Raw genomic sequence first — 72,089 nt, 5'->3', positions numbered from 1 at the left:
CCCCTATTGTTGCTAACCTGTTTATAGAGGATTTTGAATCCAGATCTTTGGCCTCAGCTATTTTTAAACCTAAGCTTTGGAAAAGATTTGTAGACGATACCTGCTCTATTTGGCAGCATGGTCCGAATAAGTTAGATCTCTTCTTTCAGCATCTTAATAATCAATCTAGCTCCATTAAGTTTACCATGGAGAAAGAAATCAATGGTGTTATCCCTTTCCTTGATGTCCTCATTTATAAGAAAGAGGATGGCTCGTTTTCCCATCAAGTATTTTAGAAGAAAACTCATACGGAGAAATATCTTCATGCGAGTTCCCATCATTTCCCTGCTCAGAAATTGGGTGTTCTGTGCACTCTAGCTACCCATGCTATAAGGGTTTCTGATATCGACCATTTTTCCATAGAGAAATCCCATCTCTTGAAGGTTTTTGCTAATAATTGTTACAGTAAGAAACAAGGCCTTAAAGCCTTCCTCAAAGCCAGCAAAAGTCCTAAGGTTAAAACAGACCCTAAGGATCATAGTTCTGGGGTTAACCTCCCTTTCATCCAAGGGACGACTGACAGGATTGCGAGAATCCTGAGAAAGCAAAACATTCCCTCTACCTTTCGACCCTTTAACACCATCAGAAGTTCCTTGAGATCAGCAAAAGGCCCTGTGGACCCCAAGGATATGAAGGGTGTTTAAGTCATCCCATGCTCTTGTGGAACTTCATACATTGGTGAAACTGGTCATTCTATTAATCAAAGGATTAAGGAATACGCTGCTGATATTAAGCATGGAAGGACTCGCTCTTCGGCCTTAGCAAAGCATGATGAGAAAACCAACCATTAGATATGCATTGAAGAGGCTAAGGTCATTGCTAAGATTTTTCAATTTCATCACTATAAATTTAGGGAAGCCATTGAAATTGAGAGGAGGCCAAGTAATCTTAATAGAGATGACGGTTGGGAAATCAGCAGTTGTTGGATTCCAGCCCTTTCCTCTTAGTACCTTCCATTTCTTGTCTCTTTTTTCAGTTTCTCTTCCCCAGAGGTTTTTTTTTTCCCAGAACAAAGGAAATGAAAATTAATCAAGAATAAAAATCAGTGATTCATTTATTTATTTATCTTTTTATTTTTATAATTTTAATTAGTTTATAAAAGTACATTTATATCTACTATCTATGAAGCAAAAAATAGACAACTAAAATCTACAAACAAAAAATAATTAGAATACATTCAAGTTTAATTCATAATTATTCAAAAAATTATAAATTAATATATTTTTATTTTTATTTATTCATTTAATACAAATTTCATTTATACCTAGATAACTAGACCAAGATAATTAATTTACAAATACATAGTATATCTATTTGACTTAAATAATTTAATATTATTCATTTAGCTTAATTAGTGTTTCATTTAAACAAAAATAAAAATTGACTTATAAAGATCATATTAAACATATAATTGAAATTAAGCTTAGGACATAAACATGTTTCATTTATACCCAGATAATTAATTTATAACTAAATACTATAACTATTTAATATTATTTCACTCGATTATCTCAATATTATTATTTTTTACATTTAATTCATTAATTCATTTGACTTAATTATTAATTAAAAAACAAAAAATGACTTATAAGCATCAAGTTGGTGTTTATAGGTTTATAATTATACACTATACTTGATTTATTATTTTATTTTTAATTATTAACAAATAATAATATTTTGTCCCATTTTTCCTATCCAATAAAAAATAGCTGTTTTTTTTGCTGTTTCCCCTATAGCCATTAAAAAATAGCCTTTTTTTAGTTGTTTCTCCTATCGCTGCTACATGGTCTTGACTCCTTATTTAACTTGAAGCTATGATCTAATTGTTCATCTTGTCCCGATGATGAACCACACTGGTTGGTTCAAAACGCGTCGGCCTCATTCTACCAATGTGATTTCTTTCGAAAATGTCTTCAAATAATCAAAATATGGATCACAAAAGCTTGAGTTTTATCATCACAGATGTGCTGCTACAATTTAGAAAAGAGGAATCAAAAGTTGTGTAAAAACTCTATCAATTCATAAAAATAATTAAAAGAACACAATCTGCAACTATGGGAGTTGTGAGTAAAGGGGCCCCTCCCTTACTCACAACTCCTTTGACCACTAAAGCAGTTTACACAACAAGATCAATAGAACATGAACTTTGTATTGATTTGAAGAAGTATTACAGTAGTATCAAGGTCTAGTATATTTGCCTCCTTTACGAAATGAGACATGAAAGTATTTATACAAATACAGAGGCATAAACTTGTCCGAATTAGGAAAACTGAAATATTGCAACTATTTGCTAATAATAACTGGAAAAGACAATAAAAATAAGCATGTTGAGTTTGATCCATGATTGAAAGCATCGATCAAACTAATCTCGTTGGGTTGCTGAGGTTGTTTCCCACTTCAGCCGTTCATGAGAAGTATAAATATATGGGTAGTTTTGGTGGCAGTTTTGAGGCAGCCAATAAGGCAACATCCATGTAGATGTATTTCTTGACAAAACCCATGTTTTCCTTCTCTTCAAGGCTGATCAGAACATACTCAACCATTGAGATTGTTGTAGGAAATTGGAGCGGTTACATGAAATCAGAGCGGTTATAGGAGATCATCGTATCTACAGGAAATCACGGTCTGTCTGCAGGAAATCATAGAACTTCTTCATAAAGTAGTTGATATGCATAGGATTCGGTCAGCACTCTTGCAGTTGTAGATAATTCAATTAGGTATCATTTAACTTTAGAAATACTCAAGAATAAATTAAAATGATACTTTTTAGAGTAATTTGTATACCTTAAATCCCACAACACCCTTTTGATCAAAACACATGAGATATGGAAAAAAGAGAGTCATGAAAGGTAAAAAAGAGTTCAAAATGGGGGGGAGCAAGGTCTTAAAACATTATCAAAAATGGACAAAAACGAGACTCAACACATATGTGAATAAATTATGAATTAAAGACAAAATTTTAACAACTTGCAACGTGTCATAGGACGATCACACATTTTCAGATAATTTTTGGTATTAGATCAGGTTCTGACCATATTCCAAGGATGAGTAGAAGCATGAAGCAAACTCGGTTGTAATAATTGGAATAATTCAATTAGCGATATCAACAAGAGAATGTTTCATTGCGATGAATGGTGTGTGCATTGCAAGAAGAAAAACAAATATTGCAAGTGAGGATCAAAGCCATGTAGGGAAAACGAAAGAGGGGAAATCCCTCAGATCGAAGTCCATCCATAATTGGAGACATTGAAGTATATCCACTTCATCAGTTAGATGAAGAAAGCTCATATACTTCTGCTACTGCAAAAACATAGTCAGTGGAAGAAGCAATTGGTACTTTTTCCTCACCTTCTGAGGAACTTTCTTATGTACCAAAATCTTAGGAAATTGATTCAGAAATAGAGAAGGAAGACGCTTCAAGAAATCATGATATTGGAGCTTTTGAGAAATATACCAAAGGAATTGGTATGATGTTGATGAACATAATGGGATATCAACAAGGTAAAGGCCTCGACAAGCATGGCCAAGGCAGACTCCAGCCAATATCAGTTCAGGAAAGACCCCAATACGAAGGATTGGGATTCGACCAGACAACATGTGACTATTGTGGAAAGAAAGGTCACATAGTAGATTGGTTTTCGTCATTACATCATGAGAAAATGTTGAAAGTGCTACAGGATCATAAAGGTAAGCAGACGAGTCATTCTAGTAGAGATTCTGAAGGTCAATCTTTTAATCAAAAGTTTATTATGAAGATTGTTAAAAAGGCTTATCCATGTACTTTCCATGGAAGTAACAACCAGTGTGTAGCTGAATGTTGGAAGAATAAATCTTACAGTAAAAAGGTGCATTCTAAAAGGATTATTTTGCAAAAGGAAGACGCAACGTTGTAAGTAAAGAAAAGTATGAGAAATACTTTGATATGGTTTGGGAAGGAATCAACATCGTCAAAACTTAACTTAGAGAAATAAAGAAAGAAGACAATCGTTGCAGACTCATGAGAGAGAGTTTTTTCACAATGTAATCTAAAAGGACATTAGAAGATCGCATGTCCAATGCTACCACGTGAATTGACAACATAACAATCAGGACAAGGGAAAGCAAAGAAAATTGGAAAGGAAGAATCTAAGTCTCCAGAAAAATTACTTACTTGGAACCAGACAGATTTCATGCCTTATGTATAATTGTTAAATATGTCTGTGATTTATCATCACATCATTAAGTCTAGTTGAGTTTGTAATAAGGTCTAGGTTGTTTATGTACAAATGATTGATGTAATATTTTCCTTATTTCCATAAAAGTTTGGAGGACCATAAGTCTTTTAGTTTGGAGGCATGATCCAGAGGGATCCTTATTGAGTTTAGTCATAATGCCTATGTAAGGTTTTGAAACCAGGATGGCCATGAATAGCAGCAAATCCCAACATGCTTAAAAATCAAAGTTCTCAAGTGTAGTTGAACCCATGTGTATTGCGTAGATATCGTCGTTCTAAATCTAACACAACTTGAACGAATGAAATCCAATTGAGTACGAACAAGTGATGCAAAGTCAAAGTTCAATTCACGCTGGGAAAAAAGTCAAATTCAACTTGTTGAAGTGAGTAGTCTCAGATTCTCACGAGACCAGTGCCACATCAAAGATCTCGTCATTTTGATTCCAATGCTATCTTTGGTTTGTAAAATGTCCTTCACATGAGGGAGGAAATTCACTTTGAAGTTTTTCTCCAACAAGCAAAAAAAGGGCAGTTCCTATATCCAACTCCATAGGAAAGTAATTGCGCCTGATATGCGCTGGAGATAGCCATATAACACCGCGGGTCTTTTTTTTTTCTTATCTAATCATTACCGCGCGCCTGTTATATGGCTATCTCCGGCGCATGTCAAGGCGCAATTACTTTCCTATGGAGTTGGATATAGGAACCGCCCAAAAAAAGAGGCTAGAGAAGGCAAAGTGGTAGTTTCTCAGTAGGACACATGGCGGTCAAACTTGCAGTCAAAGTCAAAATTAACAAAACGGTCAAACTGGCAGGGTCCGGGATCGAATCCATGACCTCTGAAATCACATCACAAAACCTTATCGTTAGCCCATGTCAATGTTTTATTCAACAAAGGCAGAGAATTATATTTATCATTTGGTTGTTTTGAATATGGAGGAAGGGTTGGTGGAGCCCACAATATCTAACGATCCCGCCAAACCCAAATTTTGGTCTATTGATGCTCTCAACTTAACGGAGTCTCCACCAAATGGCGCAGTCAAACCCAAAGTTGGTATATCGCGTCTCCAAACATAGCAATCAGCAAGAAGTAACCATATATATGGCGGAGGTTAATAAATATGCAAAGTCCAATGGTTTGTTAACTATGTGCCACGGGTTGATATCATATGAAACCACCTGATCAATGTTCAACCTTAAGATATAAATACATGTTATATTTTCTATGCCCAGATCCAAAGTTCGGATAACGCGGAGTCATTTCAATACCATTGTTAATATGTGCCATGGGGATCGATACATGTCAGTGTTGTTATAAGGTTAGAACATTATGCCACAGAAGACATCACTGTTGGGTTACAGTTGTTATAAAAAATGGCACGGAGAGCTACATAACTGCCAGAGTAATCAAATCATATGTCAACAATACATGCCATGAGTCAAGGTTTTATACCACCGTCAGACTTTGGTTATGTTGTAAATATCCACCAGCCTATGTTTAAACCTTATGCTATAATGGGCCACCGTTGGGACATATGGTTCAAATATATACTATTGTTAATACATGCTACCACATATGGCGGGAGGATAACATTTGTTGCAACCAAACGCCCACAACCAATCTTATTACAACCATATGTAATCATAGCACTTGGCACAGGGTTTAAGACTTTGGTTAAACATGTTAGTGCCACGAGGAGATAGAGTATCCATCGGTCCAATGGTTTTCGACCATCTTATATGTATTTTTAAAACTATGGTATAGTTGTTATATCAAATTTGACATATGGTTGCGCCGATTGTAACAATTTTCTATGTTAAAAAAAACTTTGGATATGATCCATGACACATAGTTATAACAATTTCTATGTTTAATACCTTTGGTTGTAACAAATGCCAAGAATTCGATGAGGTCTGCGGGTTTGACACCGAGACCTGCCTGTTGGTTATAAAAAAATTAACCAATGCACCCAAGGAGTAATGATGGGAGAAACCCAAATTTTTTTTATTGGTGCCTATAGTGTGCCTTTTGAGGCATAACTCGGCCAATATTGGGCCTTTTTTAGATCTGTAAGTTGTATTGGGAAGCTGATATAAAGGCCTATCTTCTGATAGCATCTTTTGATGCCTATGAGCACATTACATAATGGTGAAGTTGATGTAAGATAATTTTTGAGGAAGTCATTTTATTTATTGTTGATCTCGAGTTTGAGTACAAGGACCTTTACTACATAGTCCTCTTGTTTTAGCGCAATCGCCTCTTTGTAAAATCGAGCCAAATGGTTAGTGAGAGTTCTTTGTAGGAGAAAATTTCTTGAAGGGAAACAGTGCCACTCCATCATCATCTTGACTCTAAAATACAAAGATTATTGATGTAGTCACTTTGCAACGAGATCAATAAAGTGGCTTAGCCTTTGAGCAGGGCCTGGAGAGCTAGCCCAGGAGGGGTGAACTCCATCATCAACTGGTTGTGTCTCTTGCATTATGTCATTTTTATGATTTGAATATTTCTCATCTTTAAGTTCATTAATATTTGATTATTCATATGTGAATAAATTATGAACTAAAGTCCTAATTTTAAAAGCTTTCAAAGTATGAGAGGACGATCACACATTTTCAGATCAATAATCTAGCAAAACAAAAAATATACACGAACAAGGAATGTAATCAAGAAGCTTTTCAATATACAAAAATGAAAACACTCAAATAACATTATAACATATGAAGTTTGAATTTTATCACTACATTATATTTCACTTGCTATTTTAATAAATAATTAGGGGCAAATAAATCATGTTTGCACTTTAAATTGATGACAAAAGTGGGTTCCACTATTCATACACCTAGCTGATTGTGTCTTTAGTAATGCCCCTAGATTGTTTTCCTCAACCACTTATTTCCAATCATTCATCTGTGATGCAACATCTTATATGCAAGAATCTCATACATCAAAAAACCATGGTGCTTAACTACATTATCTATTTTTGTAGGTCTTTGTGCCACCACTTTCTGTTCACTTTGTTGCAAACTAGATAGAAATGTTAGCTCCATGACCAAGCCATCACACTCAACATTTATACAACTTAATATTTGATGAGATTGTCAAATCATTTGAAAGATTCAAGGATTTTATATAGTGGAGTTAATATTTGATGATGATATACATGTTATACAATTGAAATTAAAATAAACAAAAAATGAGTTGAACTACATGAAAATTGATCCAGGGCCGGGTGTGAAGAAGGACCTTTCCAAGACCTTTTACTTTCATGATGTGTTAAATTGCATTTTAAAAGAACATTAATGAATACATCTGCATGCAGAAAAGAAGAGGAACATAACAATTATCAACACATGACAACATAAGCGTTGATAACCCTTACTGGAATTCACCAGCCTTTCGTTTTGTCCAGCGCTTACAAGGCTTGCATTGATTTTATTTTGATGAGCCCTTACTATATATTCTACCCCATATTTTATGCTTTGGTATTTGTTTTCATGACGAAAGAAGACTGCCTTTCTATCATATAGATATGGGCTCCCTAACACCATGCCACATATATCCGATGGTATTACATCCAATTCTACTTCATCCACTAGCTTAGAAGTGATTACAAATTTGAATTTACACTGCTTTGATACATTCAGTTTTTCTTTATCATGTATACATCCGAGCGGGTAAGGTTTCAGATGTGGTCTTGTTTCTAAGCTGATTTTCTTTACCAAGGATTCTGCAATTAAGTTTTCTTGGGATCTAGTATCAAACAGAGTTTCTAGTTTAGTATGATTTATAACAACTCTGATATGAAACAGTTCAATTCTCTTTCGATCATTAGGAAGGGACTCATTTATAGAACTAGTGCCTTCATGTGATTTAGAATTAACATTATGTTTAAGAGTACATTTTGTTCCTGCGGCTGTGATTACTGCTTCATCTTCAGAATCCAATCCAAGGTCTTCCTGCGCAGTCGACAATGTTTTATGTGTATTTTGAGTTTGAACGAAAAGGACCAGTTTTGGAGTTTTGTTGCGGTGGTCGAACCTTCCGTTCAAACGACTTCTATTCTAAACCAACAGACTCCACGTTTGAAGCGGCCTTGTCCCAAAAACGTGTTATAAAACATGATTAGTGACAGAGAGACTAGGCTGGAGAGATCCCAATTACAGGGACAAACATGAGGCTCCTGTTATAGACAATTTTGTGCCTTATAGCAACAAGCATGAATTGTCAATAATCCAAGGGATCCAAAGTTCCCTAAACATGATGTTCCTACCCCTAGAGGAACAAGGTCAGCAAACCAACAGCTCTCAGATCAGTTCTCCACTTGAAAACACTCAAAAACAAGCAATCCTGAAATCAAAGCAGGTGCTCCACTAGGTTTCTGCGCTGAAACTCAGTTGCTCCATGGTGTACCTGCGTTGCAAAGCAAGTGGAACAAAGGCCACCTGCGCTGAGCGAGATGGGACAAGTGGCACAATGAGTCATTGCTCTGGAATCTTCCAAAAATGACACTTGGATCAGGGATTTCGCCTTGTGATGAGTCAGAGGCTCTGTTTCTCCAAGTGGAAGCAAGGTTCTCCAAGTGGACTCAAGAACTGAAGATCAACTAAAGATTAACTGAAGAGAGAGAGGACACAAGGCAGCTACACATCAGTTGCAAGCTAACTCATCCTTTCTCAATTCATCTATATATTGAGCTCTCTCCTATGAGCTCAGGGGACTGGAATTTTGTGCAAAGTAATGATATGCTGTTGGTTTCACTATAGAGCTATTGGGTGATTGTTTGAGAGGGGTGAAGAGGAGAAATTCTTTCTGCTGGGAGGTGTTGCTGGATTGGAGCCTTCAATGGTTGTAATACTCTCAGAACCTTTACTTCTTCATTAATAAAAGCTATTGAGGTTCTTCTATGTGCTCTTGTTTCAATAATATATTGTGATAATTGCATGTTTGGTTTACACTAATCCTTGAACCAGTTATGATTGCATGCTTCTTGTAGTTTCCTTCTTTGTTATTTTGCAGGATCTCATTGTAGCTGGGCCAGCAAAAGAGCAAGGAGCTGGGAGCAAGCAGCCAAAGAGAAGAGTTTGGATTCGACATTAAGCGCAAGGCAACGGTTAGTGCATTTCTCCATTCTCTTTTGCTTTCATAAAGAAGTAAACCTTAAGTAGTTTGTTTTACAGTTGTTGCTAAGGTACTATCACCCTTAGAGTGGGATAGGGTCATCCGAGTCGGATACTTTTCCCTACAACAGCTCCTTACAAGGATCAGGCACGAGGAGAAAGAAGAACTTGGTGTTAATAACCAAGGCATAACTCCACCTTTGGAGGTTGTGCATGAAAATCCATTTGTAGGCTTGAGATACACTAAAGGATAGTTCTTGAAGGTGTCAGATTCATCCGAGGCATCGTCAAGGAAAGAGAATGATGGGAAACATCCCCATCATCCCATGGCAGTTTCCATTGCAGGAAGAGAGCTGAGGCAAGCTCGCATCACCATACTGACATCAGAGACAGCAAGGGAAGTTATAACCATCTTCGATATTCGAATGTTCATTTTGATTATGATCATGTTGTTAATAATGAACGATTACCAAGACATCAAAAACCATGTACCTTTTGTGGTATACTTAACCATAACTTTTCTAAGTGTTGGAAAAGAATGGTAGCACTCATGAGGCGTGAAAAACCCTCTCGACAACATGAAAAGAAACAAGTTAAGCAAATATAGAGGAAGAAAACCTACTGCAGTCATTGCGACAAAAATAACCATCAAAGAGCCACTTGCCGGAGGCTCCATCCAGAGCAATGCCTTAAAAATAAAGCGTCAGTGCGTGAACTAGGAAGATCAGTTGTTCGACAAGAAAAATTGCCACAAGGAGGTGACCCGTTCACCTTGATAAGTGAAAAATGGTTTATAGACATGTTTTTGTTTCATGGTCATTATTTTTCAAATCATTTGTTGCATTTTAAAATGTAAAAGTGATGATGTGTTTTCATCACTTGGTCAGCAACAATGATGTCTGGTCATGTTTTGAGTCGTACTTTGAGTTGCATGTTAAAACTCTAAAAGTGATGTTATATTTCCATCACTTGTCAAAACAATAGTGTTTGGCCTTATGTATGTAAATCATGTGTTGCAGTGATGATGTGTTTTCCATCACTTTTTGAAGCAACAATGGTGTGTTGGCCTTGTTGTCATAGCTGGGATATTACGTCCATCTTGTTGTAAAATTGACCACTGAGTATGTGTTATAAACTCATGGCAAGTATGGGAAATTTTGGGTCATTAGTTGGTCATGTCATTCAAAGCATGTAATGTGCAAAACAATGTACTACAGGTTGCAGAAGTAGCAGGTGTCGGCTCGTCGCTTAAGGCTCCGAAGAACAAAGGTGAAGGAGATGGAAGCGAGACCTTTCCAGGACACTTGTGATGCAGACAGGGTACAGAGAGAGTTGCAAATGATTTTTCATGCTTTTGGAGGACCAAAAGCTCCTCAGTGGGGAGGATTGATCCAGGTGGCTCTAGAAAGACACACAGGACAAAGTGGGTTATGAATGCTCAAAAATCAAAGTGTTCAAAATGATGTCGACCTAGGAACATAGCATAGATATCTTCGTCCTGATCGTGGAGGTGTGAACAACACTCCAATCTGAGTCTAGATGATGAAGTTATCGTGAAAAGAGTTGCCTTGGATCCTTTGAAAACAGGAGGTTTTTCCTCTAAAAAATGGGTCTAAAAGCCTTATGAGGCAAATCACAATCGGAGGGCCCAAGGGGGTGGACTTAAGGCAAGTGGATGGGAACCCCGATCAACAATCTCTGATTAATCGGAGACAGGGGCATACTAGTTGCGATATCGGGCCTTTAGAACCAGTGATATGCGATTGTCGATATCGGCGTTGGCGGATCCCAAAGGCAGGACCTCGGGCCGTAGCGATTGCGATATGCGATAGCGATCAACGACGTGTGATCTAAACCGTCGGATGGGAAATAGATCAATGACCAATATTAAATCGGTGGTCGAGAGATCGGAAATCCCAGATACCAAGGGGCGATGCGATAGTGACAATGATGTAATCTAGATCGTCTGATCAAGGAACAGATCGACAATCCAGATCTAATCGGCATATCAGCGATTGGCGATCCTCCGATATGCAGGGCCATTGACATTAGCGATATGCGATTGTGATAGAGCGCAGACCTAATGGGTCTATAAGCCTGATTTAAGGAAATTTGAAGTCTAGGTTTTCGGTTTTTTCAGTGTTTTCTATGCGTTATCACTTTTGAGCAGAAAATAACTATTTCAGGGTTTTTTTGAACAAATTCTATTATAAACAACGTCAACCCCTGATTTAAGTGTGCTTGTAACAAATACGACATTATAAAAGGCCAATGATTGGAAAAAGTACAAGAGAGAGGATTTTCAGCACGCAATTCGAGGCAGGAGTAGCGCAGGAAGGCCAATAGTGCATTTTGTCTGAATTAGACAAATCTTATATGTTTTCAGCCCCTCTCAATGCCACATACGTAGTGGTGCTGTCCATTTCTCCATCTGAGTTCTCCATTTCACATCCATTTTCCAGAATGGAGGTATAAGACACCTTTTATGTAACTGATGATTGTAATTCTCTTCTTTTCATGCCATTTAATGAATGAAGACCTCCCCATTGATCGAGCAGGGCCCGGAGATGTAGTTCGAGTTGGATGAACTCCATTATCAAGTCTTGTTGTCTTCTTTTCATGCCTTTGTGTTCCTTCTTCTTTTCTTGTGTGCACATTAAATTTCTGTGTTAAGCTACAATTTTCACATGTGATTCTTTTCATACATCTATAAGTAAATGATTCCTGGATAAAAAATGTACCTTGCAAACGACGCCATTTTTTTATGTTGATTTGAAGAAATTTTTCTATCCTCTTTAATTCCTTAAAGGAATATTTCTTCGTCTAGTCAGCCTCCTTTGCTTCCTTCAAAATTTTCCTAGCCTTCATTTCTTGGAACACTCTTTTATAGTATTGTGGGAATACTTTCACAAACTTTGGGAGGAAAGATTAAAAATCACTACAGACTTCTCTTTACAGCTAAATATTAGAGTGATGTTGGTACTATTGTATCATCATTTCCAGTATCATGGCATCATCTTCCTCTTCAACATTTTCAAGTTCTACCAACTCCAGATTGCATCTTGAATCAAATTTTTCATCAAGATTAAGAGCATAGGATATATGTCCACTCATTCCAATTGAAAAATTCCTCCTAATTTCTCTAGTGATATGACCAAAATTCCACTAGCCATGTATTCACATCCATAATCTCCGACTCTTTCAACCACTACTTTCGCACCTGAATTCCACACACACAACCTATCTATTGTCATTCCATTGAAGTACGCTTCTCAATGTGTTTCCCCGTATAGAGAAACATTCCCAATGAAAATGTTTTTTTTAGGAGCCAACTAGCTTCTTCTAGGAGGGTAAACCATGATCTTATCTCTTGATAAACCCTTACAAACATAATCACTTATGTCGCCTTCCAACGCTAGGGTAACACCTGAACAAAGGAATACCCCAAGGATCTGACACGCAATGCCTGGTATTTTACAAGAAACGTGTCTATGGGAAAACTTGTCATATTGTATCCTTTTGTAATTTCATGGCTATGAATTGTACCAAAATATCTATTGACATTCCTTATGGGAATATCCATGTAAGCAGGTATACCTTTCTCTAGAGCTTCCTTTGAAATCGTGATCAACTTTTGGTCCAAGGACATATCTAGACCATAATATTGGCCCTGAACACAATATTGAGCAACTTCTGGGCGAATCTCCACTGCAAGCTCAAGTAGCAAAGAAAGATCAATATTTTAAAGCTTCTCATTACTATCTATAACTTATTTATCCATATCTAGCATATCTGCATTACCGACCATCTCCTTTACAAAGTTTAAACCCATCTCAAACATAAGTTCACAAACGTCTTCGGCAAGCATGAAGAAGAAATTAATGACATGTATCGGTTCTCTTGCAATTTGTTTCCCTTAAAATAGGATCCTGAGTAGCAATACCAACTAGACATGTGCTTTTGTGACATTTGTGCATCATGATGCAACCTAGACTGATAAGGGGTGATGTACTAAAATCAAACACTTCTGCACCAAGGATAGCAACTATGACAACATCTCTTCCTATTTCCAATTGACCATCTATTTGTAGAACTGTACGACGATGCAATTCATTAGCCACCAATCTCTGTTGAGTCTCTGCTAGCCCAAGTCTCCATGGTAGCCAAACATTTTTTATTCTTATCGAGCGAGATGCTCAAGTACCACCATCATGTCCTGAAATAAATACATGATTTGCATGGCCCTTTAATACACCACTTGCTACAACTCCATCTCCAACTTTCGAGACCGTCTTTATGCTCATTCTAGCTTCTAGATTAGGATTTTGTAGCAAAATCCATCAAAATAGTGAATCCAAGCTCTGATACCAAATGTTATGAAACTAACGCACAATAAGATAGAGAAGAGAGATAAACGCCTTAGAATTTAGTGTCTTTGAGGGGGAAGCCTCCTTTACATTACACAAATGAGAAATTCTTAGATGATACAAATGAAAATACCTCCTTTCTATATATAGGAGTCTAAGAGGTCACAATATAACCAAAACCGACCTAACAATAATAATATAAGGGCATAAAAATAACAATAGTGGGCTTCTATGGGGCACAATAATAACAATATGGGGACAATTGGGGCACAACAATAACAATAAGGGATACAATGAAAATAGTAATGGGGGAATCACTAGTATTATAGGGACCTAACATACATATTTGTCACCTTCTAGCACTGCAAACCTCATATCTTTAACATGAAACCTTACAACATGAAAAGGCCCCCAATGTTTTGTTAAGAGGAAGGTAGATGGTTTTGACCAACTTTGGTTGATAGTCCTTTTAGGAGTTGTACATTTCATTATTTAGGCTAATAAACATTGGAAATTGTGTGTGGTTCAAGAAAAGAGGAATTGGGAAGAAATATAATACTCAAAGAAGCCTCCAAATTCTAGACATCCAGAATAGGAACATCAAATTATAGTCTACATTTTAGATGAAAGTTATGCCTATACATTTCATGTCAAAAAAATGGCCCTACTATTATTTAAGCATAAATTATGAAACACATTTTGCCCAGATTGGTTTATATAACTACATATAAATTTCAGGAACAAAGCCTTTTAATCTTCAACTGGAATTCCCAACCCATCTCCCTCTAGGATATCCCAAGGCTTGCCAAATTCTTAGATCATTGTAAGAATTGAATAAAAATAAAATATTGCATAATAGAAAAATGCATACATATTCTTTAAAAAGTAAAACAAAAATTATTCCTTTAAGTCATTACTCTATAATTTCCTTAAAATCATAAATAAGTTGTGCTATATCTTCAACGATATAAATATCATGATGTGGAGGGCTAATAAGCCCCACATCAGTAGTTGAGTTTCTTGTAACAACAATATCACCAATGACTTTATGGCCATGAATTTCACCACCCTCACCAGGCTTTGCACCCTATAGAGGAACATTTAAAATAAATGTTAATAGAAAATATCCAGTCTAATGTAGGAAGGAGCCTTCACATGCATGCCTGAAAGTATACCATGCAAAAAACATACTAAGCCTAACAACATTTCTTGGCAATAACTAAAAATCATGATCTTATCTCAAAATATGTGCTATCCCAAACTTCCACTAGTATCATTTGTGAAGTTCCTTCATGTCTAAAGAAAATAAAAATGAGAAGTTGTCAAATGGCCAATGGAGCAGCCTCCATCATAGATGGAATTCTCAAACTTCTAGGTGCATATACATACGAATGCACAAATTTTCTAGTCATCCTATAGAACTTGAAACTTGATAAGAGTGGACATAATTTTGGGAAGCTCAGGCACACAATAGAGAAGTAATAGAGCATATTTGATGTTGATCTAGGTCCGGGTGTGACAAAGGACCCTTCCAAGACCTTTTACTTTCGTGATGTGTTAAATTGCATTTTTAAAAGAACATAAATGAAGACATGTGCATGATGTAAAGAAGAGGAACATGACAATAATCAACACATAAAACTCAACACGTCGATAATGGAGTTCGTCCAGGAGGGATTATGTATATGGGCCACGGTGTCAAGATGGTGTAGGCCACTGCATTAAGTGTTGTCAATAGTGATGATGTACATAAGAGGTGATGTCATTATCATACAAGGAAAATACCGTCACGCAGGAGTGGCTCCAAGAGATGTTCTGCTATAGGAACTCTTAGTCAAGAGGACTCCTATCAGTATGACACAAACTCATGCATGATGAGCATCCTGCCAACATGGCATAAAAGGGATCTCAATGCAAAACTACATGGCGAAAACATGAGTATCCAATCAACATGAATACAAAGGGATCTCGAATAAAACATGATGAATCATGACAACAAGTACATCACACATATGATTCCGCATCACATCAAGCAGGAATCATGAAAATGAGTAAGAAAAAAGATCCCCCATCAAATATCAAACAGGGATCTGTGTAGCACAATTCATAGCAAAAGAAGTACATAAACACACTGCATATAGCTCACATCATATGGCCATCTGAAGAAGTGGATGTCAAGTTGCGGAAGCTGTTCAGACCAACGATCTCACGGCATTGAATCACATGGAAATGACTACTCGCACATGAATGTTTCCAACTGCACTCCACTTAGAAAAGTGGTCGAAAAACGAAATGAGCAAATTGAAAATTTGAACACACCATCAGTTTTGTGGCATCGAATAGTGCGAAATCGACTGTCAAATTTCTGAATTCTAAGAAAGTGGCAATCTGGGGCTCAAGGAGTATTTTAGATTCCCCCTAGATTCCTTAAATATTCCCTCCTCCGGGTCTTCTGCAAATATGCTACTCAGATGAGGAAACAGACCGTGCCATTGGGTTCATGCTGCTGAGAGGTGTAATATCGACATAAAATTTGTCCAATTTGGACACTGCAAAAATTCCACCCTCCTAGAAATTTCACTCAGTCATGGTTGCACCTGCATTAAAAATTAATTAAAAATTAATATCCATCTCGATTTCCATGGCTGCTCATGGTTCCTCCATGCTACCCCAACACACTGGTGAAATGAAGGCTTATATAAATTTTTCAGGCAGAGGTATCAATGAAATCAGTTGGGTGGATTGGTAAGAATTCTGGATTAGGTGGAGGAGGTCAGGTGGTCAAACCCTGCCTCCTCCATGTTTAACCTTCTTTCATTTTATGAAGCCGCATTAAGGTATTTTGGGGGTCGGGTCTGCATTGGGCGGCCCACCCCATACCCTTTGTAACCCCTTGAACTGGTGTGTTAACTGTTTAAGGTTGGGCACATTTATTTGGGGTTGCGTTGTTGCATGGTACATTGGTACCGTTTTATGAGGCCTGACATGGGGCCGCCGCATGGTGGCGGGCCAGCCCACATGGTTGGCGTGAGATCCATACCCGCCGACCTTCTTAATTAACATGGCATACGGTGGTTGTGGGGGGGGGGGCGGTGTGGGTCAGGTCCATCGGTAGTGGCTCCTGCCCACCCCAATCTATATATATATATATATATATATATATATATATATATATATATATATAGATATATATATATATATATAATGGGTGAAATTATGTGGAGGGCTCGGCGGGGTGATGGCTGTCGAGCCATTTGAAGTTAAAATGATTTTTAAGGCTGCAGGAGGGCCGGTGAGGGTCGCAGCCTATCGGTCCGATTTTATTTAATCCTTTTATGTATGTAGTTTTGGGGTGGTGGGGGTGGTGGCCCGTCACTTCATATATCTTTTTTCTTGTTTTATATAATAACAAGCTGGCCATTTTTGAAAATTGCAAAAATGACCGAAGGAGACAAATTAATCAGGCCACAAATTCGCTCGGAATCTAGCCCAGGTTGGCAGAAATCCAGTGGCCATATTTTGTCGAAATTGTGGCCTCCTTAAGCCTGCCTAGTCACCAAAGTCAACCTGAACTTTGACTGCTCCTAACTTTCGCATACAGACTCGGTTTGACGAAATGTTCATACCACCACGATTAGGATGACGAGATCTACACTCTGGTCCTAGTTCGAAAGCATTCTAATCACTTTGAGTTTCTAGCTTTCATAAGCCCTCTTTGTCCTATGTGTGTCTCTAAAGCCACCTAGATCAATCCTCCCCACTGATGAGCTTTTGGTCCTCCAAAAGCATGAAAAAATAAGCTGCAACTTCTCTGTACCTGTTAGGATATTCCAACACATAGGAAATAGTTAAGTACAACTTGGTCTAGTATAGAGTTAGGTATAGAGTTAGGTAAAGTGTGTTTCTTTACCTTGTACATTTTGTAACTTACAATCCGACAGTCATGATATGTAGTGATCTGACGGTTCATTCTCTCCTCGGTATTACCGACACTTGATCCGTGGCTTGACACCCGATTGGTCCATGGTTTCTATTTAAAGTGCATGGATGATCATTTGTAGGGTAATCCGTCTATGAGAGAAGAATATGTAAATTTTCATTCTTTTATTAATAAATTGCCTGAAGTGGCCACGTTGGCTCAGGCCGTGGACTGTTTCCCTCTTTGAGGGTTTTAACCACGTCAAAATACTGGTGTATTGATCTGAGATCTAGTTGTGAGCGGTGTCCTTTGGTGTTCTGTCTGAGGAACTTTCCCTGTAAATTCCTACATGGTATTAGAGCTATTTGAGGGCCGCGTCCGTTGGTGATCCAAATCTAAAGACGGTAGAACTGCATCCGACTGCCGTTTTCTAGATCTACTGTTTCTGACTGCTTTCGGGCCGAGAGGACTGCTCTGTTGTGTTGGGAGCATCTGTTCCAGTGAGGAACCCATTTCGTTTCACGCGAAAAGGTTTCCGGTAGCCCTAGCTGCGTCATTTTTAAGATCTGGAGGTATACAGTGTTTATTTGCAGTTTACAATTATTTTCTCTCTGTCTATTTCGGTTTCAGTTTATTTAGCTTTTTTATTACCGGATCTATACCTTTCATTTTTGCGTATGCTCTTTGCCCTGCGACTCTGTGCGATCTGGGAAAATCAGAAATAGAAAGGAAGGATTTTTCTCATGCGTATGCTCTTTTCCGCTGCATCTTAGTGTGATCTCGGAAAATCAGAAACATTGAGGAAAATATTTAGTTTCCGGCTAAATCTAACTTTGAGCCGCAAGGTTCATTTTTGAAAATATTTAGTTTTTCAGCTAAAGCTAACTTCGAGCCACAAGGTTCTTTTTTTTTGTATGTCCGTGTTGGGTTTTGTGTTTTTTGTTTTGTAGGGAAAAAGAGCCTTCTCAAAGCAAGCACGCAACCCAAAGCATCAACCCCCCCCCCTCTCCCTCTCTCTCTCTCTCTCCCTCTCCCTCTCCCTCTCCCTCTCTCTCCCTCTCTCTCTCTCTCTCTCTCTCAAATTTTTTGTACAGCTCAATTGGTTCAAAGCTATTCTAAGAGAGTAGAGGTCTTGGGTTCAAGTCTCCATTTTTTTGGGGGCGGATTTTTTCATTTCCGCACATTCCCGCACTTCGTCAGCGACTTCATCAACTTTTTTTCAAAAAGCCATAAATCCTTCATCCGGAAGCCGTTTTCAGAGCCGTTTTTTTAAAACCAGCCTAATTTTTCGAGATCTATCCATTGGAACACTTAGTTTCATCATCTTTAGCTTCATTTTATGTTGAAATGGAAAGTCAATACCAAGTTACCCTTGACAGCACCAACTACTTCCAATGGTTGTCCTACATTGAGGATTTACTTAGAAGTAAAGGTCTCTACAGAATAGCCTTAGGCCAAGAAAAGAAACCGAAGGATGAAGATAAGGCTACTAAATGGGAAAATAGGCAAGATCAAGCATGTGGATTGATAGGGATGTCTATTTCTCCAGATCTTAGATTCCATATTGCATAACTTGATACTCCTGATGAAGCAATGAAACAAATCAATAAAGTCTTTGGGATTAAAAATGAACTTAGAGCCCATAAACTTGAAAATGAGTTGCTTACATTGGACCCTAATAATTTTTCTTGCATTGAAGATTTCTTGTCCAAGTTCAAGACCCTTAGATATCTCTTGGAAGGTGTTAAGGTTAAGAAAGAAGATAGTAACCTTATCTATTCCATTCTTACTAAGTTGGGACCAGCCTACTTTGTGTTTGTTTCCACCTTCCATTCTACAAGAGAAGCCTTCATTTCTTAAGGAACAGACTACAAGTCCCCTTCCTTTTACTCTTTTTGTGATTCTTTAATAAGAGAACAAGAAAAACTCTTACACCTTGGTCTTCTTAATCTTGGAAACTCTTCCAAGAAAGCGTTAGCCGCCCAGCAGCAACCAAATTCAAAGAATCCTAAGAAGTCATATCCTAAAAAGAATGGTCCTAAACCAAACAAGGGTCCTAAGCAATCTTAGCCTTAAAATGAAAAATCATTTCAACAAAATGATAAGGAAAATAAAAACAAATGGAAGAAGACTGATAGACATTGCAAGTTTTGTAAATCGAGATGGCCACTTAGAATCCAAATGCTTTAAGAAGATGGAAGCCTTGGAAGCAACAATGAAGAAGCATAACATCCATTTGGAGCAATCTTCAACTTCAACTTCATCTTCAGGAATGACACTTTCTGCATTTGGTTGTCAAGCATCTCGGTTTGGCTATGCACTAAATGTATCTTCTTCTTCTCACTCTCATGAGTGGCTCATTGATTCTGGAGCTTCCTATCACATGGCCAAAAACAAAGCCATGTTTTATTCTTTAAATGATTGTAACACCAAAAATATATATGTTGGTGATGATAGATCTCTTAGTGTTGTAGGGACTGGAACTGTTCATCTAGACAATGGTCAGTTTAATGATGTATTATGTGTTCCAACCTTATCCTGCAACCTTCTATCTGTATATCAGATAACTCATTCAGGTGAAGGTAAAATCGTTGAATTTTCACCTCATGATGTTGTAATCAAGGACCTAAGAGATCCTAAACAGATTTTAGCTACTGGCATTGCTGATGATTCTACAAGGTTGTATAAGTTTCACAACTTTGGGTCATCAAATCTTCCCTCAGTATTTGTTGCTCATAACGATGAAGTGAGCAAACTTTGGCATGAGCGATTTGGTCACTTAAACTATCGCTCCCTTCAGCATCTATGTAAAGAAAATATGGTGACAGGTCTTCCTATGGTATCTTGCAGAGATGGTGTTTGTTCCGGATGTGTACTCGGAAAACATCATCGGGACAGTTTTGAAAATCGTGCCTCTTGGCACGCCTCAACCCCTTTACAACTTGTGCATAGTGATTTATGTGGTCCACTTCCAGTTTTTTCATTCTCTGGATGCAAGTATTTCTTAACTTTCATTGATGATTTTTCCAGACGCACTTGGGTATACTTCTTAAAACTCAAGAGTGAAGTATTTAACACATTTTTGGCCTTCAAGGCCTTTGTTGAAAAACAATCTGGACATCAAATTCTTAAGCTAAGATCTGATAATGGTGGGGAATATGTTAAAAACACATTCATCAACTTTTGCACTGAGAATGGAATTCAAATGCAACATACTGTTCCATATACTCCACAACAAAATGGTGTAGCTGAAAGGAAGAATCGCACCTTAAAGGAAATGGCTAATTGTATGCTACAATCTAAAGGACTTGGTCTTAGTTTTTGGGCAGAAGCAATTAACTGTGCAAATTACATAATAAATCGCACTCCTACTAATGCTTTACAGAATATCACTCCAGAAGAAGCATGGAGCTCAATCAAACCAGATGTAAGTCACTTTCGTGTTTTTGGAAGTGAAGCGTGGGCCCATATTCCAGATGAAAAGCATAAAGCTTTAGAACCTAAGAGTGAAAAATGTACTTTTTTTGGATATTCTGAAGATGTCAAAGGCTATAGACATATTCCATTTAAGTCCAAAAATGTTATCATTAGAAGAGATGTAAAATTTTATGAAAATATATCGGCCTACGAGCCTAGTCCGGCGGATGTGCCACCTCTCCCTATCTCTTTTGAAAACATTTCTTCTTTAGATGATGAAAGTGAGGATGAGAATCCTCCCCCACCATCTCAGGATCCTCCTTCAGCTCCTCAGCTTCAAAAATGGGTTTGTGCTACTCGAGATGCAGCAGGTGATCTTGTCGGTGATCCTACAGATCAACAACGCACACGTTCACAGTTTGACAGAGCCTCTTCTTTACTGGCTCAAGCTCCAGTAAATTATGATCCTGACAACTTTGCAGAAGCTTCAGGCCATCCAGATTGGGAAGCAGCTATGAATGAAGAATATCATTCATTATTGGCAAATGATACATGGGATCTTGTTCCTCTACCAAAGGGACAAAAACTTGTTAGATGCAAATGGGTTTACAGAACCAAGTATGGACCAGATGGGAAAGTTGATAAACATAAAGCTCGTCTTGTTGCTAAAGGTTTTTCACAGGTTGAAGGCATTGACTACACTGAAACCTTCTCCCTTGTTGCCAAAATGAACTCTATCCGCCTTGTTCTTTCCCTTGCTGCCTCGTTCAAATGGGAAGTCCATCAGATGGATGTTAAATCCGCCTTCTTGCATGGGGACTTGCATGAAGAAATCTACATGGAACAACCCATTGGCTTCATAAAAACAGACTCCAGCCTTGTATGTTAGCTTAAGAAATCCCTTTATGGTCTCAAGCAAGCTCCTCGAGCTTGGTATGCCAAAATGGATAGCTTTCTTTTAGAATCTGGCTTTTCTAGGTGTCATTCTACCAATACTGTTTACACCAAGAAAGTGGGCAAGTCTCTTATCATTATTGTTCTTTATGTTGATGATCTTATCCTTACCAGTAGTGATCCCAACCTTATAAACCATGTGAAGTCTAGCCTTAAAAAGAAATTTGAAATGACAGACTTAGGACACTTACCTTATTTTCTCGGTCTTCAAGTCTTGCAATCCAAGGAGGGTATTTCCCTTTCCCAGTCCAAGTATGCTTGTGATATTCTACGCCATTTTCACATGGAAGACTGTAAGTCAGCCCCTTCTCCCTTCCAGTCTGGAGTCAAACTTTCAGTCACTTGTACTTCTCCTGAAGTTGATGCTACCTTATACCGTCAACTTGTAGGAAAACTTTTGTATCTAACCCATAGTCATCCTGACCTTTCCTTTGTTGTTGACCTTGTTGCTCGATTTATGCAAAACCCACATGAAATTCATTGGAAAGCAACTAAAAGAATACTTCGTTATGTTCGAGGTACAGTTCAGTTTGGGATTCATTACAGTGCCGAAGCATCTCCTCTATTGGTTGGTTTCACTGATTCCGGTTGGGCTGGTGACCCTGATGATCGGAAGTCTACTGCAGGTTATGTGTTCACTCTTGGTTCAGGACCTATTACATGGGCTTGCAAGAAACAAGGTGCCATTTCTCTTTCTTCAGCAGAAGCAGAATATCGTGGTGCCGTAGAAGCTAGTAAGGAAGCCTTGTGGCTTCGTCAGATCCTGTCAGAGTTTGGCTTTCAGCAGCAACATCCGACTACACTTTGGTGTGATAATCAAAGTTCCATTCAACTATGCAAAGATCCAGTCCAACATCAGCACAGGAAACACATTGAACTGCACATGCACTTCATCAGAAAGCTCATTCACAACCATGTTCTTGAAGTGCAATATTGTTCAATAGATGATCAAGTTGCAGACATCTTTACAAAGGCTCTCACAGAGGCGAAGTTCACTAAACTTCGATTTATGGTTGGAGTTCAGGAAGTTGTCACTGAGGGGGGATAGGCTCTAGTGCCTCCTTCCTTCTCCTATTGTGTCATATTTGTAAATCCTTCAATCCTATCGCAAGTTGTTCTTAAGGGGGGATGTTAGGATATTCCAACACATAGGAAATAGTTAAGTACAACTTGGTCTAGTATAGAGTTAGGTATAGAGTTAGGTAAAGTGTGTTTCTTTACCTTGTACATTTTGTAACTTACAATCTGACGGTCACGATATGTAGTGATCTGACGGTTCATTCTCTCCTTGGTATTACCGACACTTGATCCGTGGCTTGACACCCGATTGGTCCATGATTTCTATTTAAAGCGCATGGAGGGTCATTTGTAGGTTAATCCGTCTATGAGAGAAGCATATGTAAATTTTCATTCTTTTATTAATAAATTGCCTGAAGTGGCTGCGTTAGCTCAGGCCGTGGACTATTTCCCTCTTTGAGGGTTTTAACCACGTCAAAATACTGGTGTATTGATCTGCGATCTGGTTGTGAGCGGTGTCCTTTGGTGTTCTGTCTGAGGAACTTACCCTGTAAATTCCTACAGTACCTTGTCTGCATCAAAAGAATCCTGAAAGGTCTCACTTCCCTCTCCTTCACCTTTGTTCTTCGGAGCCTTAAGCGATGAGCTGGCACCTTCAACCTCTATAACCTGTAGTGCATTGTTTTTCAGCTTACATGCTTGAATTTCATGATCAATTAATGACCCAAGCATCCCACACTTGCCATGAGATTATAACACATACTTGGGGGTCAAGTGTACATCAAGATGGACACAATACCCCAGCTACGAAAACAAGGTTAACATATCTTTGTTTCTTCTACAAGTGATGGAAAACACATCATCACTAAAACACATGATTTACAAAGATAAGGCCAAACTCTATTTGATTTGACAAGTGATGGAAACACGACATTACTTTCATAGTTTATCATGCACTCAAAATAAGACCAGACATCATTGTTGTTGAACAAGTGATGGAAAACACATCATCACCTTTACATTTTAAAATGCAACAAATGATTTACAAAATCATGACCATGACACGCTAGCATATCTAGAAACCATTTTCAATTATCGTTGTGAATGGGTCACCTCCTCGTGGCACATTCGATGGTTAAACAATTGTTTCACCTGGTTCATGCACCAACGCTTTGTCTTTAAGGCGTTGATTTGGATGGAGCCTCCAACAAGTGGCTCTTTGATGGCCACTATTGTCGCAATGACTGCAATAGGTCTTCTTACTCCAGATTTTTTTAACATGTTTCATTGCCTGCTGTTGAGAGGGTCTTTCACGCCTCATCCTTTTGTGTGCTGCCATTCTTTTCCAACACATAGAAAATGTATGGTTATGTAATCCACAAAAGGTACATGTTTTTCAATTCCATGTTTTACGTTCATCTCTAACAACATGATTATAACCGAAATGAACATTTGAATATCGAAACTGGTTATACATTTCCTTGTTGTCTTTGGTGTAAGTATGACGATGAGAGCTTGCCTCAACTCTTTCCCTATAATGGTTACTACCATGGGATGATGGGGGTGTGTTCCCATCATTCTCTTTCCTCGATGATTTTGATGATGTCTCGGAAGAATCTGACACCTTTGAGAATTCTCCCTTGGCGTATCTCAAGCCTGCAAATTAAGGTCTCTACACAACCTCCAATGGTTGATTTATGCCTTGGTTATTAACACCAAGTTCTTCTTCCTTCTCGTGCTTCATCCTGGTAAGGAGCCTCATGTTTTTCCCTGTAATTGGGATCTCCACATATCCAATAGAAAGCATACTATGTGAAGACGAAACTAGAAGGAAATCAACATCTTTTACCTCCTTTGTCAATTTGGAAAGAACTGATGAGGGTTGTTCATCATCTGTTGTTGGTGGTTCGCTAACTGTCTCGGCACATTCCACAACTTCCTTTTTGACATACCCAAGTCCTGTCTGATGGGGTAATTGTTTTAATTTGATGGGGTTGACAATGCCTTGGAAATTAATGCCCAATCCTTTTCCTTCATACCCCATTTTCTTCAATAGTTTGGAACCAATTCCTGTGGTATGATTTTTGAAAACAACGAAATCAATATCAGGACACATACATGAATTTAGAGAATTATTTTTTACCTCACCTGGGTCACGCTACAGCCTTTCCAAGGACTCATCCTTTTCTTGCAGTTGTCGTAGCAAACTATGTTTCTCCTATTTCTGTTCATGTAGCCGAATCTTCAATTCAGTGTTATCTGTTTGAAGATTCTGGTTGTTGTGCTTTAGTTCTTCTAGGGCCTCTTCTGTGGCTCGCCACTAAAGCTGCAATCACTCCTTTTCCTCTGTCTCTTTATGTAGAGTTTCATACATCATTTCCACCCTTTTGGAAATTTTGAGCATGGTCTCGTACATCACTTTTTCATCCTCTGTCACTGTACGTTCCATTGTTCATGCTTGCAATTCACATCCATGCAAAGACCGCTCTGATACCACTTGATCCAGGTCTAGGTGTGACAAAGGACCCTTCCAAGAACTTTTACTTTTCGTGATGTGTTAAATTGAATTTTTAAAAGAAAATAAGTGAATACATGCGCATGCTGTAAAGAAGAGGAACATGACAATCATCAACACATAAAACTCAAGACGTTGATAACAAAGTTCGTCTAGGAGGGACTACGACTCCGGGCCCTGGTGTCAAGATGGTGTAGGTCGCTGCATTAAGTGTTGTTAATAGTGATGATGTACATAAGAGGTGATGTCGTTATCATCCAAGAAAAATTCCCTCACGCAGGAGTGGCTCTAAGAGATGTTTCGTTACAGGAACTCTCAGTCAAAAGGATCCTATTAGTATGACACAAACTCATGCATGATGAGCATCCCGCCAACATGGCATAAAAGGGATCTCAACGCAAAACATACATGGTGACAACATGAGTATCCCATCAACATGACGACAAAGGGATCTCGAATAAAACATGATGAATCATGACAACAAGTACATCACACAGATGATTCCACATCACATCAAGCAGGAATCATGAAAACGAGTAAGAAACAAGATCCCACATTAAACATCAAATAGGGATTTGTGCAGCACAATGCATAGCAAAATAAGTACATGAACACATTACATATACCTCACATCCTGTTGCCATCTGAAGAAGCGGATGTCAAGTTGCTGAAGTTGTTCAGACCATTGATCTCACGACATCGAATCACATGGAAATCACTACTCGCACATGAATGCTGACCCTTGCACTCCAGTAGGAAAAGTGGCCAAAAACTAAAATGAGCAAATGAAAAATCTAAAAGCACCATCAGATATGTGGCGTCAAATAGTGCAAAATCGACTGTCAAATTTCTGAATTCTAAGAAAGTGGCAATCTGGGGCTCAAGGAATTTTTTAGATTCCCCCTAGATTCCTTAAAGATTCCCTCCTCTAGGTCCTCTGCAAGTCTGCTATTCAGATCAGGAAACTGACTGCGCCGTTGGGTTCGTGTCCCTGAGAGGTGTAAGATGGACATAAAATTTGTCCAATTTGGACACTACAAAAATTTCACCCTCTTGGAAATTTTGCTCAGTCATGGTTCCATCTGCATTAAAAAATAATTAAAAATTAATATCTGTCTCGATTTCTATGCCCACTCCTAGTTCCTCCATGCTGCCTCAGTGCACTGGTGAGATGAAGGCTTATATAATTTTTTTGGGCGAAGGTATCAATGAAATCAGTTTAGTGGATTGGTTCCAATTCTGCATTAGGTGGAGGAGGTCAAGTGGTCAAACCCCACCTCCTCCATGTTTAACCTTCTCCCATTTTATGAAACCGCATTAAGGTATTTTGGGGGTCGGGTCCGCATTGGGCGGCCCGCCCCATACCCTCTGTAATCCCTTGAACTAGCATGTTAACTGTTTAAGGTTGGACGCATTTATTTGGGGTTGCGTTGTTGCATGGTACATTGGTACTGTTTTATGAGGCCTGACATGGGGCCGCCGCATGGTGGCTGGCCAGCCCAGGTGGCTGACGTGGGCTCGGTACTCACCGGCCTCCTTAATTAACATGGCATACGGTGGTTGTGGGGGGGGGGAGGGTTTGGTGTGGGCTGGGTCCACCGGAGGTTGCCCATGCCCACCCATATATATATATATATATATATATATATATATATATATATATATATATATATATATATATATATATATATATATATATATATGATGTGCGGGAGTATGTGGAGGGCTCGGCGGGGTAATGGTTGCCGAGCCATTTAAATTTAAAATGATGTTTAAGGTTGCGGGAGGTCCAGCAGGGGTTGTGGCCTATCGACCCAAATTGATTTAATATTTTTATCTTATGTAGTTTTGGGGTGGTGGGGTTGGTGGCCCGCCACTTCATATATATATATATATATATATATATATATATATATATATATATATATTTTGTTTTATATAATAACAAGCTGGCCATCTTATAAAATTGGAAAAATGTTTGAAGGAGACAAATTAATTAGGCCACAAATTCACCCGGAATATAGCCCAGGTTGGCTGGAATCCAGTGGCTGGATTTTTTCCAAATTGTGGCATCCTAAAGCTTGCCTAGTCACCAAAGTCAACTTGAAATTTGGTTGCTCCTAACTTTCGCATACGGACTCGGTTTGACGAACTATTTAAACCACCACGATCAGGATGATGAGATCTATGCTCTGGGCCTAGTTCAAAGGCATTCAGATCGCTTTCATTTTCGAGCTTTCATAAGCCCTCTTTGTCCTGTGTTTGTCTCTAGAGTGACCTGGATCAGATGTGTCAAGTGACACTGAATGAAGACAAATTTAATTAAAATTTTGAACCACAGGACACAGAGGAAAAGAAGTTTGAACCACACAATTTTGAAAAATTGTCTACTATTTATAAAGTAATTGATGTTTTAGAATATTTCATGGGGTTTTTAATAGTGATAAGTGTCTTTGAGATTACAAAAGTAGTGTCTATGGCATGAAAAAATAAGTGTGTATGTTTGCCAGTAAATAGAGATAAAAATGAAGTTATGTGAAAATCTAGAAAAGGAATGTTCCTTTATGGGAGAAACCAACAAAATGATCAATATGAGTGATTCATTATCATCTTAATATACATACAATTGGTTTATCAGGAAATATAAATACACTTATTCTTGTTAAAAAAGGTATGAAGTTTGTTTACAAAAAATATATCAAAATAGGAATTTTTCCCACTTGCAGCGAACTCCAGGAGAGATATCATTCAACAAGAATGTAGAAGATTGCACCATAATTCCATAGCTAAATACCTTGGAAATATTGTTAGATATGAATTTCATATATACTCCTTGAGGAAACATGAGTTCACTATCATTTTTTATCATATTCCTCTCGACTAACATAGTCTCTGAGAAGACAGCTACCTGTTTCACACTTGACCCAAACCAGGTCTTGCAGAACACTATATACCCATCTCCCATCTTTGTACCCAAACTTCCCCCTCCAATGCACCCTATATCCAAACCATGACACCCAAACCATAAGACTCTTTTTTTTTACTTAAATGTAATTTGTCTCCTAATTAAATACAAATGCAAGCAGTCCATCCCCAAAGCAATACAAATGGTTTTGATTTTCACAACAACTCTACATTTAGAGGGTGGCATAGAGTCTATGGCCATACTAATTGCTGGAACTTCCTTCCAGCCCAAAAATAACAGTCCAATTGATTGAAGAAATCACATTCATAGAACTCACTATTAAAGACAAGGATCTCATGCCTACAGGGCAACCTCTAAAACTCAACAATTGGCAAGTGCTATTGGAATTACACTTGATCAGAGAACTAGTTAAAAATGCATTGGAAACAAAGCTAGTTCCTTTTTAGTCCGCAACATAATATCTCACTATCCTTTTGACTACCATAGAGCTAGAGAAACCATCCATACTTAACCAACCATTTAGTATAATATTGATTCATGTTTCTATGAACCTTGGAAATATTAAGAAAGTTATGTGGTATTTGTTCTTTAATTAAGGAAGAAATATCATATTCTTCTACTACTAACATTGACTACCCTTTTCCACTCTGGCAAATTACGTTAAACAAGATATCTGAACACAATACCCTCACTTATCTATCTACTTGATCTTTAGAAATGAGACATTTGATCAACAACATTATCCACTCATCATTGCCTATTCCACTCATTGGAATGCATATATAAGTTACTCTTTCTAGATGAATTATGGATCAATATCAAAGATTTAAGAGACTGTAGGGGTATCAACCTCTGAGTCACCTTTGTCAATCTCCCATTCTACACATGTGACCAGCTCTAATTACAGACATGGAATTCTTTTCTATGAAAACAGGGACATGGAAGTAGGAACATGACATCAAAAAATCATTCAGAGTTCCAAATATTTGATGAGAAAGCATGATTGTGGTCTCTTCCTCTGTCCAAGACACAATGCATCCACATAGCCCTCCACATCCACATATCTCTAGAGTCTGCAGTGACTGCTGCAGAATTTAAAGGAAGGAACTGGAGTGAGATGGACTTCATATCATGGGCATGGTAGATATATTTCATGAATTCCTTCATGGAAGGATGGGACATGTTTTTTGATATCATAAAAAAATCAGGAGAATAACGTGTGATCAATATAAACCCACTTATGCCTTAAGTTTGGGAGCTCTTTTAGTGGCTGGAAAATCTCTCCCACTGATCTCTAAATCAAGCCTTCCTCCTAATAGGCTCGTAATAAAAACTGTAAATTTCCCACACAGGTGATTCCCTATTCAGAAAAACTAGTGGCTCCTCGCTTCACTAAAGTAGTCATTGCAACTACCTCACCATGTTTATGCTAACCAGCATAATCATGCATCAACTTCTTGAACTGTTGCAGACCATCATTTCAAAAAACACTAGAGTGTGAAGTTTTCTGAACCTCTGAGAATAAAAAATCATTCATTGGTCAATCCATTTTTTTCCTCCTTTCCAATGCTATTTTTTTCCCTTAATGTTTAATTATGCTTGTTAGTAAAGGAAATTACTTAAAATCTCAGGGACAATTGTATCTACTTTTTCAGTAGGAAACGAAAGGCCTTATATACCAACTATTGGTAAAATTAACAAAGCATGAAAGGTGGAGAAAATGACTCCTTGAAAATGCTAATTGTTTCCCTTAATGTTTAATTATACCCGTTAGTAAAAGTAACTAATTAAAAGCTAGTGGAAAATTTTATCTTCTCTTCTAGTAGAAAAAGAAAGGCCTTATATACCAAATATTGGTAAAATGAAGAAACCATGAAAGATGGAGAAAATGAGGAAGGTAAAATTATCAATGTTCAAATTATGAGGAAGGTGAAATGTTCCAATATCTTATGAATTATGCTTTGGTACTTCTATTTGTGTTCAACATTCTTATATCTACTTTTTCAATCCTCTCTTTTCCTAGAGTATGCTTCTTAGAAACTATTTGAGTTTAAAGTCAGGAACTAATGACTTTGCAAAAATTACAATTTTAATGCCCACTGAGTTTCTAAATCTTAACTTGTTCTTGCAAGATACGTGTCAGTCCACATACCACCAGAATAAAGCATATTCTCACCATATGTGGTGATTGAATCTTTTCTACCTAAGGAATTATTCCAAACCATAGACACTCCCATTTACAATTTGACCAAAAAAAATTTACAACTTGAGACAATAGAAAATATATATTTGGATATGCTTGAACTTTTGTCCTCCACAAAACATCTTTTTTTGTTATTTATATAGTTTCTACTACTTTCCAAAACTATGTTATTTTCCCCATGACATGGGTAACACTTTGATGTTAATGTATTCAATTTTGGTTTGTAAACATTATAGTTTAAGAAAATGCCAAAACAATGACACCTAATCATAAGTGCAGAGCTAAACATAAATAGAGAAATATGTATGAAATAATTCCTTTTTGAACCTTTCCACCTTACCGGTAAATAAGTCATTCATTGGTATTTATAAAAGAAATCCTACTCCAAACAAGCAAGCCTATGATATTTGGATTTATAAAAGAAAGCCTACTTCATACAAGCCAAGCCTGGGATAGAGGTGTTGTTTTCCCCTAAGGCTAGGCATCTACACTTACTTGTCCATTAAAACCCCATTCATTTCAATTTTGGGCATGAAATGGGTAGTAGAGAAGCACTTCATCTGATTATGGGCATCATTTGAACTAATTTCCTGTGGAAATGACCTCAAATCAGTTTATCTATGCAGTAAAGGATGCAGATTAATGAGCACTAAAGCCCTCTTGGACATATTTTTCCTTGGAAAACCTTCACCTCATAATGTATACCCTTAAAAACTCATTTTATAGTGTACTTGGAGTGTATTTTAATAATGTCTAACAAATGAACACAAAGTAGGTTAATGGCACTAAGAGTTACATTGAAAGCAAACAATATGGGACTTAAAAATGCATAATAACTGGCTAACTATAATTAAAGGAGGTAAATAGTAGAATCAATTCCAAAAGAAGTAACTTGGAATCTACATATAAGGTAATCATGAAAATTTTCAATTCTAATATAAGATAATATAATGTTACTAATGTCCAACAAATGAAACAAAAATAGGGCAATGGGAATGAAGAGTACAACCAATAATAATACAATGTGGTAGTGCTAGTGCAACTCCTAGAAAGTGCCAAAAATAATGTAAAGCAACAAAACAACATAAGTATAACATAAGAACATATGTATATTAGACAAAATACATGTTGGAACCAAATAAGAGATCAAAATTTAGATATCTATATGTACTTTGAAATGTTGTGACCTAAGCTTATTGTTGTTAAAAAGGAGATCATGTGCAGCATGATATTAGATAAAGTAGTGGTTAGTGGTGTAAGATTCCATAGGAATGAGTTTGTACAATTGGTATGTATCACTTGCAAGGCGTTTTTGTGATTGTGTATTTAGAAAATATTTTTTCTTAAAGACCTTGTTCTTCTAATGTCATCATATAATGTAATCTATTAGGTTACGATGCCACCATTTTTCCAATTACGTTTTTCCAACTAGTCTACATATAATTCATAAACCATTAGAGGCTTTAGTATTGGTTTGAGGAACATATTTAGTTTTTCCTAGGACAATCCATGGCCAGTGATTCCAAGTAGTAGACTTGGAAAATATTGGAAAATCAATATGGTCATTTGATCTCAACAATCTCTCTTTAGATCGAAACTTGTAGAAATAATTGATAGACCAAGAATAATAGTCTTCCAGTAGAGGAGTTTGAAGCAACGAAACCAAAGTTGTCAAAGGAAGCCAAGAATAACTTCAAAGCTGAAATGTGATTTTTTTTTACAATACCCCTATCTAGAGCTAAGTGGCCTTGAAGGAGCAACCTATAGGGCGTAAATGAAATCCCAATAACTTTCATCCTTAATGGACACATTAATCTCATTTATGTTTAAAGGATATCATTGTGGTGTATATATTGTAAAATTACAAGGATATAAGTAATCTACAAAGAAAATCATTTTACAAAGAACCAATACTCATTAGGCTCAATGCACCCATGAGATAATTTGTAAATTCAATAAACTACTAGAAACCTATGTTTCTGAACAATTGTCTCCCACGAAATTGTTCATATGTGAATAAGATATATATTGTATCTAGAGAAAAGATGAAACAACACAAAAGTTTGTGTGAACACAATAGGAAATTGATTGTTCAACTCATTATCAATTCAAGCATGATTTTGTCAGCCTCCTCCATGTAAGCCAACTTTTTCTTGAACCAAACACCCATACTTTAAAACCATAGAGTATTGTAGGTATCACCATAATGGCCAAGGATTTGATATCAAATGGTATGACCAAAACTTCAAGTTCGAAAAATTGCCTATTTAAAACTTTAGAGGGAACTTTGGCATTAACATAATCCAGACTTAGGTCACATGCAAAAAAATCATCCTAAATTGAACTATGAAAATTGAAAGGTGGGATATGAAACCTCACCCTTATATGTTACAAGAATTTTCAATAGCACATATTACACTATTATAGCCAAGATTATGGCTTGTGTTTTCTAGCTTATATATTGCACTTATTTGTACCCACTACCCAACAGATATTTCAACATCACATGGGTGGATACACTCTACATTTTACTTTTTATTAACTAACACCTATTTCATTTAACAAAGAAACAAATGTAGAAATAGTAAAGGCTAGCTACATTTAATTTTGAACATTGAAAATATAACGATTGGGGAAATAATAATGACATAGACAAAACAATGAAATTGATTACCTAGGATTGGTAAAGGTGGGGTTAATAGCCTCCAAATTATACTAAGGAACAAGAAAAAATTAAATGTAAATAGCCAAATATCCATATCAAATGTAGGTGTTGGGATCCAATCATATGTTTCCATATTCATGTCCTACCTTATATGTAACTTCTTGATCACAAATCCAGCTAAACATTATTCCCAATGTGAAATGAGATGAAAAAGGTTAACTGTGGTCACATTTATCCAAATAATATATGTTTCCATTGGGTTTCTCCTCTAGGCCACTTAGATCTAAATTATCCTTCTATGCAAATCAATTCCTCAGCACCTTTATTACCCTAAACAATTGTTCTAGAAACAATCACCATATACATTTTGAACTTAAGCCAATAAGAATCTCTTGAAAAACAAAATCAATAAAAAGGTAAAGAATCTTATTCATCAAGATCAACATCTTCATGACTCTTCTATCTAGAAAAATAGATGAAAAAGCACTTCATCCTTTATGAGCTTGTATTCCATCATATTTAAGACATATTCCGTTGTTAATCTATAAGAGTCACGGTAGGATTCCTTTGACCTATGAAGAGGTGGAACACCATTTAAACATTTTTTACATGTGATCAATAAACCAAATTAATAGCCATGACGACTCAACCACTTATCAACATTTCCATACCTGCCACTTTTCTGAGAAATAAAACCTCATTGGAGATATGGCACTACCCACTTCTCTTACCAGGTTTTCCTCTACTTACAAATTACTTATTTATAATAGAAAAGAAACCACATTTGCTATAGGGACTAATGCATGGGTGTTTGGTGATGGAGATACCCTCAAGGATCTTCCTGAGATCCTTGGAAGATTGTCATATTAGCTGCATCTGATACAGAGATACAACATCATTCCCAATGCCCCTAGAAACTTTGATGCTCCTGCTACTTAGCAACCCAGTGCACAGGCCGATGGTATTATCGACGCTACTTCCGGGGCTAGTGTAAAAAAACTTAGTGGTCACATTGCCAAGTTGTTAGTTAACCCCACTACCCAATCGACTGCTATTCCTATTGTCGTGATAAACTATGTGCAATCTACAGAAAAAGCCGGCGGTAGGAACAAGAAGAATAAGAAAAAGACCGTTCCTTCTGAAGAGCAGTCAACGAAGAAGTACAACCCAAAGAAGAAAGTTGTTGCACCTCCTAATAGTCGTAAGGAAAAACTTGCCAAGTTCCCTTATAAAATCTGTGTGGAAGACCATATGACACATCATTGTACGCATCTCCACGAATTCAAAGATTTCTTTGCTCAAAAGGACACTTGCCGGACCCCTTCGGTCCTAAACAATCCTTTCCCTGCTCAGAAGAAGTAGTATATTATTGCAAACCAACCCCAACCCCCACAAGGGGGTAAAGACGGTTCGCATCATCCTTCATCTTGTGAAGGATCATCTACTTTTTACACCTTTGAAACGGTAGATCTTCTGTTAGGAAACCAACTCACAAAAAGATAGAAAAGATAGATCAACGCCTTAGAATTCAGCCTCTTCGAGGGGGCAACCTCCTTTACATTACACAAATGAATAATTCTTGGATGATACAAATGACTAAACCTCCCTTCTATATATAGGAGTCTAAGGGGTCACAATATAATCAAGCCGACATAACAGTAATAACATAAGGGCACAAAAATAACAATAGTAGGTTTCTATCGGGCATACTAATAACAATATGGGGACAATAGGGGCGTAATAATAACAATAAAGGATACAATGACAATAGTAATGGGGGAATCACTAGTATTATAGGGGCCTAACATGCCCCTTTCCTTTCGAAAAGTGTTTTCCTCAACGCTTGAGTAGTTCTAGATGCTTCTGTATAAAATTCTCATCCTCCCACGTGGAATCTTCAGTGGATAAGTTCTTCCACTTGATGAGATACTCCGAAATTGATCGATTTTGTAGTTGTTGAGTTCTTTTTTCTGTGACTGCTTCTAGTTCCAATATGATTTTTCCTTCCTCGTCAAGTTATGGCAATATTTTTTGAACTGGGAGCTTGTCACCTATAACCTTCTTTAAACATGAAACATGGAAAATTGGGTGCACCTGGGTAGCTGTAGGAAGCTCCAATTTGTATGCCATAGTACCAATATTTTGCAACACCTTGTATGGACCATAATACTTTGGTGATAATTTATTATGCTTGTTAGCTTGCTTGAGGGACATTTGTTTATATGGTTGTAGCCGTAGGAATACCCAGTCACCTACAACAAAAATGTTGATATGCATGTTGTTTCATTCTATTCTGCACCAACATGAGGTTATCCTTTAAGAGTTGGAGAACTTGTTGTTGATGCTCGATGTGATGTTCCACTGCTTGAACCTTAGAATTTTCTCTTAAATATGATGTGATGGATGGTGGATGATAACCATAAAGTTCCATAAATGGGGTCATTTTTGCTATAGTATGGAAGGAAGTGTTATACCACCATTCAGCCAGAGGCAACCATTTGACCCATTGTGTATGTTTATCAGATACGAAGCAATGAACATATCCTTCCAAACATTTTTTTACTATATCAGTTTTCCCATCAGCTTGAGGATGATAAGATGAGCTATGAGCTAACTGAGTACTGAGACAAGCAAATAATTTTGTCCAACAATTTCCAGTGAAAATGGGATCTCTGTCACATACAATAATCTTTGGGTTTCCATGTAGCTTTTGAATTGTTTCCATAAATGCAGTAGAAACTGTATTGGCTTTAAATGGATGTGATAATGCACAAAAGTGTGCATACTTGGTAAGTCTGTCAACTACGACAATGATGACACTCTTTCCTTTGAACTTGGGTAAACCTGTGATAAAATCCATTGAAACCTCCTCCCAATGTTGGCTTGGAATGGATAAAGGTTGTAATAGACCTGGGGTCTCAATTGTTTCAACTTTATTTTATTGGTAAACCAAACATTCCACCACAAACTTTTGAATATCTGATTTAAGGCCATCCCAAAAAAATTCCTTCTTAATCTTGTGGTAAGTTTTTAAAAATCGTGAGCACCCTCCTAAGGGAGAAGTGTGCAATTCCATAAGAATCTTTTGTTTGATTTTGGAATTCTTACATAGGTATAAGCATTCTTTGTACCATAACGAATCATTTTTCCAACTAAATGTATCAGACGTACTAGAATCGTGTTGTATCTTTCGAATGAGTGCCCATACTTCTTCATCATTATTCCATTCCTCCCTTGCTTCATTTATCCAATCTGGTTGGATAATAGAAATGGCGCACAACAATGCTTCCACATCCTCATCCTTTCTTGAGAGTGCATCTGCCACAACATTTTGCTTCCCTTTTTTTGTAGATGATTTCAAAGTCATAACCCAACATCTTTGTGACCCCTTTTTGTTGCTCTTCATAGGATAATATTTGTTCTAAAAAGTATTTAAGCCTATCATGATCTATTTTTACCTTGAAGTGTCTTCCCATTAGGTAGGGTCATCATTTCTTAAGTGCATGTAGTATTGCCAACATTTCCTTCTCATAAATAGCTTTGTGTAAATACTTTCCCTTGATTGGACGACTTTCAAAAGCAATGGGTCTTTCATCTTGCATTAAAACAACACCAATTCCATTTCCTAAAGCATCACATTCCATAATAAAGGTTTTTGTGAAGTCTGACGTAGCTAAGACCGGTTCTTGGCACATTGCCTCTTTAAGATTTTTGAAGGCCTTTGTTGCTTCTGGAGTCCATGAAAATGCATCTTTCTTCAATAATGTTGTTGCAGGTGCTGCTATTCTCCCATAATTCTTAACAAACTTGTGATAATACCCTAATGGCTTTAATTTTTCTAGGTTCTACCTTAACATCTTCATGAGATACAATATGACCCAGATATTCCACCTCTTTTACTCCAAAGAAACATTTGGAGATTTTTGCATATAATTGTTTCTCCTCCAATAGTTTGAGCACCCTGTCAACAATTTCAACATGATCCTTCCAAGACTTGTTGTAGATTAGTACATCATCAAAAAATACTAACACAAATTTTCTAAGGAAGGGTTTGAAAATGGAATTCATCAAACCTTGAAATGTAGAAGGTGCATTGGTAAGGCCAAAAGGCATGACCAAAAATTCATAATGACCCTCATGAGTTCTAAATGTTGTTTTCAGAATGTCTTCAGTCTTCATTCTGATTTGATGATATCCTGAATGAAGATCCAGCTTGGTGAAGTAAATTGATCCATGCAATTCATCCAATAATTCATCAATGACAGGAATGGGAAATTTATCTTTAATAATGAGCTTGTTGAGCTCCCTATAATTCGAACACATGCACCATGATCCATCCTTCTTGTGCACCAATACTACTATAGTAGAGAAAGAACTTTGACTAGGTTGAATTATACCAGCCTCTAGCATTTTTGCAACCATACGTTCAATTTCACGCTTTTGGGCATAGGGATATCTGTACGGCCTGATGTTTGGAGGAACACTTCTTGGAATCAAATGAATAGCATGATCATGATCATGAATAGGTGGGAGACCTTTGGGAGTCTCAAATAACTTGGAATGATTGTCCAAGACATTTTTGAGATCTGGAGAAATAGATGATTTCGATGTGGGAACCTCTTGTGAACATAATTGTGTAATTACACCTCATTGTTCCTTCTTTAGAAGATTTGTCATACCATTAGAGTTGATTATCTTTCCCGGTTTCCCTGCAATACCCCTTAATTCAACTTCCTTTCCTTCTGCACAAAATTTCATGAAAATTTCTTGAAAATTAAAAGCTATTGTACCCAAGGTTTGTAGCCATTGGACTCCTAGTACAACATCAACACCACCCATTGGAATGGAAAGCATTGGGCTATTCAATACATATTCTCCCATGGATAGGTTGATATTATGGCACTTTCCAGAGCAATTTATGGTTCCTCCACTTGTAACCATCACTTGACACTCGGGTGCTGGATATAGGAAGCAATTCAATTCCTTTGTTATCTTACAATGAATAAAGTTATGGGTACTTAATCAACACTATTACCTTTTTCTTCTTGATATGTCCTTCTATCTTGATAGTTTGAGGAGTGGTAATTCCATCCAATGCATTACAAGATATGGTCAGATTCATTTCTTCTTTATCTAGGGTTTGTTCCTAGAGTATATCCTCTTCTTTTGACATTTCTTGTTCCTTTTCTTCCTCCTTTTCACAATCTATGTAGAATAATTTCTTCTCGGCACACTTATGACCTTTAGTGTATTTTCTATCACAACTGTAATAAAGCCCTTTTTCTCTTTTTTCTTCCAATTTTTGTGGTTTCAACCTTGTAGGTTGTGGAAGGCTAGGGGAAACAACACTTCCATATTTATAGTTGTGAGTAGTAGGATTCCTGGTTGCCATAATTTTGCTTTCTATTTCTCTTGCTAACATGAATTCCTTCTCCAATGAATCAAGTTCCCAAAGGTGAACCTCATGTTGGATATTATCCTTTAAAGTCCCTATGAACACATCAATCTTATGCTCCTATGGAATATCTTTTACCCTTATGTTCAATTTTTGGAAGTCCAAAATGTGCTACATCATTGAACCATTTTGTTTGAGAGTTATCAATTGGCTAAAAAAGGTGTTGCATTTTGTATCCTCATAATGTGCTATCATTTCTTCCATAAAAATTTCACAAGTGACAATTTGTTTACAAGAGCAAAGCCATCAATACCATACAAACTAATTTGGTTCCAAATATAAAGTTGCAATACGTACCTTTTGTGTGTTTTGCACATTATGGAGATCGAAAAATTGCTCCATCTGTAGTATCCATGTTCTGACATCCTTGCCATCAAACTTCCTCATATCAATTTTTGGAACATGGTGGGTCTTCAATCCAACATTAGAGTCTATGAAATCATGATTAACATTTCTTTTGTTCTCATCTGAGTTTCCTTTACCACCCTTTCACCATTAGTGACCATTTCTTGTAGCAACTTATTCAAATTTATCTTCAATTCTTCCATCTTATCCTCCATGCCATTCATCTTAGCATCCATGCCATTCATCTTAGCCTCCACGCCATCCATCTTAACTTGCATTCCATTCATATTAGCTTCCACGCCATTCATCATGGCTTTATTTACCTTTAGTGAGAATGAAATTTGTTGTACTTGGTCTTTTAATTTTGATATATCATGTTGCATTTCTTCCTCTTCTTCACGAGTCATGCTAGATCTTTCAAGTTTCTTACTAGGTGTTTCCATTTTCTTTCTTCAGGGCATTGATTAATGCTTATAATTCTTCACTATTCCTGTTGGCTTGTTGAGGCCTAACCCAGGTTCGGAGTTAATTAACCAAACAAATCCCTCTAGTACTGGCCCTTTCGGCAACAGTCTGCGAAGCGCGGACTGAGGTCTCACCGAAAGTAGTATGGGAGGGTGCTAGAACCAGGTTTCCACACCCTTGAGATGTATAAGAGGTTTGAATGGTCCTTAGTTTGTTCCTGCACGAAAGCTACTTCGCGCACCTTTCGTTCCTCACGGCCTGATACCCTGCCTTCATGCAACCCTAACTAGGGGCTGTGCCGCGTTCTGCGCTATTACCCGAGATATTATTTATCTTCAAGTATTAATTAAGCACCTTCGCCTACTTGAATGTCTTAAGTTATAATTAGCAACACAAAACATTCATACAAGTTTGTGTAATAAATAAACAATATACTTGCAAATTATATCAATCATGCATTAACTCGGGAACAAATACACATAATTATAGCAAAACTTCACTTTATTTATTTTCGACAGGTTATAGACTCGACCTGCCCTATGCACACAGCTGTAGGGTTCCACACATTCAACTGTGGACTACTAGGCCTCTGCGCACTCATTTGCAAAGCCTTCTCCTACTTTATGACCCACAGACACACTTTACTCTTCGACTCAATCACTTAGACTTCTCATGATCCTATTCTATTTTTCCTATTCTAGTTATCTTTTATACTTAGAGCCTCGCTCTATTTATACAATCCCATGGTCCATGGACCATGGATAGGTCTATCCAGCTGACATTACATTACAAAAACTAGAGTGGACAACCCTATGACTTTATTATACTTTCGTGCTTCGCGCCCGTAATTCACGGAGCTTTTACAATAATATTCAGTCAAAACTTGGGTTTTAAGCCCCAAAACATGCCTTGGGGTGATTCCATGTCCAATAGGCCCGCAACACAAACATCGTGACTCACCCTTGTGTCACTCGGCCAGTGCGGAGATCTTTGAGCAGAGTCTCTCCAACTGTTCTCAAACTACAGCAAGGTCAGTCGTGCACTGGGCTGTTGCTTACTGGATCTGCTACATACGTTGTTCCGAGAGCTCTGTGTTGGGAGTGCTTCTCTGAATCAGTATGTGCATCCCCTGCATGTGTGCGAGCTTACCTTCAATTTCTGTTGTGATGGTGAAGGCCTCGTCGATCCAAGGCTGATGCGCGCCTTCTAGACTACTTCCTTGTGTTGTGTCGTGCCCACCTGCTCTTTCAATGCTTTAGCCTGTTGCATCCACGTGAGCCTCTGAGTGAGGACCACCGTCTGTGCAGCTCCTTGAATGTTTTCATACTATTGTTGGAGTTCTCGTACCTCTGTCTCTAAACGCTGGATGTTGGGTTCCTCCTGTAGATTGGTGAGGACCTCAAGTGATTCTTCCAACATACTGGTGTAGTCTCGCACTGCACCGCCAATCACGTCGAGTCCCACTGTGATATTGCTAGTGTGTTTTTCTTTGACTTCCGAGGGGGTGGACAACTATGCCTTTAACTGCAGCTCGGCGATCTGAAGGTTCAGCTCTAGCTAAACCTTTGTCATTTCCTCCTATGCCTCATGCACCCCTTCTGATAACTTGTGGATGTGCACCTCTGCTGTTATATCCACTTGGATGGCCAGCTCTGGGATGCTTTGGCAGGCTTCGTCTATTACCTATGCCAACTAGTGATTCTACGACACCAATTCGTCTTGCTGCAAGCTCAATTGTTCCATATTGATTTTTTGCTCATTGAGAACTTGTAGTGCGCGACTCTCCCTATCCCGCAGCTCTGTCATTATCCCATCCTGTAAATCATATAAGGTCTCTCACGTGAGTGCAACCATATTGATACCGAGACCCTTCAGCACACTCACTGTAGTCCTGTCCATCTCATTTGTTGTCACGAGTGCCCCTTCTGGCAGCACTATGGTATTTTTCATCCACGTGCGCAACATCTGTTCTGCTGGAATTGTTCTGATTGCGAGGCTTGTCGAAAGGGTACCAATCTAAGGAGGGAATGCCTATAATTCCTACAATTGCGCTCTGAGGGCCCCCAACACAATCTGGTTCTCCTGAATGAAATATTGGAGAGCCTCAAAGGTGACATCACGCACTGTCTTGCCGATGTCGTGCAGATCACCCTCGATTAGGGTGATCAGGTCAATAGACAACTTTGATGCCTTAACCTTCTTACGCGACCCTTCCCACTCTGTTGGGTGTTAGCACTTCAACTGTGTTGACGCAGTTTTTGGGTCCGTGCCTTCCTCTTCTTCCTCTGCTTTCTGCCCATGGGAAGGTGACAGTTGGCCCTTGCATGCCCTTGTGGCTGCCTCTTGTGCTGCTGCTGCTGCTACGAACTTTTCCTACTCAGTTGCTTTCTATGTAGCATCCCACACTACCTGCACTTTTGCTGCCGCTACTGCCTCCCTTCTCTTTTCTACCAACTATGAAATGCGCAACCTGGCCTCTTCTTTCTTCCTCTGTGCCACTAACTTCTCTATCTCTAATTTGATAATGAGATATTATACAATTATTAAGGTATTACAGACTCATGTGCATGGATTTGCCTATGTTAATTTGTGCAATGGATTGATAAGATTGCGAAATACATAGACAATGAAGCAGTTAAAGAACATAATAGACAAAAACACATAAACACAACAAGTTTAATAAGGAGTTCACCCAACACTCCTGGGCTACATCTTCTAGTCCAACCTTCAGTGGTGATCTATGTATTATGTCTTTAGAAGCAGAGTTTTTACAAAAGTGAGCTCAATTTGAGTCTCACACAATAGATACAAAACCAAAAGGCTTCACTTGAATTCCCCAAGTCTTTTTGAGTACACAGACTCTCCCCATTAACTCTCTATCTCTGTTTGCTCTTTGTCTCAGCAATGCTTGCTCTGTTTTTTGTCAATCTGTGGCTTTAAATCCAATCGGCATTGTATGTTCATTTCCCCTTCTTGATCTTTCTGGCTTCCTGGCCTCTGTCCACTCAGATCCCCCTCTGAGCGTTAGAAATCATTGCTAAATGCTTTCAGGGATGGTGGCCACCTGTTTTGTAACGGAATGGGTCATTGGGACTTTGAAATTCCCAGAAATAGTATTCTCTGTTTACACAAAGAAATACACTAAAAACTATGAAAATTCACAAATATGCTATTTATCGGATTTGAAAGACTATAGATTCTGCCTTATAACTCCTTTTGGGTCTGCCTTTATGTCTCTTATCGCATCTCCACCATTGATCTGGAAGATCTAGATCCAAAGGCTGTGGTTCATTTTAGGCAGCCCATGCATATGGGAGTTAACCTCCTGAAAAGAGTGGTTTTCTCTCTCCAGGGCCTAGACACGTGGCAGCCAATGTATGGGCTCGGGTGGATCCTGACCAAAACCTCTTTCTGCCTTCGGTCCTCCCGAAATCGCTTGTTTCCTTGGTATTAAAAAATACATTAAACACTGAAAAGCCTTGTAAAATGGCTTTAGATGGACTTGAAATATATAGATATGCCTCCATAAACCCTTTCGGGTCTGGTTTCATCGCATCATTGCATTTTCTTTTGTTTTTCGTTTATTTAACAAAAATGCGATTTACAGAGGAAAACCCTGTTTTTCGGATCTCAAAAGATATATAATACCATCTATATTTCCATCGGGTCCGGCTATCGTGAATCATATTTATATTAGCCCCACTCCATTGTAATGTTTTTATGTGATGTTGCGATGTGATTGATCACAATCGCATATCGCATATATCCCCAGGCTGTTTGTAAATGCTCCTCTATAATCACCGATTGCGATATCGCGATTCAACTTGGGCCATCGATCTGCACACCTGATAAACGGTCCTTGTTGACCGCGCTGATCACTATCACAATATCTATGTGGTAACCTCTGATAGCCTTTGATAGCCTCTGCCTATTGTGATATGTCGATCGGATCTAGATTGTTGATTGGCCAGATCTGACAACTCCCATGCTAAGTAGTTTTAAGCCTCCGATACTCTGTTTTTCAATGTTTTCTCTATTTTTTTGCCTCCCGATAGTGTAGTCTGAATTTTTAAAAGGCTCTTATTTTGCGATAGTCTTGAATGTTTTTAAGACTTTAAAGACTTAGAGGGTTTTCTAGGATCCATTTGGATCACACCTTCCCATAGAAAAAAGATTTTAGACCACCAAAAGTTGGTTTTTTTTTTTTTTTTTAAGCATCAATCAAGTGATGATACAACTTCCTCACTTGTCCAATCTCTATCCATCTTGCACTGCTTGGTTTTGAACCCTTGAGTCCAATTCTTAGGTACTCAACGTCCGCTCTGCACGTAGTTCTCACCTTCCTTTCCATAACTGTATCTTCTTGCAACTCATTGAGATATTCAGGCAATAGATCATCAATAGAAGGCAACTGAATTTGCTCTTCGGGATCTTCAATCAATGAAGGTTCAAATAATCTTAAGTTATCTACATTAACTACTAAATAGATGTGCATCTAAGCTGGAAAATCAAGGTGAAAAGCATTCTCACCAATTTTCTCAAGTATCTTGAAAGGCCCATACCTTATTGGCTTCAGCTTCTTACCTTCACCTTCCATTCTTTCTTTGCTGATGTACAGCTAGACTCGACCACCAAGTTGGAAGCTATGCTCAATTTGATGCTTACCATGCCTTACCTTGTACGTGGCTTGGCTCTTTTCCAGCTATTCCTGCACTGCCTGGTGAATTTCTTGGATTTGTTCAATGAACTTGGTTTCTTTGTCCACATCATTGTGTCCATCAATTGCTATGTATTTACTAAAGAAAAAATCCAAGGGAGACCTTGGTGTAAAACCAAAACAAGTCTTAAAAGGAGATCTTTGTGTAGAAGAGTGCTTAGCACGGTTGTAAGCATGTTGCACATAACACAAATGTTCATCCCAAAGCTTGGGACGCTTGCTGCAATAGCCCCTGAGCAATTGGATCACTGTTCTATTGACCACCTCTGTTTGGCCATTTTTTATGGATGAAAGGCTGTGCTCTTCTTTAGTTTGGTGTCCATTAACTCCCATAGACTTGACCAAAGCTTCCCAACAAATCGGGAATATCGATCAAATACAATGTAAGTGGGTAACCCAAAATGAACCCATACATGCTGAAAGAAAAACTTTGTTGTTTGTTCAGATGTAATCTGCTTGTTACAAGGTATTAAAATACACATTTTGTTGAACTTGTCCACAATAACATATAAATAATCATGACCTTTTCTAGATTTGGGTAGTCCCCCAACAAAGTCCATGGAAACACTTTCCCAAGGATGAGAAGGAACTGGAAGTGGAGTGTACAAGCATAATTTTCTATTGATAGGCTTGCTTTTAGCACACATGGTACACCCTTTAATATATCTATAAACTGTTTCATACATTCCTGGCCAATAACAGAACCTTTGTAGCTGTGCAATTGTTTTACTTACACCAAAATGACCTGATATTAGAGAAGTATGTGCTTCTCAGATTATGTTAACTCTTTTAGTTTGAGGAATGCATAACTTTCCCAAATGATGCAAGAGTAGGTCCTTAACATGATAATCCAATTCTTCGACTTGTTTGCCATGACTTAAAGTCGCATATACATCCTTAAAATCTACATCTTGAGCATATTGTTCAATGTAGCTTTCATTCAATACTGAGTTATGATTAAGTATAGTAGATGCATTTATAATTGGTCTGGATAACATATTTGCAACCTTATTGTGTATGAATTTCTTATATCTAATGACAAGATGAAACTGTTGTAGAAAACCCATGCACCTGTAGTGTCTTGATTGCTGCAATTTAGTTTGTGAGTGAAAATATTGAAGTGGTTGATGATCAGTATGTATAAATGTTTCTTTTCCCATTACATGATGTTTCCACTTTTTCACACTCTGCACTAATGCATACAATTCTTTATCATATGTGGGATAATTAACTACTGCAGAATTAAATGTCTCAGAATGATAACATATGGGTTTACCATGTTGCATCAACACTGCTCCCATGGCATAGTCATTGGCATTTGTTTCAATCTCAAATGGTCATTGAAGATATGCCAATGCTAGTACTGGTGCTGTACTAATTTTTTCTTTCAAGGTGGAGAAGGCTTTATGTTGTTTGCCTCCCACTGAAACACCTTATTCAATCCTGTGAAAGCATGTAAAGGAGCTAAAATCAAGGAAAAGTTAGCAATAAACTCTCTCCAATATTGTGCTGCTCCTAGGAAGCTCCTAACTTCTGTAGAAGATTTCGGTTTAGGCCAGTTCATAATGACTTCAACCTTAGAGGGATCTATCTTCAATTCACCACCCCTTACAATATGACCTAAATAATTTAAAGATGTTTTTCCAAATTCACATTTTGATAACTTCACATAGAGATTTTCTTTTTTCAAAACATCTAGAGTCTGCTTTACATGCTTCAAATTTTCTTCCCATGTTTTACTGAAAACAAGAATTTCATCTAAATATACAATTACAAAATCATCAATAAAAGGCCGAAGTACATCATTCATAACTCTCATGAAAGTGGCAAGAGCATTAGTTAAGCCAAAAGGCATAACTAGCCATTCATACAGCCCTTGCTTTGTTTTGAAAGCAGTCTTCCATGCATCTTGTTCTACAACTCTGACCTGATGGTAGCCACTACGTAAGTCCAACTTGGAAAAGTAAACAACTTCTTTCAACTGATCCAATAGATCATCTATGCGAGGAAGAGGATAACGATTCTTGATCATTATTTTATTCAGTGCTCTGTAGTTAATGCACATCCTTCACAAACCATCTTTCTTTCTCACCAACATGATTGGAGATCCACATGGTGATGTGCATGGTCTTATGAACCCTTTCTTGAGTAGTTCCTGTACCTACTTCTTGATCTCTGCATTCTCTAAAGCGGATAACCTGTACATTCCAATATTAGGCAATGGAGCATCTTGCTTCAAATGAATATCATGCACTATTTCCCTTTTTGGTGGCAGACCTTTAGGTTCTTGAAATAGGATATCATATTCCGAAACAGCTTTTTCTAAATTAGCTTTCTTTTAGCATCACAGCCTTCAAATAAATTGGTTTTATCAGGCTTCTTTTCCTTTACAACCATTAGTAAAAATTGCTTGCATGAATTTACAATTCTTTTCATCTGCCCTGAGTTTATGTGAGTGTAGTTATTTTTGAGCTGATGAGATCTTACAATATATTCTATTCCATCTTTTGTGAGTTGATACTTATTTACAGTTCTATATAAAATGGGTTTTCTATCATACAAGTAAGGAATTCCTAAAAAAATACCACATATATCCAAGGGAACTACATCTAACTCAACCTCATCTACAAAAGTTGACCCAAAAGCAAACCTAAGTTTACATTGTCTAGTCACTTGTAGCTTTTCTTTATCACATACCCAACCTAATGGATATGGCTTCTTGCGAGGTGTGGTTAGTAGTCTCAACTTCTTTACAATTGCTTCAGAAATAAAGTTTACTTGTGAACCACTATCAAATAAAGTATCAATCTTTTGATTCTTGGAAATAACTCTAATATGAAAAAACTCATGTCTTTTCCTCTCATTTCCTTCATTATCAATAGATTGTGCAAAATGACTAGTAGATGCTTCATAATTTTTACCTTTTATACCTGTGGCTGTGGCTGTTGTTTCATCACCTGAGTCTAGCCCCAAATCTTTCTGAATAGTAGCAATACTCTTCTTCTTCTTGCCATCGAACTTCTTGGGTTTCAGCTTCAGATGCAAATACTAGCAATATTCATCATCATGTCCATCCTTTTTGCAGTGAGTGCATGAAGGTTTGTCTTTCTGTACAACGTTTGCCTTCCTCTCTTTCCATTTATGCTTCCTCTTTTCCTTGTTCTTGCTTGCAGTGGGTTTTGATGATCCCCCAATATGTGGGTTCACATTCTTGCCTCTAGCCTCTATATGTGTAGCCTAAACTGATACCTCATCTATGCTAGTAGGGTTAAACATGATAATGGTGTGCCTCAAACAGTTATGTAGACCACCTATATACCTCAACAAAGTTTCAAGTGAGTCTAGAGAAATGCCTAGAATTAAAGCTCCTTTTCTAAATTCCTGGGTATAGCTTTGTACACTTTTCCCCTTTAATTGGCGAAGAGTTTGCCAACTCATCATTGCTTGCTGCATATAAGCTAGTGGATAGAATTGTTTTTTAATGGTAGAAACAAATTCACTCCAGGTAGAAAGAACTTTAGCATGCTTTTTCAAATCAGCATGTGTCCTTCCTTCCCACCACACTAGGGTAGTTCCTCCAAGGCAAAGGCTAGCCAGCTAAATATTTCTCCTTTCTTAATCGATGTTCTGCACCCAACAATATACATCAATCTATCTAATCCAAATATCTAGTTTTTTTTGCATTTCATTCTCCATCATATATTGGAAAATCAAATTTTACATCTAATTTAATCAAAGGGCTAGAAGGAGGTGTTGATAGAGGAGGCTCTTTCCCTTTCCCTTTGCCTTCTGAATGGCCATTTAAAAGAGGTTCCTCTGTTGCTTTGTCTTGTTTGGAGATTAAAGTATCTTCACCTCAACCTTTCTTAAATTCTCGATACATCTCTTCTACCATGGCTCTCATGTTCATGAAACTATCCATGAACTGAGAGTCTGATTCTAAGGGAATTTCTTCTACCATTTTCCTTCTAGGATAGACTCTTCCAATTTCTGGGTTAGCCTCAACTAGTTCTCCTTCTCCTAATTTGAGCTTTGACCTAGTTAGCATTCAACAATCCAGCACAAGCTTGTCTAACCTTAGAAACCTAAAGCTCTGATACCACTTGATCTGATAATGAGATCTTAGACAATTATTAAGGTATTACAGACTCATGTGCATGGATTTGCCTATGTTACTTTGTGCAATGGATCGATAAGATTGCAAAATACATAGACAATGAAGCAGTTAAAGAACATAATAGAAAAACACACATAAACACATCAAGTTTAATAAGGAGTTCACCCAAAACTCCTGGGCTACATCTCCTGGTCCAACCTTCAATGGTGACCTCTCTACTATGTCTTTAGAAGTAGAGTTTTTACAAAAGTGAGCTCAATTTGAGTCTCACACAACAAATACAAAACAACAAGGCTTCACTTGGATTCCCCAAGTCTTTCTGAGTACACTGACTCTCCTCACTGAATCTCTATCCCTGTTTGCTCTCTATCTCAGCACTACTTGCTCTCATTTCTGTCAATCTGTGGCTTTAAATCCAATTGGCGTTATCTGTTCGGTTCCCCCTCTCGGGATTTCTGGATTCCCAACCTCTGTCTGCTCAGATCCCCCTCTGAGCGTTAGCAATCATCGCTAGATGCTTTCAGGGATGGTGGCCACCTGTTCTAGTACGGAGTGGGTCATCGGGCCTTTAAAATTCCCAGAAACAACATTCTCTGTTTACACAGAGAAAGACACTAAAAACTGTGAAAATTTGCCAATCTGTCATTTATCGAATTTGAAACACTATAGGTTCCACCTTATAACTCCTTCCGCGTCCGCCTTTTTGTCGCTTATTGCATCTCCACCGTTGATCTGGAAGATCTAGATCCAATGGTTGTGGTTCATTTTAGGTGGCCCATGTGTACGGGAGTTAACCACTAGAAAAGAGTGGTTTCATCTCTCCAGGGCCTGGACACGTGGCAGCCAATGTAAGGGATCGGGCGAAGCCCGACCAAAACCTCTTTCTACCTTCAGTCCTCCGGAAATCTCACCTGTTTCCTTTGCATTAAAAAAAATACATTAAACACTGAAAAACCCCGTAAAATGGCTTTAGACGGACTTGAAATATTTTATATGCATCCATAAACCCTTTTGGGTCCAGTTTCATCGCATTGGTGCATTTTCTTTTGTTTTTTGTTTATTTAAAGAATATGCGATTTACAAAGGAAAACCCTGTTTTTCAGATCTCGAAATATATATAATACCATCTATATTTCCATTGGGTCCACCTATCACAAATCATATTTATATCGGCCTCTCTCCATTGTAATGTTTTGATGCAATGTTGGGATGCGATTGATCGCAATCGCATATCACACATATCCCCGGGTCATTTGTAAGCGCTCCTCTATAATCGCCGATTGCGATATCGCAATTCAACTTGGGCCATCGATCTGCACGATTGATGAAAGATCCTTGTTGACCGCACTGATCGCTATCACAATATCTATGTGGTAGCCCCTGATAGCCTCCAATAGCCTCCTCTGATTGCGATATGCCGATCGGATCTGTTGGCATTATGATGCATGTGTTGTACTTGATGGCAACCCTCTCATAGAAGATCATCTCACTTATATACATTCAGATGAATCTACAGAAGAGATATCAGATGTGACATAATACATAGATGCAGGACAGCTCAAAGGAATCAAATGGCAAGTTCTTAGTAAGCTTTGCCATCAAGTCCAAAGGGGGAGATTGTTGGCATTATGGCTAAAGTGTTGTCCTTGATGGCAACCCATTTAGGTGATAGATCACAACAGCAGAGATTGATGATCAGCTATCAAATATTGAAGAAAATAAGGGGTACGCAGGTACACCTTACAGAAGGTGCGTACATGCAGGCCAATGTTACATAAAGTGCGTACATACCCGCAGTTATCTCGTTCAGGAGGTGCGTACCCCCAGTGCACACATTTCAAGGCAAATAAATTCACATGTGGGGTTTCTTATGTTTTACCCTTGGTATTTAGCCGACGGTATTTGTGTTATTATGGTGTCGGCCCGTGGTATTGATCCATTATTTAAGGAAGAGCTTTCCTATATAAAGAAAAGGAGATCATTTGGCTTATGTATGTTTTGGGTTGAATATCTTATGAGAGCTAGATCTGAAATATTATGATCTCTTGGGAGCAATGTCTAGATCTAAACAAGGCGAATCTACTGATGGATTGAGATCTCTTCAGCGCATGATCAGATCTGTATATCTGACTGTCTGGGTTATTCTTGAAGTCTTGAAATCATCTATGCCCGGAGGTACGCAGGTACAGTGAAAGAAAAGTGCGTACATACGCAGGAACGAAGCGTTTCAGGTGCGCCGGTACGCAGTCACAGAAGGGTTGCAGGTGCGGAGGTCCGCAGGCAGTTCAATGGATATAGTGCGTATGTAAGCAGGCGAGCAGTTGAGCAGGGTGCGTACGTAAGCAGGCGAGTAGTTGAGCAGGGTGCGTACGTAAGCAGGCGGGCAGTTGAGCAGGGTGCTTACTGTAAGCAGGCAGTACATGGGTGAAGCTGCTTACTTCTCTTAAAATCTATGCTTATCATTCTTATGATCTGGGTTGTTGAAGTGATGTTTGGTTCTGATATTATGTTCAGATAACAGCAGTAATTGAGTGAATGATTATGATTAACTTCAGTTTTGGATCGGTTTAAAATGACTTATCTTCATGTGATCTGATGTACTAGATCTGGTTGATAACTCTCATAATATCATTGTATATGTATGGATCTGGTGATTGGGTGATTCAGAAGGTTGTTTGATTATGTTCTTCGAAGTTGTTGTTGGGTTCAGTATGAAAATTGGATGAAATGTGGCCTTTCAGATTATGTGTTGTGCTTCAGTGTATCCAGTCTGAAAATTGATGAAACGTGGTACTTGGAGGAGAGAAGATTGTAGGCCAGCGCCTACGTACTAGTATCTAAGCTAGTACAAAAGCTAAGGGAGATCTTTGGGGCATTGTAGCAGGTAGCAGCCTGCGTACTAGTAAATGGATCGGCTAGTACAAGAGCAAAGGGGGTTGTAGCTCCCGTACTGGTATAAGACTGCACCAATACAAATATTGTAAAAGGATTTTTTTTATTAAGAAGAAGATTGAGATGACTTGCAGCAGGTGGTTTTCTCCCGCATTGGGTTTCCACCTTATATCATGGTGTTCATGTGTGTGCCTTATGTGTGATGATCTATTCTATGTTACTGCATTTGTTAACTGATAATATGGTTGATAATGTTCTAATGCACTCATTAAAGATCAATTAACTTAATCATAAGAAGTTGTGGAAGCAGCATATATGAATCAGAGTTTGGAAATGAAAAATGTTATTAATATGATAATACTGATTCACCCCCCCCTCTCAGTATTATTTCCAACAGGATCTAGACCGTTGATCGGCCAGATCCGACGGCTCCCATGCAATGTAGTTTTAAGTTGCCGATAATCTGTTTTTCAATGTTTTCTCTATGTTTTTGCCTCCCGATAGTGTAATCTGACTTCTTAAAAGGCTCTTCTTTTGTGATAGTCTTGAATGCTTAGAAGAATTTAAAGACTTAGAGGGTTTTCTAGCATCCATTTCGATCAATCTCCTCGATGTCTGGGGCGTGCCACTCCAGCGGCCATGTCACCAGGACGTTAAAAAGGACATCGTCTGTGGCTACAAAGGGTATCTTCCTCCATTGTTTAGTTGGGTCCTTGCGCACTCTCATATAAATGTTATGCATGTCCACTTTGAATTCTGCAAAACTCTACAGAATATTGTAGACAGTGGGTGACAACCACGACTTACGGTTGATCCCCATTCTAAGGTTCATATCCATGAAAACGCAGAATATTTTGCTGTCGCGGATCCAAGAGGCACCCTTTGTGGCCCAGAGTGAAGCGTACTTTGCAGCCTCTGGTAAATCCCTGTCAATTATGGGGAATTGGCTATCCTCCTGCAATTCCCCAGCCATGAGCACTATGGATAATAGAAGCTATGCATAGTGGAACGTTTTGCCTTGTTCCTGGGCTTCGCGGTGATTCTCCAAGAATTCCCTATAGAGGAATGTGAACCAGTTAAACTAGACTCCCTTCGCGCACTCCTCAGCCAGTGCTACCACCAGCGCGGATACTTCATCAGCGCGGCACTTGCGCATAACCTTTATAGCCAGGATTTGGGTTGCCATGCATACTGCTTTGTCCTTGATGCTGGAGATGGCGTAGCCCCTCTTCTTCTTTTCCAACTTGTACTTTTTCTTCATGGCCTCTGCGATGGTAAAGTCACTACTCTTCCCTTCTGATATGACCGTGGGGTATTCTCTTTTGCATGGAAGCTGGGAAATGCGGTGAATCAAGTCTGTCGTGATGGGGATGGGCTCCTCCAGCCATAAACAACCATCATGCATCAGGCAAAGCAATTGCCTAATGATGGAAATGGTTATTGGTGTGGGGTGGAAGTGCGACACCTAGAGCAGATTCAGTAGCCCAGCCTTTTCCACTCCACGCAAACCACTTCTGCAGCTCTAATTCTGTCACCCCCGCCGTGGTGTTCTGCTTGGGCTTCATGAGGTGTGGGGTCTCAAGATGAGGGAACTTTGCATGGTCAGCAAGATCCCAATACTTGAATTTTAAGCTTAGCACCTGTCCCAAATGTGTGCCCTCAAAGATAATGTTGTCTGGGAGGAGCGGGGTCTGGAGCGAGCTCTTGGTCTCGTCAAAGTCCTTGGGCACTCTAGCTTTTCCATTCTGCGGGGGGGCGTAGGCGGGTAGCTTAGGGGGGGGGGGAGTGCACAGGCTTAGTTTCTACCTCCATGCCTTCATCCTTGTCTTCTGTGATGAGTAGGTCCTCCAGGTTTTCTTCTTCTTCATCGGTTTCAATGGTGATGGCTTTCCCCTTGTCCTCCATTGTCAGCTTGGTTCGCAATGAGTTTCGCGGGGACACACGTACGAGAACCATCGTTTGTTTTTCCTTCTTAGGTGTTGGCATGCTCGATGATTTTGGGATTTCAGCAACAATTCCCACACCATTTGGAGCATCCCCCACATCCAAGGCTTGGACGGCCTCCTCGGCGGTCATTTTGGTTATCTCCATAACATCCTCAGCTATTGCCATCGTATCTGTCCATAAATCTAGCACTGGCAAAATCATAGGCTCAATTAACGCTCGGCACACAACAATCAGGGCTCTGCTCAATATCTAAATTCGCAAATGACCAAGTTTTGTTTGATAGGCAACCCTTTGTATTTTATAGCTCTTTCTGAATTTGAATTCGACCATTCCCCCCAAATCTAGTTCATTAATGCTCCCTTGGTGACAGATTTTTCCAAGTCTTGCCCATAAATCGCGCCTTAAATGCCTGCTGCTCACTCCATTTGGCCTCAAGTCAAGCATCCCATCGTGAATAGTGACTTCAACAGTCACTTTCTGGCCACCCAGCATGGCAGTGCAACCCCCCATGCGCGGTCGCGAACCTTGTGAATCTTTTCTTTTGCACGCAACTGCAACATCGCACAGTTCCTGGGCAGAATAGTTTATAGTCCTGCACTCCCTTTCAATTGCCTGGAGCACTAAGACTATTCTTCCTTCAGCTAGTTAGGTGGTTGCACCACCCGTGAAAAGTTTCATCCTGTCATCCATCATGTTTCCTGGAGAATACCCACCTTTTATTGTTGCGGTTGGCCTCGTGCACTTTACCATCTGCAACGTGCTACCCTGGTCAATATGCTCAGCAATGTGCGGTCCAAGCTGTTATCAGGCAATCTAGTGCCTATGTAGAGCTGCTAGTCCCACTAAGGCTGGTAGCTACCTTAGAAACAAACAAACTAAAACCATTTTCGTTTTCCTTTATTAGAAGTAGATAAGAGGGGAATAAAGGAGACCAACCTCTATCTTGCGCTTGGTTCCTTGCTTGATTCCTCTCCCTTCTGATAGATCTTTGCCACTCGCTTCCTCGGCTACCCAGCTTCAAAGAGCACCTGTGGAATCAAAGCAGCATAACACTATCCAAGAACAGAGATCTATTATCATAAACAATATAGGACCAGATATATATTGACCACACAAATGCATATATCATCAATCATACAAGAATGTGGAGGAAAACTTGAATAGCTTTATTAATAATCAAGAATAGCAAAGAGGATTACAACCAATTGTTCTGACCCAGCGTCATCCTCTCAGCAAGAAAGCCCTTCTTCACCTCATGAAAGTCTTAGATCACCCAACACTATGATGTTGCACCAAGAAACCAGCAACACTTCCTTACAAGATACAAAATTCCAGCCTCTAGATCTCTGGGATGAGGGATCCATATATAGATGTTTGCAAGGGGGGGAAGTCAACTTTTGATATTTGATTAGTGTCTTCTCTCTGATAGTTCTTGATTCCACTTGGAGATTGATGATCTCTTACTCATCCCTGGTTGAACGCAGAGAAGCAAGTGTCACAGGAGAAGCTTCTAGAAGATTCCATGATCCTCCACCTTGCAGATTGACCCTGCCATTTGTCCACTCTTGCCCATCACACTCCATAGAAGGGCTTTTCAGTATGCATCACACCTGCTGTGTGCATTTAGGTGGGATGCAACACACTTTGACCATGGAGCAGGTGAGATGGTCCAGTTTTGACCAGTTCTGAGTAGTTTTTCATGGTGAACTTCTGGGAGATGATGTAATCAGCTGACCTTATTCTTTTAGGGGTTGGAACAACAATTTTAGGGACTTAAGAGCCCTTGGTTTATGGACATTTATGATTGGGGTTGCAGTGCCCAAAAATGTCTATAACAGTTGCCCCCTAAAGCATGAGGTCGTTAATCTTTTTTGATGTCGGGTGAAATGCTTTATCATGAGGATCCGAAGTTTTTTCGAGCTGGAAGGCGACCTGTAATAAGATACAATACAATACATTATCTTCATAATATTTTCATGATCTAGCTGAGGCAGGCATTCCCATGCTCAACTTTATAAATTCATTTTCATGTACATAAGACAGACAATCGTCTGTGTGCAAATTGATGATTCTGGTAGAGCCGTCATCCCTTAGATTGGATGATTATCTGTGCAAAAATGATGTACATTTGATGTCTTTATTTTCCTGAATATATATCGTAGCTTGGATGGATGAAACTAGATTCGGGGTCTTCAATCTCGTTCGATCTTCACTCAAAGTACAAGTCGATCCATGTGATAGATGTTCTGGAGTTGAACATGGAAAGACATCGCCTGATTACCAGCCAATGATGTAAGCTGTTAACAGGCGCGACAGGAATCACCGATAATGATGATGACCCTCAAGGTACTACAGTACAATTCACGTGGTGTGAATAAGGGACTTGGCATCGAACACCACACAAAATCTTTCGGTCGAAGGCCATTGATGTAAACCTGTCGCTGGAAGTGAGAAACCTACCATTGAGGCATGCAAGCTTCAAAGTACTGAAAGGGTTGTTCCTAGATCGACTTCCTGGATAATGAGCTGATGTTGACAAGAAGTGATCTTTCATAGGAGGGCCTTAGTGAATCCCACATCAATGACATGGAATGGAGCAAATGATTTTAATGGAGGTGAAAACGATCTGATGATATAAGGTTCAGGGTGGCAATCATGAAAGAATGGAGCATAAAAGTATTGCAGTGGATGAGACACAGGTGAATTCTCTGAGCGACTTCTCTTGAAAATATCGGCGACACTGACATGATGGATTGGTAGCGTTAACCCCAAATGTGGATGGTGTGGTGGACCAATGGTGATATCACCGGTGAACGGAACAACCCAACTCGACTAGGATGCGGAGTGAAAGTGTCATGTTCAAGAGCGACTTGCTACCAACAAAGTTTCTTCAAGTTTTCTTCCCAATTTTTCCCCAGTCATTGCTGACCAGTACCTCTTTATTTTTTTCAAGCTTGAGGAGGATAACATATACTTGTTCTATAATTTTCCCTTCAGGCAAACCCATCGCTATGTTTTAACGAGCCTAGCGATAGTGAAACTCGTTCTTGTCTGTATGGACAAGTTTTTCGCTATTCGGTTTTAACGAGTTTAACGACAAAGATAACTCGGTCCTTTTCAATTTTAGAAAGTCTGAAAAAGGACGTAAAGAAAACTCCAACAATCCTTTTTCGTCATATAATCCCTTAAGTCTAAAAAAGCATAAAACAATACAAAAGGGATGAATTTTTGGTAATTTTAATGAGCCGAACAAAACAAGCGCTCGATCTTTTTGTGTAATAATCCCTCAGATCCAAAAAGATTAAAATCTAAAGGAGGGATAGCACTTCCGGTCACTTTAACGAGCTGGAGAGGCCAATTTCTCGGCAATCTTTTCATATTTTATGAGTCAGATGAAAAGAGCTTAAAGGAGACTCGTTTTTGGAGGAACGAGTGATAAATTCGGGTAGCAGCTAATTCTAGGTAAGGTTTGGAATTTTCCAATCACGGCAGTGTCATAAGGATGGCTAACAAGATCACTCTTCGCAGCTGTTCCTCAAAACGGGTAAACAATCAAATGGAGGTGAATGATCGGCCAATACAGAGTGGAGGTGACGATGAGAACACGACCAAGGCTTCAAAGGCTGATGATAATGCATTCACGATGGTTATTTATCGGAAATTGGTTCATTTTTTAATGAGCTTAAATTCTGGGGGAACGTTTGCTCATTTCTTATGTTTATTTTTTAAGGAGCTTGAATTCCGCGTTAAAACTGCTCGATATAATGGTCATTGATTATCTTGATTTTACCATTGACAACTTTTTTTCCTTCAAAGGTTGTACTGCTTGCTAAATTGCTTAATCAAACTAGTTAGAAACGAATAATATATGTTTGAAAAAATGAGTAAAAACACTAATATTTTACTTGAATTACGTGAAAAGTAATTTAAAAGTGGTTTTTACCTCTCATTTTGCCATTTCATTTGAAGCTTGGTTTGCTGGAGCTTTGGAGGTGTTTTCCCCCTTGATTTTCACTAGCTAATTCCAGGAGATTCTGTGGGTGATTCTTGGTGCCGTCTAGACCAGGTAGGAGCTAAACCTGAGCTCTTCAGTTTCATTCTTTCCTTTCTGAATTCTGAGCATGTTTTCTGGTTTTCTGAGCCTCTGGGGTTTGAAAAACTCGCCCTAGCTCCATCGCACCTCTTCTATATCGAAAGGTGCAATGCATGCTGGCTTAGCCATTAGCCAGTCAGCTTGCATCCCACCCAGAACACTGCTGGGGGTGCGATGGGAGTAAGGAGGGAAATTTGTACACAGTTTTTCATGGAAAAGTTTGCCTGTTTTTCGCCAAATCAGGATCCTAACTCTCCTCTTGTTTGCTTTCAGAGATTCATTGGAGAAAAATGCCTATTACATGGTGAGAACGTGAGCATGAAGAAGAGGACATGCTTGCTTTACATGACCCAGTTACGGTAAATGCACTGCGGAACTATGGCCTGTTCAAGTTTTTCCGCATCTCTAGCATGAGGCAACAAATCAACTTGTTGCAATATTTTCTCGATGCATGGGATCCTACCACCCAGGTGTTCCAGATTAGGGGCAAGTCCATCCCCTTGACTGTCGTGGACATCTATTTTTTGACCGGCTTATCGAGGCGGGGTGCCCCTATCTCATTATTAGGTTCGGCCCGTGGGGGTGAATCCGTGAGAGATTACATTCGCAGGTATTGCAGAGAGGGATCTCAGCTGAGTAAGGACGGAAAGATCAATATCCGAGATGTCACTGACAGGTCCTTGAGGACCATTCTGTTCACTTTTTCTAGACTGGCTGGTAGTGCGGCTCTTCATGTGGCCAACAGGTCTTATATGCAGTATGCCTTAGAATGCCTTGAACCAAAGGTGTTCAACTAGTGTGATGCAGTACTCTCTGTGATGAAAGAACAACTAACCAAGGTGAAAAATGGGAGATTGAAGAACTTTGGATATGGTTCTATTTTGACTGCTTTTGCCTTGGAAAAGATCCCGCTGATGCAGCCGCAGTATGTTTCACTTGGTTTACCTCCACCGACTGAGCCACGGATGCAGAGATGGGTCAACCTTATGGCCAGACATGTTGGTCAGTCCCAGGTTTCCTTTTCTGATACCTTCTTCGAGTGGTTCAACCATCAGGAGATGGTTTTTTCCGAGTATCCATATGCTGGTATGGATTTCCAGGGTGATCCGGATTTGGTACTGCCGGCTGGAGAGCAGTGGGGTGTCATCGGTAAATTCTCTGACCATATCTTTATTTATGTTTCTTTTATAATTTTCTTTTTCTTTCTTCTATTTGGACTAATCAAAACTCATGTGATCATGCAGATGTTGGACCAGTTCGGCCAGTAGTACGCCTGAGAGTGCCAGCTGCCGCTCCAGCAGGAGAGGCTGTGGGAAGGGCTATCCTTCGCGACCTTGATGTGGCCGAGACTCTTTCAACATTGCAGGATCAGGTCAAAGGCCTCACTCTGGGTATTCCGGACGTGAGGACTGACGAGTTGCCTCTGAGGTTGCAGCGACATACTACTGGTGTGCCGAGTCGATGGACTAGGCTTTTACGCATGATTGCACAGGCGGTGACTTGTTATCACCAGCATCATTAGACTAGGGTGCCCCCTAGCATTTTAAGTTTTGGGTCATATGACCAATTTTTGTCTTGGTTACAAAACATTATGTGTAAACCATAAACAGTTATATATGTATTTTTTATTTTCGGAGCTTTATTTTGGTTAAGTTACATGATCTTGATGCAAATACTGATGAAATGCTTCTTTTTATAAATGTTGCAAATGTCTATCTAACACATAATTTGCCAATGAATCTGTTAATATGTTCAAGTTTATGGAAATATGCTGATATTGAATAAAATCAAATTGCCTTTCCAAAATCTTGACCCTTAGGAACATGCGATAAATAGCTGGATTTCGGACGGAGTAGATACTAGTGAGTTGTAGTATGACGAGTTGTGAGTCTAGCCTGACGACAAGTCGGTGTATGCCATGTGTGATGGCATCAGAGAGGAGTTCAATCAATGTGCTATATTCAGCGATATTATTTGTTGACCAATCAATACATACCCCTCTGAAACTTACTAACTCTCCACTTAGATCAAAAATGGCCCAGGCTGCAGAAGATAGGTTCCGTGAACTACGACTCGCTCCGTCGGCATATCCAACAAAATATTCCAATAGGTTCGACATCTGTGACAAATGTAAAAATTGGATTACTTAACCAAAAAAATTACCCTTAGCGAAAACAAAAATGTAACAAAAGCATAGGGGTTACTACACTGAATCATGCGTAGTAACGCTTAAGGTACAACCCGTTACGGGGTTGCGCCAGTGGAATCCCATCATAATCCACTAACTCGTAGGTCCCTTTTGCTAATACACGTTTTACAATATAGGGGGCCATCCATAAAGACTTGAATTTTCCTGCTCCCAGTTTATCGGATTCTTGGTCGTAAAGTAAGACCAAGTCACCTTCTGAGAAGACACGGGGCTTGAGATTTTTGTCGAACTACGCCTTGACTCTTTTCTTATGGGCTTCGTTAGCCAAAGCGGCATCACGATGGGTTTCATCCAATTGGATTACTTCTAAGAAACGAGCCTCCTCTTCTGAAGTTCCGTGGAGAAGGTCGACTGCAAGTTTGAGGGACGAGATCTCACACTAAACTGGTAAGATTGTTTCTAGGCCATACACCAGTTGAAAGGGTGTAAACTTGGTTGCATTCCTTACCGATGTTCGGTATGCCCACAAGGTTGAGTACAGGATCATGTGCCAACTCCTTTTGTGGACTCTAATCATCATTTGCAGCGTTCGCTTCAGGACTTTGTTGATTGCTTCAACTTGTCCGTTGGCTTGCGGGTAATATAGAGTAGAGCTGTCGTGGGACAACCCCAATTTGGCAGCCAATTCAACCATCATGTGATAGCGAAAATGTGATCCATGATCTGTGACTATGGCCTGTGGAACGCCAAATTTGGCGACTACATGATTGAAAAAGAAAAGGGCAGTTGTTTCGTCGGTGTTGTTTAATGTAGGCATCGCCTCGGCCCATTTGGTAAATAGTCTACTGCGACTATGATATAGGCATCACCTCGGCCCATTTGGTAAAATATTCTACCACGGCTATGATATACCCATGCCCCCCAGTCGAGGTGGGGTTAAATGTCATAAAATCTATGCCCCATTTGGCGAACAACCCAACAACAACTATTGGCTGCAGGGGTGCGGGTGGTCTTCTTGTTTTGCTATCGAAAATTTGACATGCATGGCAACTTCTGACTGCGGTTATGCAATTTTTTAACATTGTTGGCCAGAAGTATCCTGCTCGTAAAAATTTTTGCGCTGTAGCGTAACCAGATTGATGCCCCCCACATGCGCCTGAATGGCAATCATTCAGGACTTTTTCGGCCTCCTCATGGGTGAGGCATCTCCTCAGAATTGTATCGACACCATGACGGTAAAGTGTATCACTGACAATCATGTAGTCTTTTGATTGGTATCGAATACGTTTTTGTTCCGAGCGAGATGTATTAGACCTATATTTGGGTTTGGAGATAGATGATTATATCTCCATACCACGGATTGCTTGAAGATATCAGAAACAAAGGTTCATCCATGATGTTTTCTTCGGATGTTTCATCGTTGGACGACGATGGGAGATCGCATAGTAATTCCGGGAATACCAGGGATTTCTTCGATTTGGATTTTACAAATTCTAGATCAAACTCTTGAAGAATTGCTATCCATTTTGAATATTTGCCCCCCAGGAACTGTCGCAACAGTATATAAGTCATGAGGTTGCAATCTTATAAAATGGTAGTTTTTCGAAAGAGGACATAGCGTCGAAATCTCTGTATCGCTTGAATAGCTGCAAGAGCTAGCTTTTCAACATAGGAATATTTGCTTTCTGTATAATTTAAGTTTCTACTCAAATAATATATAGGATGTTCAATTCCATTGTCTTCTTGTACTAAAACCATTGCGATGGTTGTATCTGCTGCAGTGAGATACAGGTTAAAGTCTTTTTGATAATCAGGAGTATACATTAATGATGCTTCCATTAGGGATTCATTTAAAGCCTCAAAGGAATCTTGTGCGACCTGATCCTAGACGAAGGGTACTTCCTTTAGTAAGTTCAGCGTAATTTGGAATGAACCTCCTCAGAAAGTTTTATTTCCTTTGGAGTTTCTGAATCTGAAGCAAATTTGAAGGTGGAGGCAAATTTATGATTGCCCGAACCTTACATGGGTCGAGACAAATCCCATCCTTTGAGACTAAAAAGCCAAGTAAACAACCAGAACTGACACAGAACACACATTTGTGTGGATTGAGTCGTATCTTGTAGTGTCGGCAACGTAGAAATATTGCTCTTAAATGTTGCGGATGATCGGTCCGATTTCGCAAATGAGCCGGAAGATCGTCGAGATATGGTTGAACGATGTTTTTGATGTCATGGAAGGCATAATTCATTACCCTCTGAAATGTTGCCCCTGCGTTCTTTAAACCAAAGGGTAACTTGCGATATGCAAATGTGCCCCACAGACAAATAAATGCAGTCTTTGACTAGTCCTGTGGACGGATATTTATTTGATTATACCTGGAGAATCCATCCATAAATGAAAATATTTCACATACGGCGCATTCATCAATTATCTGGTCAATAAAGGGTGTAGGATAGTTGTCTTTTGGACAAGCTTGATTGAAATCCCTATAATCGACACACACTCTAATCGTTCCTTATTTTTTCATTACAGGAACAATGTTCGATACCCAATCAGTTAGAGGAACCCGGTAAATAAATCTAACATGGAGAAGTTTTTCAACTTTTTGCCTTGATGGTAGCAGCTTTCTTGGGGTGCACCTGCCGTAGCCGTTGTCATACTAGTTTGACATCTAGATACATCTTTATTTCGTGTTCAACTATACTCGAGTCAATGCCTGGCATTTCATCATACGACCAAGCAAAGACATCTATGAATTCCCGAAACAGAGCATTATATATTTCTAGTTCTGAAGGAGAACAACATTTGCCAACATAAATATTCTCTACAACATCTGTTTCGGTCGAGATATTTATGGCGATAGTCTCTCCAATATTGGACAAGTTTCGCTCGGAATCCACCATGTTTACAGTATTTGATAGGAAATCAAAAACTGAGGGATGATGAAGGTCATCAGGAGTATCTTCTTGACAATCTGGAAGATGGGAACAATGGTGGTAATTTTCCCATGGCGCCCCGTCAATTATCATTGACCCAACAATTCCTTCGTCGGTGTAATGCACTTGCGACAGAGGATATGAAGGGGTGCCATATTCCTTAGACCTATCTATCCAAACGCTTGATGAGCATTGATTCGGGTCTGCCTCCCATGCCAAAAACATTGATTGCTACAATATTTCTATTGGGCTTGGAGGCAATACCTCCAGATGATCCATGTTAATATCGTTTTCTAAGATCTTTTGAATAGAAGATATCATATTGCAGGTTCCTACCGTTGCCACTTCCGCCAGATTGATTGGAGGCAGGAGGGAAAAAATCCCCATTAATATAGGGTCTTTTAGTAGGCCTACTCCGATATTTTGAAGTGAATGGGGGCTTCCATGGATCATTGGAATGCTTCCCGTAACTTGGGAACTATTGGGAAGAAATGCTTGTTGGTCGATGATTATAATTCCTCCTTGAAAAGGAAATGCAATCTTCCTAAAGTAGGTTGACACAACGACAGCCATAGCATATATCTAGGGCCTTCCGAGTAGGATGTTGTAATCGAGGTTTCCGTCGATTACTTCAACATCTATTTCTACTATTTTCCCCCCCAGTTCAACTTGAAAGTTACTTAGAATCCCATATGGGGTATATGTTCATCCATCAAATGCTTTTAATGTCGTCGAAGATCGCGACAAGGTTGCAGATCCTAAATTTTTCTAGCAACTCATCGACATAATACATGTAGATGCCCCCTCATCAATAATTGTTCAATGAACAGTTTTGTTGAGGGCTTTCACTTGAATGAGGAAAGATAGTTGAGCTGGTTACTGAGGATCATATCCTTTGTGATTAAAGGACACAAGATTAGAATCCTTTGGGTCAATCCCACCTATTGCTGATAATAAAGCCTGCTTTTGGGAGGGGCTATTTTTCAGTACCTCAAGTGTTGACATAGCGGATGGCGATTGGGCCAGATATTCCACTATATTATAATGTTGTGTTGCTCTGGCATGCAGATTAAATGTCGACTTGTGTACTACTCCATTTGGCGGTTTTATTGTCAGCTCTTGAATGATGGGCGGCGCAACTTCTTTCGAAGTTGTTGTCGAACTACTAGGTTGATCTTTATCCTTGTTGTCCGATAGTTGTGGATTCTCGTAATCTTTATTCCTTGTCGTTATCAAAGCATCATTTTCTATTTCAAAACCGACAACATCAGCACTTGGGACGGGAAGCATTATCACTGGCAACCAGATTTGTTCCTGGATTTGGAAACGGATCAGTTAATACCGCCGAGGTTTTTGAATTCTTGAAGAATTTTCTAAGCTCAGCTTTATATGGACACTCTCTTGTCCAATGATCCTCATCACATATAAGACATGGAAGATTTGGTTTCTTATCTCCATATGGGTTTGCAGAAGATTTTTCAGGTGATGATTCCTCCTGTTTCTTCTTCTTCCCTTTGTTTTTCTTCTTGCCTCCTCGTTGCTTGGTTTCTTTGCCTTTGTCAGTTGAGACGACATTTACTTCAGAGGCGAGAAGTTCTTCTTTTTCAATTTGACTAGAAATCTTACGGGCATTTTTAGATGTAGCCTTTGTTGATTTTGTGTCTATCGTACCAATCACGCCATCGCCGGCATGAGAGTCATTGTTCTATTTAGGAGGAGGAGGAACGGAAAATTCCGGCCTGGGAGCGTCAGGGATTTTATCATAGAGCGTGCCAGACTGAGTATAAATCAAGTCTAAATATTGCGCATGAGCAATAACTTGCTCTTTAGTGACGACTCCTCCCTTTGCCACATATTCTGTAATGGAAGTTAATAATCACTTAATAAACCATTCAGCTAAAAGATGATCAGGAACATACGTTTTTACCATTCTACGATGATGTCGCCACTCATGAATATGATCGGATATGTGAGTGGCCATCGTTTGCTTGAAATTGGTAAGAAGTTCTGTTCCTGTTTCGTACCTTATGGGTAACTGAAAATGGGTTAAAAAGGTTGTGGCTAGGGCACTAAAATTATCAAATGAAGCTCTAGGTAATTCGATATACCATTTTGCTACCAGACCAGTTAACGTTATTTGAAAAAGGCGAAGCCTAATCGAATCATTATTTAGGGTGTTTGATGAACACCACAGATGAAGTGTCATCACATGATTCGATGGGTCTTCACCCGGATTCCCATTAAATTTAGGAATATCTGACGGAAGTTTATGCAGAATCGCTGGCCACCAAGGGGCGTAAGCAATTGGATCGTTTGTTAGCCGATTTAGATTTGGTAACTCTAAAGTCGCCACAAAGGGTAACTGTTGATTCAGGTTTGGTGAAGCATACCGAGGATAAGATGGAATTGCCTGAGCAGTTGGTCTTTGCATACCAGCATAATGCATTTGATGCTGGTAACTTTGGTAAGGTTGATGGGCATAACCATTATAGAATGGTTGATTTTGACCGTTTTGAATATACGGCTGCCCATTATTTGCAAAGATTTATTGCTCAGATCCTTGGTATACTTGTTGGAATTGCGGTTGTTGATATTGCACCAGCCATGGTTGTGAAGCCATGTGCTATTGTCCAATACTAGTTGTTTGACCAAGATGAGGAGTAATTGTACCCATTTGGGCCTGTGTCATTCCACTAGTTGGCGATTGTGGTTGAGTTGCAGGGATAAGAGGTTGTTGCATTAAAACCTGAGAAACCTGAGATTGGCATACAACAGGCAACGCTTGTACTTGCGACACCGTCACAATAGCTGGCGTAGTTGGTATATTTGACATAGGTAAACATTGTTGCATCGAGTATACAACTCTTGGTTGTTGAGGCAGTATTGGCACCCAACCGCTAGATGTAATTCCAGCATAACCTTAATTTTGTTGCGAACTCTCATATGGTTGTCCTCCCGGAGGAGACAATGAAATGGTATATTGCCCCCCATACGGTGGTAATCCGGTACTCAAAGGAATGGTTTGTCCTTGAGGACCAGACTGCCCAAATTGACACCGTAAAGGATCAATTTGCTGAGACTCAACATAAGAGTTCCTGGATATTATTCTGGATGAACAAACGGGAACAAACCATACTGTCGAAATAGCCCCTGAGTGGGCCCCATCTAGCGATTGAGAGCTAGTTGGGACAGATGGTATGCTGGCGAACATTGTTGGAGTAATAGCAGGAAGTTCCGCCATTGCTGTGATGACACAGTCCTAGATGTCGATGGTTGTTCATACATTTCTAGTCTATCCAAAAGATTTCCTAGCGATTCTACAGGAGCTTCCGATAACGGTAGACTAATTTCTGATGAAGAAGGATATAGGGTGATCCTGACTCCAAATTGCGATGGAGTACTAGATGGAGGATCCTCCACAACCTCTTCTATAGCAATCAGACCAGGTGGAAGAGGAAGACCGTCAGTTCCGTAAAATATTTTTGGTGCCGAAGAAGGTATAGAATCTGCAGCGACAGATGTTTGGGGAATAACACCTTCCGAATCAACTGTAGATGGAGCTGGTTCAGTAGTACAAGTGTTTACCTTCACACTAGGATCAGTTCTACTGTCCTTTGGTGGCTGCGGAATTTCTTCTATAAAGGTAGGGATACCAGAAAAGGTTGGAGTAACCGGAGTCTCCGATGGTGTTGGAACACTTGTTCTAACTTTACCAGGGGATTTGGAACCAGTTAAACGAGTTCGCTTCGTCCGTAATAGTTTTGATTCTGGAGACAAAGACGGTTGACTCGTAAGCCTCCGTGAACGACGGGGTTTCAATTTATTTTCTTTCACGATTGTAGAGTACTCGAAAAAAAATAAATAAAGGGAAAATATGTTTCCGAATTAAATGAATTTTAGACGCTTTGAAACAACTTGTTAAAGAGACTACTCTGGAAATCTAGATAGAAGGATTACCAAACCAATCACAAAACTACAGAATACTTTTTACGGTACGACAGTCAATATTCCCGAATGCTGTGTTCAGTGCATTGCGATCGATAGGGCGACAGACATGGCTTCCTATGGATAAAGGATATAGCCTATTGTGGTTTCCCAATATATAATCGACGGTACGTGGGAGCACAAGTCCGTACTGGCACTTGTCATTTCAAAGTGGAGGAATCACCCAACCAGCAATGAAAACAATAGTTACCAGGCTTTATGACGCCGGAATACGTCTTTAGCCTAGACTTCTAAATGTTGTGCGTTAGGTTCCAAAGCATTTTTAGATTCATTAAATTTATTTTACAGTTGATCTTGTTTAAGAAATTTTCCTTTTAGGTTCACCGTGTGATGTAGATATACAATTCCTAAAATGCAATCTAAGATGATAAACAATCATTTAATCTTCTTTTTTCAATGAAAATCCTAGCTACTAAAGAAAGAGAGATGATATTCTTTCAACATAGAGCAGATAGCACACACTATATGCACTGTCCTAAATCAAACCAACAAATAGTCTAAATGCAAATGCACATGCATGTATTTGTTTTCAACCTTCTTAATGTGTGAATGATAAAAAGAAAGCTAAGCACAAATCTGAATTATTTTTCAAAGCGATATTACTAACAAGCTTCTTTTCAAGACAAAATGAAGACAATGAAGAAACTTTGCGATTTGGAATTGAAAACTTGCTTTCAACACTTGAAAAACTACTAATTCAAATCAAATACAAGAGTAACAGTGTAATCGACTATCAAGAACAATTGGATTCTCTTCTATGACTGAAAATGACACTTGCGACACTTCCAAATCAAGAAACGACAGTTCAATTACGCTACTTCTTTGTAAAAGAGAACTGAAAATGGCTCACAATACATAAAACAAATTATAGTTCTTTGCACAATGGAGGCGGAATAATGGTAAGGAAGGGGGTTTCCACAGAGGTATACTGATTACAGACAGCAAAACTACTGAATAGAGCTGAAAAGAGTGAAGAAAAACCGAAGTCTGGAGGCAAAATTAGCCTTCTCTGACCCTCGCACTTGTTACATAGGGATTCCAGTATGCATCCCACATATAGCACTCGGGAAGTGTGATGCATACTGATATCCTTGAAGAGAGGGTGCGATGGTACAGTGCGAGACTTCTGATCCAGTTCTTGATCATAGTTTGCAGCACAGTTCAGGGATTTAGGCCGAGAAAGTGATAATTAGTAAATAAATCACAGGGGTAGATCTAAGGAGGTTACTAGAGCCACCACAAGGGAAATTACAGAGCTTGTAAATCAATTGTTCAGTTCATAAACAAAACCCGAAGATAGACTGAAGCAACATTGATCTACTTTGCACTTGCATAGAAAATGTAGTTCGAAGGCTAGCTGGCTTGACTTCAGGCTCCGTCTATAAGTTTATAAAGCAAACAAATATTGACAAACAAACAATCTACTCGCTCCCCAGCGAAGTCACCATTTTTTTATCAGGAAATCTAGTGTCTATGCAGAGCTGCTAGTCCCACTAAGGCTGGTAGCTACCTTAGAAACAAACAAACTAAAACCACTTTCGTTTTCCTTTATGAGAAGTAGATAAGAGGGGAATAAAGGAGACCAACCTCTATCTTCCGCTTGGTTCCTTGCTTGATTCCTCTCCCTTTTGATAGATCCTTGCCACTCGCTTCTTCATCTACCCAGCTTCAAAGAGCACCTGTGGAATCAAAGCAACATAACACTATCCAAGAATAGAGATCTACTATCATAAATAATATAGGACCAAATATATATTGACCACACAAATGCATATATCATCAATCATACAAGAATGTGGAGGAAAACTTGAATAGCTTTATTAATAATCAAGAATAGCAAAGAGGATTACAACCAATTGTTCTGACCCAGCATCATCCTCTCAGCAAGAAAGCCCTTCTTCACCTCATGAAAAGCTTAGATCACCCAACACTATGATGTTGCACCAAGAAACTAGCAGCACTTGCTTACAAGATACAAAATTCCAGTCTCTGGATCTCTGGGATGAGGGATCCATATATAGATGTTTGCAAGGGGGGGAAGTCAGTTTTTGAGATTTGATTAGTGTCTTCTCTTTGATAGTTCTTGATTCCACTTGGAGATTGATGATCTCTTATTCATCCCTGGTCGAATGCAGAGAGGCAAGTGTCACAGGAGAAGTTTCTAGAAGATTCCATGATCCTCCACCTTGCAGATTGACCCTGCCATTTGTCCACTCTCGCCCATTGCACCCCATAGGAGGGCTTTTCAGTATGCATCACACCTCCTGTGTGCATTTAGGTGGGATGCAACACACTTTGACCATCGAGCAGGTGAGATGGTCCAGTTTTGACCAGGTTTGAGTAGTTTTTCATGGAGAACTTCTAGGAGATGATGTAATGAGCTAACCTTGTTATTTTAGGGGTTGGAACAACACTTTTACGGACTTAAGAGCCCTTGGTTTATGGACATTTATGATTGGGGTTGCAGTGCCCAAAAATGTCTATAACACAAGCCAAGGTATCAGATTGATCACCTCGTGGCGACAGGCCTTAAACCTGTCATCGCAATCGTACGCCTCCTGTCTTTTCACCCTGGTCTTTTTTCCGAGAAAATCTTCCTTTATCTCGTCCTCCAGCTTCTTGAATTCCACGTCCACCAGAGCGACTTTCTTCCTTAATCACACCCTTTCCTCTTCAAGTTCCTGGAGTTAGAGATTTCCTTGTTGGATTTCTGCTTCCAAGGTTCCGTGAACCGTCGTATCTATTGGTGCCATCATGCGCGGTCTAAGTTCTACAAGTATTATAGGGCTTACTGCATGTAGGTTTTAACCCCATATAGAAATTACTTGCATACGAATTCTAAAACATAGAAAAATAAACAATGCGAGAGCATAACACATAAAACACATATACACAGAGATTTTATGGCTGGATCCCAAAATCATGACTACCAGCTTGATTTTTCATTTTGTTCTTTTCAATGTTATAATACATATTTATACATGCCGAAGCATCCAATACCATGGACTGAAAACCATCACATCCAATACCATGGACTAAAAACCATCGCGTCCAATACCATGGACTGAAAAACCATCGCGTCCAAAAAACATGTGCAAAAATCATGCACAAAACCATAGGTGGGTCTGCCCAACCTAACATAGGGTCCAAAATCAAAATTTTCCGGGGCGCTGCCCCAGACCCCATAAAGTGGGGTTACAGGTGCCCCTCAAACCACCTGTTAACTACATGGAAAGGATATAACACAAACCAACATTCTCCCACTTGTTGTTTTCTTTCCACAGGGGGCCACAGGAGAGCTTAGTCATTTTTCCAACCCTGAAATGCCCATTGTTTCTCTACACCAGGAGAACTTCTCAGAGCTCACAGATTTTGTCAATGCATTTGTAGTATTCTTCAAAGTGTCCACCTTTACCAGAAACACATTTTTGTCTTCTATCATATCCCTCACAAAGTGATACTAAACATCAATGTGCTTTGTCTTTGAATGATAAGTAGGGTTCTTTGCCAATAAAATTGCACTTTGGATGTCACAATCTATCCTTATAGCTCCCTGTACTAACCCCATACTTGAACACAATCTATACAACCAAACTGTTTCCTTTCTTGCATGAGTGGATGCCATGTATTCTGCCTCTGTAGTTGATAGTGCCACTACAGATTGTTTCTTACTCATCCAACTGACTACACCTCCAAATAGGTTAAACACATACCCACTTGTTGATCTTCTTTGATCCAGATCTCCAGCCCAATCTACATCAACAAAGCCACGAATATCCAACACTCTGTCAAATCCTGGTCTTCTTTGGTAGCACAAACCATAATCGCTAGTGCCACGTAAATACCTGAAAGCCCGCTTCATTGTTGTCTAATGCTCCTTCCCTGGTTTTGACATAAACTTGTTCAATACTCCCAGTACATGTGCAATGTATGGTTTAGTACATACCATCGCATACATCAGGATATCGAGTGCACTTGCATATGGAACACGAGACATATCCTCTTCCTCTTCTTGTGTCTTGGGACACTGTTCAATAGATAACTTTACACCTGTAGGAATAGGAACCTTCATCGGTTTACTATCTTGCAGATTAAACCTCTAAAGTATTGTCTCGACATAATTCCTCTAGGTTTAACCAGAGCTTCCTCATTGCCCGATCTCTTTTAATTTCCATGCCCAAAATATAGTTGGCAACACCAAGATATTTCATGTCAAATTTGGAGGACAACTAGGTCTTCAAATCCTGGACAATTTATTTGTCATTTCCAACCAGCAACATATCATCCACATACAAGAACAGATAAATAACATGGTCACCAATTAATTTAAAATACACATAGTGATTTTCTTTTCTTTTGGTGAAGCCAAGTCCCCGTATAAATGTATCAAATTTTTGATACCACATCCTTGGTGACTGTTTTAACCCATACAGAGACTTCTTTAACTTGTATACCAGCTCTTTCTTACCCTTCACCGTGAAGCCTTCATGTTGTTTCATGTAGATCTCCTCTTCCAGATCCCCATGAAGAAATGCTATCTTCACATCCATCTATTCTACCTCAAAATCAAAAGAAACAACAACAGATAAAAGTAATCTAATAGAAGTTACCTTGGAAATAGGAGAAAAAATATCACCAAAATCAATTCCCGGCACGTGGGAATAACCTTTTTCTACCAACCGAGCTTTGTATTTCTCCACTTTTCCTTCTGCATTTGTCTTCTTTTTGAACACCCATTTGATGCCAACGGGTTTCCTTCCAGCTGGCAACTCCACCAGATCCTAAGCCTCATTTTTGTGCAAAGATGCCATTTCATCAACCATGGCCTCTTTCCAGAGTTTTCCATCCTTTGAATCCACGGCTTCCTTCACAGTTCTGGAATCAGTAATAGATAAAGAAAATTTTTAATAGAAAGCAGATGGACTATACCTTTCTAGTTTTCTTCTTTCTCGAACTGATCTTCTTACACCAAGAGTTTGTGGCTCTTCATCTTCTGATTCCTCCTCTGTTGTAGAGTCTGATTCTTCCTCCTTTAGCTCAAACTCTATTTTCTCAGGTTTCTTTGGTTGGAGTTCATGTTTAATAACATATTTCACCTCTCTGAACACCACTTCTCGACTGTACACAACCTTTCTTGTTACTGGGTTCCAAAGCTTATAACCCTTCAAACTATCCTTATACCCAATAAAGATGCACTTTTCAGATTTACTATCCAACTTGGTTCGTTTCTCCTTTGGAAAATGTACATATGCATCACATCCAAATACCCTCAGATGTGAAAGAGAGGGTTTCTTACCAGTCCATACCTCTTGTGGAGTCTTATCCTCCAATGCTGATGAAGGTGACCTGTTGACTAGGTAACATGCAGTATCCACCGCTTCTGCCCAAAATTCCCGTACTAACCCATCACCACTGAGCATGCTTCTTGCCCTTTCCATCAACGTCTTATTCATTCCTTCTTCAACTCCATTTTGCTGAGGTGTATATGGAGTAGTGTTCTGTCGTGTTATACCACACTTCTTACATAATTCTTCAAATTCCTTACTGCAAAACTCTCCACCATTATCTGTCCTTAGCACCTTTATCTTCTTCTCTGTCTGGTTTTCGACCAG

General features: G+C 39.0%; 1 pseudogene; it reads right to left on the bottom strand.

Annotated features, from left to right (window-relative positions):
- Positions 1-12,196: 12,196 nt before the first annotated feature.
- LOC149256926 (glutamate synthase 1 [NADH], chloroplastic pseudogene) lies at positions 12,197-53,459 on the bottom strand (annotated as a pseudogene).
- Positions 53,460-72,089: the final 18,630 nt, after the last annotated feature.

Source organism: Pinus tabuliformis, chromosome 6 (assembly GCF_031772625.1).
Source record: "Pinus tabuliformis cultivar Carrire ecotype Pingquan chromosome 6, CPIR1, whole genome shotgun sequence".
Lineage (NCBI taxonomy): Eukaryota > Viridiplantae > Streptophyta > Pinopsida > Pinales > Pinaceae > Pinus > Pinus tabuliformis.
This window is presented reverse-complemented; position numbering and strand designations above follow the sequence as displayed.